The sequence below is a fragment of the Vigna umbellata genome, chromosome 1, assembly GCF_029865625.1.
Source record: "Vigna umbellata cultivar VRB3 chromosome 1, Vumbellata_1.0, whole genome shotgun sequence".
Taxonomy (NCBI): Eukaryota; Viridiplantae; Streptophyta; class Magnoliopsida; order Fabales; family Fabaceae; genus Vigna; species Vigna umbellata.
This window is the reverse complement of record NC_142165.1, coordinates 96,765,959-96,838,047: the sequence shown is the minus strand read 5'-3', so window position 1 is coordinate 96,838,047 and position 72,089 is coordinate 96,765,959. Positions and strand designations below refer to the sequence as shown.

General features: G+C 31.6%; 7 protein-coding genes across 11 annotated transcripts; 2 read left to right on the top strand and 5 right to left on the bottom strand.

The window, feature by feature from the left end:
* Positions 1-11,288: 11,288 nt before the first annotated feature.
* LOC124838755 (uncharacterized) lies at positions 11,289-13,074 on the top strand. Of its 2 annotated transcripts, XM_088104952.1 has the most exons (4): positions 11,289-11,471; positions 11,571-11,703; positions 11,805-11,934; positions 12,042-13,074. In XM_088104952.1, the coding sequence occupies exons 2-4, from the start codon at positions 11,571-11,573 to the stop codon at positions 12,886-12,888; spliced, it is 1,110 nt and encodes a 369-aa protein (XP_087961078.1). In that variant the 5' UTR covers positions 11,289-11,471; the 3' UTR covers positions 12,889-13,074. The 2 variants fall into 2 exon arrangements, with proteins under 2 accessions (XP_087961078.1, XP_047170400.1); XM_047314444.2 differs by lacking the exon at positions 11,289-11,471 and having other exon boundaries at positions 11,486-11,703.
* Positions 13,075-18,349: 5,275 nt separating this feature from the next.
* Positions 18,350-22,544, bottom strand: LOC124838747 (uncharacterized). 2 transcript variants are annotated; one of them, XM_047314431.2, is made up of 2 exons: positions 20,155-22,544; positions 18,350-19,208 (listed from the first exon to the last, which is right to left on the bottom strand). In XM_047314431.2, the coding sequence occupies exon 1, from the start codon at positions 22,001-22,003 to the stop codon at positions 20,189-20,191; it is 1,815 nt and encodes a 604-aa protein (XP_047170387.1). In that variant the 5' UTR covers positions 22,004-22,544; the 3' UTR covers positions 18,350-19,208; positions 20,155-20,188. The 2 variants fall into 2 exon arrangements, with proteins under 2 accessions (XP_047170387.1, XP_087961077.1); XM_088104951.1 differs by lacking the exon at positions 18,350-19,208 and having other exon boundaries at positions 19,841-22,247; positions 22,350-22,544.
* Positions 22,545-35,397: 12,853 nt separating this feature from the next.
* LOC124838736 (large ribosomal subunit protein uL15x) lies at positions 35,398-36,032 on the bottom strand. The gene has a single exon (XM_047314420.2). It carries the CDS (start codon positions 35,960-35,962, stop codon positions 35,522-35,524), a length of 441 nt encoding a protein of 146 aa, XP_047170376.1. The 5' UTR covers positions 35,963-36,032; the 3' UTR covers positions 35,398-35,521.
* A 1,661-nt stretch (positions 36,033-37,693) lies between these two features.
* Positions 37,694-44,264, bottom strand: LOC124838716 (P-loop containing nucleoside triphosphate hydrolases superfamily protein). 3 transcript variants are annotated; one of them, XM_047314394.2, is made up of 10 exons: positions 43,986-44,263; positions 43,396-43,901; positions 43,112-43,291; positions 42,864-43,025; positions 42,614-42,768; positions 39,642-39,734; positions 39,375-39,460; positions 39,072-39,298; positions 38,075-38,308; positions 37,694-37,995 (listed from the first exon to the last, which is right to left on the bottom strand). In XM_047314394.2, the coding sequence occupies exons 1-10, from the start codon at positions 44,039-44,041 to the stop codon at positions 37,883-37,885; spliced, it is 1,812 nt and encodes a 603-aa protein (XP_047170350.1). In that variant the 5' UTR covers positions 44,042-44,263; the 3' UTR covers positions 37,694-37,882. The 3 variants fall into 3 exon arrangements, with proteins under 3 accessions (XP_047170350.1, XP_047170357.1, XP_047170366.1); XM_047314401.2 differs by having other exon boundaries at positions 43,396-43,889; XM_047314410.2 differs by lacking the exon at positions 37,694-37,995 and adding an exon at positions 38,455-38,541 and having other exon boundaries at positions 38,169-38,308; positions 43,986-44,264.
* A 3,371-nt stretch (positions 44,265-47,635) lies between these two features.
* Positions 47,636-49,386, bottom strand: LOC148206926 (uncharacterized). The gene is made up of 5 exons (XM_088109128.1): positions 48,888-49,386; positions 48,472-48,590; positions 48,224-48,342; positions 47,923-48,113; positions 47,636-47,664 (listed from the first exon to the last, which is right to left on the bottom strand). Exons 1-5 carry the CDS (start codon positions 49,384-49,386, stop codon positions 47,636-47,638), a joined length of 957 nt encoding a protein of 318 aa, XP_087965254.1.
* Positions 49,387-54,136: 4,750 nt separating this feature from the next.
* Positions 54,137-57,433, top strand: FRO8 (ferric reduction oxidase 8). The gene is made up of 8 exons (XM_047314376.2): positions 54,137-54,503; positions 54,619-54,709; positions 54,790-54,981; positions 55,062-55,299; positions 55,447-55,774; positions 55,863-56,121; positions 56,261-56,937; positions 57,022-57,433. The coding sequence occupies exons 1-8, from the start codon at positions 54,341-54,343 to the stop codon at positions 57,195-57,197; spliced, it is 2,124 nt and encodes a 707-aa protein (XP_047170332.1). The 5' UTR covers positions 54,137-54,340; the 3' UTR covers positions 57,198-57,433.
* A 236-nt stretch (positions 57,434-57,669) lies between these two features.
* LOC124838706 (Concanavalin A-like lectin protein kinase family protein) lies at positions 57,670-60,037 on the bottom strand. Its single transcript, XM_047314385.2, has one exon. The coding sequence runs from the start codon at positions 59,895-59,897 to the stop codon at positions 57,888-57,890; it is 2,010 nt and encodes a 669-aa protein (XP_047170341.1). The 5' UTR covers positions 59,898-60,037; the 3' UTR covers positions 57,670-57,887.
* Positions 60,038-72,089: the final 12,052 nt, after the last annotated feature.

Here is a 72,089-nt window from a genome sequence, read left to right as displayed (position 1 = left end):
TAACTTTTAAGAAAGTATTGTCAGCACCTTAATTATAGAGAAACATGATTGCATTTTAAATCTTTATTACTTCGTGATAAATTGTTTAAAAGGCTAATTCAATGATATTTAAGATAAGAGAAACTAGACATTAAAAATAATAAAGTCCAATTTGTAACTTTAGATCATCAAATTGAGAGATAGTAAAAAATAATGATTTATGCTTACAGTAAATTATAAAAAGCAAAGGAAATCCAGAAAGGGCATATGAAGTTTCTGACAAAAATATTAATGGTAATATAATGTGAAAGAAAAAATGTGTTTAATACAAATAATTAAAATGCCTTTACATTCCATAAAGTAAAACCATGTGTAGACTTTAATGCAATCAATGAGAAATTTGGTTATTGGGGATAGAGAAGGAAGTTTAATAAGGGGACATAATTATCTCAGTCATTTGATGTTTCATTAGACAAGATGAGAAATGATTTTGTTGGTAAGAAATACAACTAGAGACATGTTTACTAGTGATTCGTGTATGGTTAGAGGGAGGGACCAGGGAATCTTCAAACTCTTAATCTCAATCAAGAGGTTGACACTTGTTGATTACCCCAATTTGAAGTTAACTAGGCAATTAATGTGACAAGATGGATCATGTGCAGGATATTCCACTGAAACAACCTAAGAGAAACCAGACGAGACTATGACGTCAATCCCACATATGGTCCCAACCGTGCACATCGACATGCATGACATAACCTAACAATTCATTATTGTATTTTAATATTTTCTGCCTACACACGGACACATATAAACTTTTCTTTTAATCAGATATCTCTCCATCATATTCATTATTTTTTTGGAGTTATTGATATTTGTTTAAAGAAATCATCTCATAATATATACACAATTTAAGGATCAAGATTTCATTTACATGTTTAAAAAAATATTATTGCATGTTAAAATAATGAATTTATGAACTTGTTTTATTTTTAAGGTGTTTAACTTTTTTATAATTACTTTTCTAAGTCTAATTCAATTTTATATAAGTGATAACTTTGCTAGTACATGTTCTAGCACATACTCTATACCGAATTAAGAAGTAAATTTTCTCAATTTTTTAAAATCAACTTATAAAATGAAATTTGCATCTACTTATATATTGTGAATTGATCGTATCTTTTATTAATGTGAAACTTCAAATGCATATCCTCGTATTGAGACATATTTTAGATGTGAAATTAGACATTAATATATTATTATATAACGGTTTGATAGCGGATTGAATAATAAATTCAACAAAAAATAAAAGTTTTCTAAGATAGATTTTAACTCATAACTTTAATACTACTTTAAGAATTGGATTTTAAACATAATTTAATTTTAAAAATTGATTTATAAAGTAAAATTTATACTCATTTATATATTATAAATTAATTTTATCTAATGAGACTTTTATTATATTTTTTAAGCAATAGATAAATTAAATTTGAGTGAAGTAATGTATCCTTTATTATAATGTTTTAATGATATGGCCATAAATAATGTATTATATATAGTCCAGCTTTTTCATTGTGACTCCCTTGTATTTTAACGAAGAGAGGCAAAAGTTTAAAGGGGAGGCAAATGGCTTAATCATTTGGGGGAAGGATGAAGGTAAAGAAATATGGTTTTCCAAGTCTCTATTTCACTATCATTTCATAATCACTCGAAAAGGAAGCTTTATAGTTAGTTGGTCTTGCTTGGGAGTACCGTATGAAAATGACAATGCTTTTATATAGGAAAGACCAGTAGCTTCCAATCCTAATCCACCCCTCTCATACTTCTGTTTTAGGCTTCAATCATACAAAAATATTCAAATATATTATAACCAATTAATTTATTGCATTAAAAAAGTATGATGTAAATTAAGTTTACAAAATTTCATCCCATGAACGCATTTTGATCAGAATTAATAAGATGAAGTAGATAACATGGGAGCATGCAATACATGAAAGGCACGTTTAATGTTGTACAGAGAATTGATTTATTTTTACATATTTGAGGAAGGAAATGAATGAACATAAAAGTTCATCATGGACATGTCCTACAGAGAGTGTGGCATCGTTGAGTAGGGACAAGGTAGATGGTGTTAAATCACATACATGTCTCTGGATTTGATTGTCAAAAATGCAGGCTGGAAATTGCTGATAGATACATTGAAATGTACTGCCACAGCAGCGTTGTCATTTTCTCATTTATAAACACTAAATCAACTAAATAGTACTGCTACAAGTAAACCAAATTAATTTGGAATAATAGTCAACTTTCCCAAGAAAAAGAATACCCCATTCTCAATGTACTTGTCCTTGTTTCTTTTCCTTACTTTTCAAAGAATCAATGGAAAATGGGGTCTAAGTGGACTTAATTAAGGACATTTTCCTTCCTCTTCTTACTGTCTACTTTTGTTAACACCGAAAGACAAGGGGTAAGGTGCATCAAAGTCCATGCCATTATCCAGGACTTCTTTGTCACTGCATGCAAAACTAACCCTAACACAAGAATGGGTTATTACAATACACTTTTCAAATTTCAAAAACTTAACCAAACAAACTACACCTTGTTATAATTCTACGTTATATAATTAATTCTTCTATTTATTATCAATTATATATCATAAATTACTTTAATTGTATGCCTAAACCACCTCCAAGGAAGGGTGTAAATCACTAATTAATATCTTAATTTGGATTTAATACACAAGTTGATTTATTTGTTCCCTGTTTTGGAGCACTGAACACGCATTTAATATACCCTAATATAGTGTTTATATCCCCTTGGAATGTGATGGATAGTCTTTAAAATGAAAGTGAACTTGCTCCAATCTTGCGTTACCGAAATTACTATCAATTAAAGAATCATAAATGTGGGAGAAAAATGTGGATGAAAAGGAAATGTTTTTAAACATCTTGATGTCTCTTCCATTATGTCTCCATTCAATAGTCTTACCTTAACCTAACTCTTTTCTCATTTTTATCAATACATAAATTTTCATATCAAGTTTAATGTTTTTTTAATGCAGAAATAATATATTATAATAAAGTCGTGCAAAATTTCTTGGTGCATTATACAAATAATCATGTCTCTTATGTGACGGGGAATATCACATTTTGCACGAAAATACATAGATAATGAAGATAAACTTTTAGGAGACTTTTTGAGATTAAAGTATTAGGAGAGGATGAGTTGATGTAAATATACTTTTTCTAAAAGATATTGGAATAATGTTTTGGAAAACAAAAGTTCGAATTTGTTGAATAAAGTTTCATTTTTCTTTCTTTCTTTCTATATCTCTATCTACTTTTTTCATATGATAATAAAAAAATAAAAATTAATTTTTATGTTATAAAAAAAATATGAAAATAGAAAGTAAGTATTAATGGAATAATTTTTATAATTTTATTATAAGTAAGTAGTTCTTTTAGATAGTTATTGAGATTAAAAAAATTCCAAAAATAATAAAAATTATTTATATTTAATAAAGATAAAATTGACAATAAAATACATCAAAATAACGGTTATAAAAGTAAATCTCCTTTATAATAATTAATAAAAGCACATGGCTTATGTGTTCATTTTTTGTAATATAAAGGTTACAAACCACAGGTCATTAGATGTTATGGACATTATAAGGGTCCACATATTGGTATGAATAATGGGAGATGAACTCATTTTATTACTGCTAGGGAAATTTACGCACTTATGTTTATGTTTAGCATACTCACACGTGCTGAAATAACTTTTATAACTCGAAAGAAAGTGTGTGGCCACAATAATGTCTCTCGTACATGAGGGGTGACTTTTGGTAAAAAAAACTCCAATATAATAAAAGTCATTCCACTCTATAAATTGTCTAATTATTCTCCTTAAGTTTTTGTCCTAAAATATATAAAAGTAAATATTACATAAGATTTTTTTTTAAGTTTCTGTATAGAAATTAAATTGACGGAAAACTTTGGTACATGAATGACATTGTTTTAGTATTATGGATGAACTTAATTGGATCTCATTTGTTGTTGTGAAAATTTTCTAAATTCTAAAACGAGGATGTTTGAACAAGTATTTAGTGAATCGTGTCACTGGGTCATTATGGCAAATAATTTTTTTTTTCGTAAATATCATTTGAATTAGTTTTCAATTTGATAAAAAATCTTACTGAGTATGTATGGATAATATATATTTTTTTCAATTAAGTAAGGAATTGGAATTATATATATATATATATATATATATATATATATATATATATATATATATATATATATATATATATATATATATATATATATATATATATATATATATATATTTGTCACTCCCTATCTGTACATATCACAATATTTTCATTTAAATTACTAAATTACTTTTAATTTATTAAATAACTTTAAAAAACTTAAATATATATATATATATATATATATACATATTATTTTTAGTTTTTCAATATATAATTTCTTTATTATTTATTATTTATTTTATCGTGTAAATATTGTTTGAATGATTTTTATATAATTATTTTTATGTTCTAATTAATTTTTATAAAAAAAATTAACATTGTGATTGTATAAAAATTTGAAATATAATAATTTAATGTGGCTATCATAATATCATTCTACATAAATTAAAGTTTAAAAGAAACTCGAATTATTATTTGTCTCTTGAATTTGTATAACCGTAAATTCTTCATATAAAACATTATTTTGATTTTTTGAAATTAATTGTAAGACATAAAATTATAGTGAAATTTATGTCTTTTAGCAACAAAAAAAAGTAATTGTTAAAATATTTTTAGTAAAATAAAGAAAAAAGAAATATTTTCATTGAACAATAATATAGTAACTCATTATTATATGATAATAATAGTAATGTTAATAATAAACATTTGTGAACGGTTATTTTCGTGTAAAAAAATAAAAATGTTTGGAAAGGGAAGAGAGAACTCTAATGTTATTAAAATAAAGTGAATAAGAATTGAGACAACTAGTTTTTTAAAAGGAACAATTAATTATAATTTAAAATTTACAACTAAAATTGAGCTCAAATACTTTCTATTATTTCTTTTATTGATGTTTTGAGATGATGATTTAATATAGTAAAAAGTTATTGTTTTTCTATGGTATAAAAGGAGGCATTTACGTAACACAGGCGTCAATTATTATTGCATTTGTTTGTTTATTTATTTATGGTTATATTACTCCTCACATCCGCTAATTCTAATACCTAATTGTCTTAACAAAAATTTCAAAGGTGTGAAATTACGTGTCGGTCACAGAGACCGCGGTGACGTATTGGAAACAACCCTGAAATCCAATCATTGGAATCCACCTGAGAGAGAGTTTATTGAAGCATTCATTGTTGTGATGAAAGAAAAGAAAAGTAAAAAAGATCAATTAATGAAGTTGTCCTTTATGGTTCTACTGAGAGAAAATTGAAAATTGATAATGTAATGAATGTGGACTTATTTTCTTTCCTATGATGAAAGTGGAAAAGATAAGATAGTTTTCCATTTTTTGTTAAAAACGAAACACTACCTACTCCCTCTAAGTGGTGAACATATGAAGCAAATTTCAGTGTATTATTTTTCTTTTTCATTGCTCAAAAGCACTGCCTTTTGTCCACAGGGGATCACGCAAAGAGACGAGTGTCACGAGCTAAGCAAACATTATTGCCATGTTCACTTCCCCATGTTATGATTTACTGTGTGGATTAAGCGCCTATTTATTATTCTATGAATGCCAACACACCAAATTGTCTTTCACTTTTTTTTTTCAATAATAATAATAATAATAATAAAATTATTTATAAATTTTATTTTTAAGTTTATTCAATTCATCTTCACATCTTTTAAAATAAACCACACAAATTTTATCTTCAAATCTTAAAAATCCATTCATCTACTCATTCTCCTTCAAATACATATCTAAAAAATAAACATCTACGTGACAACAAAACAATTCTTACACATTATGTTTTCATTATTTTTAACTATTTTTTCAATAATTTGTCTTGTCTTTCGGAATTGTTTCAAAGTATTTTCTTCATTTTTAACTCTCAAATTTTTTGAAAGTGCAAAAGGTGACATCTAAGGGATACAAATTAGCTCCATTGAGTGTCTGAAACAAGTCAAAAGATTAGATTTCGTGAGCTTCTCTTTGCATATTTCATGCTTTTATTAAATTATTTTAAAAAAATTGGCTGACATTTTTTTAAGTCCAGATGAACGCCAAATTAAGATTAAAATTAAGAATATTTATGTATTTACAACAATTTATACGAAGAAAGGACAAAATTATAGTGTTCCATTCTTCAATTTAGAAGAATCTTATTTTCTTTTCTAAGGTTTCATCTTTTTTTATTCTCTTAAATATTCATCATAAGTCTTAGATATCATTAATCCTATATAATGTTTCATGAATGTTCAAGACTTATAATTCATCATACGATATATATTTATCATCTCTTCGAATTAAAAATGATAAAAATATTTATTTTTTAAGTATTTATAAATAAAATCTACGGAAGATAATTGATACCTGTAAATATTCATAAATAATAAATATTTTAATATCTATTTATATATATATATATATATATATATATATATATATATATATATATATAATCCCTATACTTTCTATATACAGAGGACAGTACATAGGGAACAAATCATTTATCGTCAAAAGGGTAAATAATGGAAGAGTAACAATTGGATCAAATCTTCTATTTAAATTAAAAACCTAGTCAAGTAACATTCTATCCAGTTTTGGTGTTTACTTTATTTATTTATTTATTATTATTTTACTTTTATGTGAATAAGAATTATTCGGACATCCCAACATTTACAATCTTAATGTCTTTCATCTTAGTTTCGTAATTTGATTGTTCCTTGTTATAATTGGAGAGAAAAAGAATGAATTATCAGTAATGTAAAATTTATTATATACTCTTCGATTTGCTTTTGAAAAAGTGAAAGGTAAAGGAAGAAAATACGAAAAAAAAATAGAAAAATGGAAAACGGAGAAAGAAAAACATGAGAATTGAGAGGATAAAAGACGTTATGAAAGTAAGAGAATGTTACTCTGACTATCTTTAATTTAAATTTAATAGTTAAGATTATATGTTTTCAGCTCTTATGATAAACTCTTGTTGTACCTTATTATAAAAGTGTGTTTGGTAAAATTAAATCAGGACTTTACCACGCTCGAACGGCCATTCCCTTAATGGAGATGAAATGAAATTATTATATCCGAGATAGTAAACAATAAAAGTTGAAAAATAATAAGAATAAAAATATAGATAAGAAAGGAAAGAAAATATAAATCTACCCAAGTGTACGAATAATAAGCACACATATATTGTATGAGAAATATACTTATTATGTATGAAAAAATTCATAAAAATTAATACATGAGTAATTAAGTTTTTAAAGAATAATTACTTAAAATCTCACTTATAACGAGTGTAAACTCGTGTTAAGCTGGATTTTTTATAATACGAATCTATGAGTGCCCAACTGTATCTTTATTTTTCTTTTTCATTTTTTAGTCAGTCCAAGTCTATCTTTTTTTATTCTGCATTTAATCTGTTTAATTATTCTTTTAAATAAGTTTAGCTAACTCTTAATGTTTTTATATGAGAGTGTCTAACTCTATCTTTATTTTTTTTTCAGTTCAAGTTTATATTTTTTATAAAAAAAATATAAAAGTTCCACTTTAATAAAGTACATTTTTGTTATTTATCTTCCATGTATAAGAAATGTAATTTTAAAGTCTCGCAGTGTACGCCAAAAGTGTTTAAATTTAGTTAAATATATATATATTTGAAAAAAAAAGTAGTAGCTATTTTCCACGGGTTCACATTCTTCAATTTGTTCTTAGGAAAGCCACTTAATTATTGATATAGTATATTGGTCAATGGGTTCGCGATTCCATGTACTTGTGATGGAAAATACATAACAACTTCCTTCTAATTTAAAATTAGTAAGCTTTAGATAACACGTATCACTTCCTTTGTTTTTTTATGTTATCGTTTCTTAATAATTTTCTTCTTCTTTTGTATAAGTTATTTTTTAAATTTTAGGATGATATATATTTTTTTTCAATCATACCCTTATTTCTATTTTTTATCATGTATTAAAAAATGTTTAAACATAGATGGAGAAGGGAAAGAGAATACTTATAATAACCTATTTAAAATTACATTAAAAATAGAAAAATATATATATTTTTAAAGACCAATTATTATATGGAAAGAAATAGAACATTTATTCACACTAACTATATGACGTTTACGTCAAACTCATTAACGTAAGTATGATTAAATAAGTACATATATCATTTAATGTGATCTTTCATTATACCTCTCCTGCTATTTGCTTGAGTATCGGTGTTGTCTTGCTATCCCATTGATTGGACTGTAATAACTATAACTTAACCATCCCATTCATTATAGCACTCTCTATTTATAATTGAAAAGTATATTTAAACCGACTACACCGTTTAAAATATTTCACTTCACATTTAACCAATTCTATTTATATATTTCAACAAATTCTAAAAGAGAAATATACTATATCAAATTATAATTTCATTCATTAGATTAATCCGAACAACTAAAACTAAATCGGTTCAATATGAATAAGATGAATCACAGATTAATTGTTTCATCAAATTTTAATATCACTGTTATAGGACTAATCAATTGTATGGGTCCGAGTCGTTGGGTTGACTTTGCAAATTGTTGAGAGGAAATAAAAAGTTAGTGTAAATAAGTTAAATTTGATTGTTTGCATGAAGTTTTCCCTACACATGCAGAATGATATTTAGAGAGTATCTGTGTATATATTAATAGCTGTTGTTATTCTTTCAATTTCGAAGTCCCTGGTTATGAATGTGTTGAAGTTAGCGTTATGTCCTATTTTCTAAAGAAAGGGCCACGGCAAAAAATAGGAAATGTCGATGCCTTTGTCCGGTACACACATAAAATGCTTACACATTAAATCACATTAATAAAGTTAGTGTGTGATATGTTTCTTTGTTGCTGCTCCTTTCAACGGAGATAAGTATCTTCCGTCATGGTAAAATTCAACAGAAGATATTTTTAAGATAAACGAATGCGATAAATATGTCCTATTACTCAAAGAAACTTATTGTGCAAGATATTGGTAAAAATATAAGTACCAGATAAAAGTCTCCTAGTGAATATAAATTATAAAGTTGGGTAAGACTCACAAATATTAAACTTTTATATGGTATTTAGATCTATTATAGGAAAACTTATAGTTTGCAAGTAGTAAATATTATTAGTTTATCTTACTTAACAAATACTAAACTATTAGTATAACTAAGTTTTAATAGTTTTTATTATATATAGTAATATGACATAATAATATATCAACAAACGTATACAAATATATCTTTATTTGTCTTTTTATATAAAATGTTAGATACATTTTTTAGTTCTAAGAAATATCAATTGGTTTTCATATGATGTTACTTACTGTTTCGAGTAGGGGTTGAGATCCCTTACTCAAAACATTCAAAATTGTTATACAAACTCGATGAACTTCCTGATGATCTTATATTATCTAAATTATTGTTCAAATTAATTATCAATTAATTACCGTTCTGGACTGACCAATCACTTTTTAACTGGATGGTCGACCGCCCGGTTGGCTATGTAGTCATACAATATACTAATATTTTTTTTATATCTTATTGGGTACTCTATGTTAAAAAGATCAAAAACATATTTTGTTTTAGAGTAGAAATAAAAGTCAATGTTGTTGATAATTAAAATAACAATATTATATATATATATATGTGTGTATGTATCAAATACTGATATAAATTAATCTATTTGTGCATAAACATTGTAATATTTATATTAGTATTGTCAACAAAAGTTGTATTGATTAAAAAACTAACTTAATGTTTAACGTTGATTTAATTATTAGTAAATGATAATTTTATATACATACCAGAACACGCATGAAACATTTTGACACAGACAAGAATCTTTTCTTATCTCATCAATGTCAATTGTGAAGGCTAATTCTCAAAGGAAAAAAAATGCTGAATTTGATGATTGCTTGGTGTTGGTTCGATGCATGGCGACAAAAATCTTCTCTGGATAAAGAGGCTTTATTTAAAAATTGAATGATCAACTAACTTGTATTATAAGCTAAAATAATCAGTAAAACGCAGATTATACAAAAACATTGTGCTAGGTAGCATTGTCATACATGATCTATTATTGGTTGGAGAAAAACTTATCTGTAAATATAATTGCCGTGATTGGCCAAACTCTCCCAGAGAGAAGTTATCATGGCAATTGCAGAAAATGGTAAATTTGTAAGATAGAAAAGATGTTAGGGAAGAAACCAGGGTTGAAATTGCATAGGTTTACTCTTTTTATCGGACTCTCAAATTAATAAACCACCATTTCACTTTTTTCTTTTTTTTTTAAAAAAAAAATTAGTCAATATGTCCTCCCTCGACCCCACAAACCTTTCCATGAACCGCTGTCGGTTGATTTTATAGTATTCTTAACGTTCACAGAACTAAAAGCAGACATGCCCAAGAAATATGAAGAAATAAAAAACTAGGAGCAAAAGTGATTTTGTTCTCATTATTTTTCTCATTTCAAAGACTGAATTCTGTGCCAAACTCTAAGTTGGTATTGGTAAGAAGATTATAATATAATAATTTTTGAAAGAGGAAATTTAAAAAATAAAAGAAAGTAAAAGTGAATCCGAGGTAAAAGGAAATAATGAAAGGTAACAGTTATCTACGTCTTAACATCTGTGTCACTCTGAGCACTTGTCCCACACTAAACATAAGTACCTTAGCCTCCTTACATCTTAATTAATTCTAATAATCCCAAGACGCAACCTTCTCAAATGACACATGCATTGGATCACATTGTCAAAAGGTAAAACTGAAGATGAATTATATGCTATGAGGTCATGATTGGTCCATATTGTTATTAATCAAATAAAGCGCCAAAAGGGTCGAAATTTAGCATGCAGAATATGTACATGATTATCATTTGCTATATGAGGTTATATTTCAGACGGAATCGAAAGTAAAACAGACTGAGTAGTTAGTGCTTAATTGGTAATTAATAAAAATCAGGAATCACATAGAGTGTATGTTTATAGAATCATTCCCTTTAATTATTTATTTTTTAATTTTCTAGAAATAGAGATATCTTAAAAACCAATCTATTCCAATGCAAAAGCAGCAGCGGATTTGCGTAAAACCCACTTGATTGCTGCACCTTCCTCAGGGTTCTACATTCTCTCTCTCTCTTAACTTCAATCCTAAGTATGATTTATGATTTTGCCTCCTCTCTTTAAATGAACACAATTAGTTTGGGTTACTCTTTTTCCACCCCCACAACATAACAATATTTCTACCTCGTGAAACATTTATAAATGACACGACCACCGGGTAATATTTCACGCTATATAGAGCCACTCACCACTTCAAAGCTTACATTCTTCCTCCAATATTAAGTAACATCGCCATTCCCTCTGTTCTCTCTCACAGATGGGTCGCCATTCCTGTTGTGTAAAGCAAAAATTGAGGAAAGGTTTATGGTCCCCTGAAGAAGATGAAAAGCTGTTCAACTACATAACCAGATTTGGAGTTGGATGCTGGAGTTCGGTTCCCAAACTAGCTGGTAACAACTTACCTATGTTTCATAAATACTATTCTTTCTTCTCTTTCACTCGTTCAAAAGAAAAACAAGGGAGAGTGCTTAACTCATTTCATTAATCTCAGGACTTCAGAGATGTGGAAAGAGTTGCAGGTTGAGATGGATAAACTATTTGAGGCCTGATTTAAAGAGAGGGATGTTCTCACAGCAGGAGGAGGATCTTATAATCAGTCTCCACGAAGTTCTTGGAAACAGGTAATGCATTGAAGGATGTTCAATATACGATATAAGTAAATCAATTTTTTCTTGTGTAAACGGTTAACCATTTATTGGTTGTGAAATTGTTTTCTTCTGAATATCAGGTGGGCTCAAATAGCAGCACAGTTACCAGGGAGAACAGATAATGAGATTAAAAACTTCTGGAATTCGTGTCTAAAGAAGAAGCTTCTGAAGCAAGGGATTGACCCAAATACACACAAGCCTTTAACAGAAGGTCATGTTAAGGAAGAAAAGAAAATCACAGAGACAGCACCTATGCAAACACCACTGTCTCAAGGCCTTTCAGTTCCATTAACTTTCCCTTCATCACAGGGAACAACACTTTTAATAGATTCCAATTACTATGATGGAGGACTAACTGAAGCTTCAAGAGAAATGTTCTTGAACAAGCCAGCATTGGACCCGTTATCCTACTATGATTTTCCAATGGGTGCTGCTCAGTCTGGTTTTAACTTACCCATGAGTCAGTATCAGACAAGTCTTAAAGCATCTGATCAGAGTCCTTTTGGACCCAATTCAAGCTACGGATTCCTTTCATTGCCAAGTCTAACCAATTCTGATCATGGAAACGTGTCGGTGACGGAGTTTTCAGACAACAATTCAGCTTCCAAAATCAGTTCATTGCTCATGAATGAGCAGGTGAAAGAAAGTTCCAGCAATAGCTCAAACATGAGCACCATTTACGCTGGAGGAGGGTGTCATATCAGCAGCATGATGGAAAATGCAAGTTTCTCGTGGGAGGGTGACAACAAATTTGACCCTTTGTTTCAGTTCCAAGTAAATGCCACAAAATCCGAGGATTTCAAGACAAGTCCATGGGAAGAGGGGCAGCTTCAGACTCGCAATTCGATAGATTTCACTAGCTTTCCATTAACTTCACTTTCAGAAGATCTAACCGGGGAAAATTTTGATGTATTTCAGCATATATGAACTGTAAATTCTTTCTTTTTTGATTTTTGGAACCCTTTTTCATGTTAGTAGAAAATAGAACGATGTTGATAGTACAGGAGATTTGTAGCTAAAGATTTGTGACGATCCCCCTCCCCCGAAGTTATTATTTCCCTATTGATGTATTTGTTTTCATCAGCCAAAGTTTGAATAACGATATATTCTCCATGATTATTGAGTGCTGCTAAATTTGTGCAAGTCAGTGAATAGTTTTTTTTATCAGATGCAGTTACCTTGTTATTTTTTCTTTTATCTTTTATCTCCTTTATCCTTGTAGTAGCTGTCTTCTATATCAGGTGGTCAAAGAGTAGAATACGATAAAGAGGAGAAGCACCCATACAGTGCACCAAGTTACGAATTCCATTTAATTTTGGATGATCATTCCTTTTATAATATATATGATATTATTATATATCACACATGGGGACACACGCTCGTGTGTTTCTCAAAATATACATGATGTATATAGTGGGCTTTGGTAGATATATATTAGAGGTGGCAGGGTTTGAATAAGAAGATTATCCTGTCCTATCGTATAATGAGAGGATGAAGCTTTCGCTGGCATATGACAGCACCATGCATTTGGTGAATCCCTCCAAAAGGCTAAAATTGGCTCCCCAAAATCTCCATTATTGGAGAGAGACAAGTTCATATAACTGATTAAAGTCTAAAGCTATAGGGTCCTCTCCTTCTGTGTAACATATACGGTTCCAAATTTAAACCACCTTTAAAATCATCTTTAATATAGCAGTCACCCGAGTAACCACTTCCATCACCACAACTTGCATGCGGTGATGATCTTATTTATTATATACATATACAATAACAGTTCTCGGGGGTTCTAAGGGTTTGAAGAAAATTATGCTTTTCAAGCGAGAGAGGATGTGACTGCACAGTTTATAATAACAGCTGAATTTAATTGCCTATCAGTTTGGTTATGTTTCTTATATATACATGTTCTCTAATTATGAAAAAGATAACCAATTAAAGCAAATGAAATGAGAGAAGAACCCACACAATGACGTACACCAACTACTCTAGTACTTGTTACAACCACATATGCATCAGGCATAACATAGGCCATTATTGAGTCATAAATCAGGAAAGATTAAATCTGCTCTCAATTGTCACGCAAACCCTTTTAAAAAAGTCAATCGGTCCTATGGTGATGGTGAGGATGATCGATGAGATGAGAGATGATGTTAACTGTTTGGACATAGTGCATGTAATTTTGAGCCACTGTGTTGACTTAGCTAGCAAACAAAAGTGTGCAGTAACTCCGGTGAGGACCACAGATGGTCCTACCCTAGGTTGCTACTTTGCCATATACCAAATTAAGACGGTGAAAGTCACTATTACTTCAATTAGAACAGCTGTGAACTAAGGCATAACCACACCATAAAAGCAAGAGAGGGACAGTGCATAACCACATCATAAATTAATTAGCTTAAGTGTTTAGCCTATGCTCACGCTTCTCCTTTATCATGTATGGCTGTTTGGGCAAATTATGATATAGCCATAGCCAAAAAGATGCATTATTATGCCACAGCTAGCTTCGTATATACACATATATATTATTGCAAATCACGAAACTTCCTGCAACCAAACAGCTTCTCATCGTGAAGGCAGTTATACCTTTCTCTAGCCTCAAAAGTCATTTAGATTCTCAGCAAAATCAGAGGCAATAACATTGCTGTCAAAACTTATGATTCTACAAACCACTGTAAAACCTTCATCTGGATTCTCTCAAACCTGCTCTCTTAATTATGATTACACTCTATTTTTCGACAACTGATGTTTATAATAAGATCCTTTTTGTTCCTAAACAAATCACAAGTAATTGTTTTCTGTAGTAAAAGATAAATTTTCAATTTATTTCTGCGAGATTTAATCCAAAAATGGATAATGGTCAATTTTCATAGCAAAACTATGCATCTTGAAATATAAGCATATCCATATCATATGATAGATAATATTTTAAAGGTGATACACATATAAGTAAGGGTGCCGACGCGGTTGGTAGTTAGCTACCTGAGGAACTGGAAGTGTGATGATAAAAGTGAAAAAAAGAAAGTATAATTAAGAAAGAGAACGGGAAAAAGGGAAGAGAAATATCAGAGATATGGTTGAAGTGAAATACTAAGTAATGTGGTAGCCTTTTCGGGTCAACTAACAGTGCATCACACAAGTGATATCAAAATGCTTTTGGTGAATAATGACTTTTGAACTTAGCAAAATTCTTAACAATATGATATAGGGACACCGACAAGTGCTGTCTCGTGCGTAAAAGGAAAAGAAATATTGCCAACTTCTTATGATGTCAGTCAAATATATATACCTTTGTTTTCTTAACCATTTTATAAACTTTTAAATCTCAATTTTCAATCGTAAATTAATTTCTCACATGTTTTGACCTTACAAACACTAAAAACCTTGCCTCATACAAAACTTTGATGATTTAGTTAATATATATTATGCATCCACATATGTAAAAAGTGTGCATACATTTGTTGACTGTCAAATTTTTATCTCATGCAAGCTAAGCACAACTTTGGAAATTTAAAAAAAAAATGGATAGAATTTCTTTTAATTCAAGAAAATGGCAAGATTCAAAGAAAAGTACAGAAATGGGTGAGTTTGGCAACATTACTATGCTTTTTAGTTATTTTAATGAACATATATATGTATTCCTTATAAAATTTGAATTGTACATTTGCTTTTACAGTTTTTTAAAATTAACCAATTTTAATTAATCATCACTTTATCTCATATTTATTAAATAAAACTTAACATATGGTGGCTAAGAGATAATGAATGTTAAGATTTATTATTAGTATTTTCTAAAGAAGAATAACCAGAAAATACAATACTAATTAGACATAACATAACTCATATATCAGTATTGTCATCCAATCCAAAATCTTAAAATTATATATAATGCTCAACTTAAATTCACACTTAAATTTTCAATAGCAATTAATATTAATAATTAAACAATATATTAACCAAATGTACAACTAAATTTAGTAAGGGCCGAAGTGTATTTTCATAAAGCTATAAGAATCAAAAGTGAATTTAAGTTTAATTCTTAAAAGAAATTAAAAAGTCATGTTTAGATAGTCAACTTTTTGTGTACTTTTTTTATTATAAAAGTTGTATTTAAATGTACAAGTTTTCTAGGAAATAAATTAAAAAACTTAAACCGGCACATATTGAAATAAAATAATAATTAAAACTGTAAAAGTCTTATTTAAAATTCAACTTTTGAAATTATTATTTTTTTAAAATTATACTTGTGTTATAAAAAACGGCTTCTTTGTTTGAAACTAAGGTTTTGGAACACAACTATCCTTTATATAGTTTTTCTTTCTTTTAATATTGTTGTTTTCATAAGTATTTTTTTTAAAAGAAAAACTGCCCCAATCACGTGGTGAAGCCCACAATTTAGATTAACTGGTCAAATTTTAATTGGTGGAGAATGATTCTCGATAGATTCTTTGATCCTTAGCTATGACTAGTAAAATTATTTGTAGTTTAAGCGTCTTCTGTAACAAGGTTAGACTTTTATTGACAATTCCAAAGTGTGATTTGCTTCTCTGGGCTCACCGTTCTACACTTACCGTGAATAAAATATGAAAAAGCTAGCACAATTTACACGTTGAGGTTGAAATGATAGCTAACAAATGATTTTCGTTTGCAATTGGTAATGGCACCAAAGTAAAGAAGTGGAGAAATGGAATGAAAACGAAGTTAGGTAGAAGCCAATGATTCATGGTGTTTGGGCTTTAAATCGAATGCATGAGTGAGGCGTTGAACTTAACCTCAGAGAGCTTACGCTTCTAGGGAAATGGATGGACCATGTCATTCAGAATCATGAATTTGAGCCCCCAAAGACCTTGCGATCATAAAAAAAACCAACCCTTTGAATCATTGCAAAATATCTCAACGATTATGTTTGACATTTCGGGATTCTTTAACCCTGTAAAACTTGCTACAGTACTTCTTTTTACCAAATGAATTCAGCTTTATGGCTTGCAAGTGATTATGACCTTAACACCGCAAAGGAAACAGGATGCTTTTTTTTCCATTTCTCCTTTTTATTTTGGGCTAAGGAGAAAGTGAACAAACTTAAAAGTACATAAAGCATTCCTTAAATTGAACGTCTTAATAATGGCTACTCATCAAATATAAGCTGCAAGTTGACATCCATGGAAATGTGTTTTTCACTGATTGCGCTTTCCTTCCTCAAACTACGAAACTTCTGATTACGTATTCATGGACTGTCTTCTATTGCATATACCACTACTGACTGTGACTTTCTAATTTCATCACACTTCCAATGAATTACTTGGTTTAACTAAGCAAATTGCAAGTTGAAATAATTCCCTTCTAGCTGAAGTTACTCTCAATACAAGTCACCAGGAATGGGCCAGAAAGAAGAAAGGTTTATAGTGTTGGCAAGAAAATACAGGTAGAAATTTACAAATACTCAATGACATGGTTTCCCAAGGGTTTTAGCTAAGCATGCAGGTGATAATTTGTGTAAAGTGCAATCTCAAACTATTGACAATGGACAAAACATACTGCATGGCAGTTTACAAACCTTTATTTCTTAATGAGTTACTCAGCCCTACACCATCATTAGTAAATAAGTGACAGCAGATCCGCTACTTTAGATAAAGGAAGAATGATTCCCTGATGAAAGTTCAGTGTGGAATAAAAAAATTGTCTTGAAATTTGATATAACATACTTCTTTTTTTACAGGCAGAGGTCAGTTCGATTATCTGTCAAATGGGAATTGAATTTGGGTGATCAATCTCTGTGGAGGACCACTGAACAAAGTGTACGCTTTGTGTGCAATTAAATATATAATGATGTGTGTTCAGAACTTGAGAGTATTAGATACGTAATCGAGCAACTCAATATTTTGGTCACGTGCTTAAATGGTCTGTACAAATTGCAATCAGTTAAAGCCGATATACTTAATTGCGTATTGTTTTCTGAAAACCAGTGACAGGGCCTGTACAACAACAACAAAATATTTATCATACTGAACCAAATGGGAATTCAGGGTCTCCCCTGCTCTAATCATCTCATCTATCGTCTTCAATCGGATTACTATGTTACAACCAACAACAAGATCAGGTTCCCGGGATGACATTAAATAACAATTAACAGATTAGGTCTAACTAAGTTATCACACTAATTCCACGAAAGATATTATATTCAGCCTTATCACAAGTATCTTCTGGATAGAAATACCTCAACTTACAGCAGAAAACAGAAATTCATTCGGCCATGTTGAGGACCAAGTCACCTACTAGTCCACATTACTGTTTACAACTTGGTCAAAGACTATTTATCATTTTTCAGTGTGTATAATGCATGCAAAAGCAAAATGGAAACGATTCAGAATAACTTAGCAAATATGGACGCTCTGAGTGAAGGAAATAAATACAGAATAAAACTACGCGTTCATGGCTTTAAATAACATATTTGTAAAAAAATTTACATCAGATTGCCTCAAGAAAGGTAGCTCGGTTTGGAGACATTTTTAATTCCTCAGATTTGCATAAGCTTCGGACAATCTATTCTGTATATTTATGCACTTTATAAATACCCAGGAAATCTTTAGAACTCTTACAGGATAATTTCTGAATCAATGTTGCTAGTAATATCACGACTTGAACTCCACACCAATACTTCTGAAAACATTGTTTTGGCTAACAGAACATCTCACGATATCCTCAGGTCAACTTTTATCGTCAGTGATGTCAAGCTGATATTATGCTTCCACAAGATAATGCAAGATGTTCATGCTCACAGCTTAAAAAAACAAATTTGTCCATATACTCTTTTACCTAGGCGATCCAGACTCCAGCTGCAAACTTCGAATACACTCAAACCCGTGACATGACAACTGTGTCCAAACTTTACCCCATGCATTATATGTAGATTTACAGAGCGAACTACAACAAGGAACTATTCAGACACTGCAGCCAGAATAAAATTTGAATCAAAATTATGACTGCCAACACTAGATTGCCTCTTCAAAAGTACATCCCAGGAGATCCCCACGCCACCTTCCATCATCAGTGGTGTTGTACAAGCTCCTGTTATGCTTTAATCAAACAAACAAAATATCCATACCCTCCCTTCTCTTAATAACAGGACAACAATTTCGATATCTAGTCTTCTCTTTTTCTTCTAAATTTGATAACAGAAGTAGTAAAATCTGAGGAATACATGGCTTTGGCTTATTATATAATCCCTGCAGGAATTAGATCTCTAGAAGGAATCCCTGAACAAATGGGACATTTAAGTGATAAAATTTGTCAGTACAAATGAATTGCAATTGCAACCGAAAGAAGTTAAATGCATTGATATCCATGAAGTGAATTTAAGATTTTTTTCCCAGGTTAAGCAGGTAAATGACTAATCTTTCTTCTGATTTTAGACAAGAGTTTCACGACATATATCAGAATAATAAATTTAATGTAGTAGATATGTATGCACACAGACTCAAATAGAACCATAATCCTGAGTGCCGTTTTCTAACCTTCGGGAAAAAATAAAAACGCTTGTATTACTTTCACAAGCAACTAATTTTAGCTTCCGGAAAAGTTACAAAATAATCTAATTTAATGATTACAATTAATTTTACACATGTTTTTGAATTACAAAAACATTTTTGCCTTAAAAAAGCGAACACAAACAGGCCCTGAATCAATATGTGGGAAGAGCATAAATTCAGAGGGAGAAATGCACAGTAAAATCAGCGATGCATATTGACATAACTTATGGCTTTGTTTGATTTATTTTCTTTTAAAGGAAAGGTCTATGCCGTGCTTTAATCTACATAAGTAGTAACTGTTGCTTTGTACATTTATAAACTGTACTCAGAATTCAAATACAGAATATAAGTCTATAAAATAGAATCAAATCATTGCAGTGATATTTATGAAGAGAAAAAAGGAAGGACAAGAAATCACTAGAATTAGAAAAGTTGGTACATCAAATATAACCAGGTCTAAATTATGTCATATGCAACATTTCCGATTTTATATTCGTAGAATTACTCATCTCGTTGAGACAACCAGTCTTGTGAATATAGTTCGGATGACCAGTCAATCAATGCCACAAATAACAGTGGCTAGGCTACTGAATTGAAATTTAGATATTTTCACAATGTAATAAATCATTTTCTAAGTACAATACACTCTTACTTTTCCATTCAAAAGACTTACAAGGCATTATTTTGATTAACGCAATCAGTGGCACTTACAGCCCCAAGGGCTGTCTGTGCAATTGAGCTCCTGGCTGATAAAGAGTGAGGTGGTGTATAGCCTTTGCATGCAGGTCCTTCAAATCAGAATATTGTGTTTGAACAAGACGAGCATACCTCTCTAAGGTATTCAAGGCACGTTCTTGCTCAAGGACCTTACTGTTACCTACATTTAAGGCAAGGTAACAAAGTAATTTCAGGCCATGAACTTGTTGGCGATCATTTATCTGCAGCAGGCTCATTAGCTTCGGAACCCCATCAAGCTCAAGTATTGCTTTAGAATGGTCAACACAATTGTAGTTGTCCGGGCTGACAAACTTTCCCAATGCAATGGCAGCCTCACTGGCTACGTCAACATCTCTGCTACCAAGCTGAGCAACTAAAGGACCAAGAACTTGCGGAATCTTTCCAGAAAAGTTTTTGGCTAAGGAACCAATTGCCTTAATGGCAGGAATCACCAGTGCCGGATTACCCTCTTCCTGAACCACCCTCAACAGCTGATCCAGTACCGCCTTTGCCGCAGGCGCAGTTCGCTTAAAAGCAACTCTTCTAAGATCAGCATTGGACTCTGCCACAGCAGCAATCTCCATGACAGCCATAAGACAATTAAGTTGCAATTCCCCACTCTCAGACTCAATAATCTTAGCAAGACAAAGCAAACCTTTAGTCTCGGTAATCTTCTTGCAACTTGAAAGACACCCTTTGGAGAGTTTCCAGAGAGCCTTAGCACAACTGATTTTGACCTCATTCCTCAACTCCGGGCTCTCAACCTCTCTTTCTCTTTCCCTCCGATGGTGGCTGGAGCCACGGCTACTCCCATCCGAATTTGTCTCCCCAACGTTGGACAAATTCAGAACGAGCGAATGGATACTAGCACGACCGGCCATGGGGTCAGCAAGGACTGTATCCATGGACAACAACGACACGAGGGGTCTAGTCACATTGGCCCTCACGAACTCCTCGCGAGCAAGTTCATGTTGCTCAGCCATAGCCGAGACCAAATTGGCAACAGAGACACGAACACTCATAGGGGAGTCACCAAGGACCTGAACAATAGTGGGGGCAGCATGGGACTCTACGACGTAGCTAACGACTCTCTCTTGATTAGTAGTAACGTTGACAAGAGCATTGGCAGCAGCAACCTGAGCATCAGGGGAAGAAGCTTCCTTGAGAAGCTTGAGGAGAGGGGGAACTCCACCTTCCTCCAAGATGATGAATTTTGTACGCTCGTTGCCTCTGGCAAGAGAGCCAAGTTCAGTGGCGGCTTCAGCGCGGTCCTTGGGCTGACCCAATTGAAGAGTGTAGGTGAAGGTCCAGACCCATGCAAGGATGGGGTCGTTGCTGGCGATGGGGGGGAGGGAGACATTGGTGCCCTCCTTCGAGTCCAAGATGGTGAGGAGCCACACCAAGTCACCGTTCGAGGATTCCAGAAGGTTCCAGACCTTGCGGAAGTCGGCGGTCGTGGTCATGGAGAAGACCTGGCGGAGGACGCCACCGTGTTTCTTGCACTTGCGCACGAACGCTAAAGTGCGCTCTAGGTTTTTGAAGACCTCGCCGACGATGCGGCGTATGGGGCGCTCGTTCACGCACTGCGTCCCCGACACCACACGCACGACGGAGCGCAGGTTGTCGCACACCACCTGCACCTTCCGCGCCAGCTCCGTGCAGTCCACCTTGGACGACTCCACCTCCTGAGCCAGTTTTATGACGCGGTCTCCCAGTAAGATGGGACCCAACAGCTCTTCTTGGAGCCTCTTTTCCTTTTCCGGAGCAGGATTAGGGCTAGGATTAGGGTTAGGATTGCCCATCATCGGAGACAACACGTACCCCCGCGCTCTTTGACCACTCCCTCTGTTATCTTATCTATATATTCAACCCACCGAAGCAGAGAGTGTATAGAACAGAAGCTAATCAAGAAAATGGGAAATTGAAGAAGAAACCGAGCAAGAAGCTGGAAAAATTGTGCTCCTCGGAGTTCCAGAGTTGAAGGATCACTGCAGGAGCTTGTCCCAGGTTGCTCGTTCTTACACGACTCTACACTCCCCGGATTATTCACTTCACTCCCAGAATAGTGAGTCATTCATTTTAATAATTAAAAAGGACTAATTATTAGAAATACACACAGCAAATATTAAAATAAAATAAAGACAAACATACATTCCTTCCTGCTTCTTATCGTCTCAAAGTGTGAAGCTTTTCTATTGAATTACCATTTTTTTTTTGGGCTTTGTTTGTTACGCAGAGGTGAGGAAGGAGAGTAATAAGATACATGAGAAAGAATAGAAAAAGGATGAAGATGCGAGGATGGATCCTCCTTTACTCTGTTAGAGACTTGGACGCAAGTCAACACAGGGTTGTTGTTGACCCTGCCAATGCAAAACCAGATTAATTTCAACGTAGTTAAATTTAAATTATGCTATGTTCCTTTACTCATTTTCTGTTTTCTCAGATAAATATGCTTTATTACTCATTATATAAAAAAAAGTCTTTGTAAAGGGACTTTATATTTTATTTTCGTCCGTAAAATTTTGCGGTTCATGAAAAGTAATTGAAATTATTATTTTTAATTTGAACTAAAATATAGAGCTTTTTTATTTTGAAAATAAGTTTTAAAATTAGAAAAAGGAAAGTATGGGGGTAGTTACGTTACTTTTGTTGATCATGGAACGTGACTTGGACAGAAATGGTGGCGTAGAGGTGTAACCCGCTTATTACGTCTTCCATGGCACGGAATGGCTAAAAATGAATTTATGAATGTACGGGCCCAAATAGACTTTACTCCTTTTAATACCAATAATTCATTGCTTTATAGGAACAACATCAAGCACACAAAAGTCTCACACTCAGTTAATTACAACATGTTATAAAGTATGTAAATGAGTGTAGAGTATTCTTACACATAGTTTAAGATATTTTTAATTAATTTTGTACTATATGGTCAGACGGTCATAGAGATAGGACGGAATGGAAAAGAAAATATTATTAGGAAGAGATGATCGTTCACATATGTTTAAATTTGTGAAATTCAGATAAACAATATGATGAACCGTCCGGTCGGGTATGTTTGGAGATCGAACGATCCTTAGCGATAAACATTCCTAAAAATCGTCTTTCCAAAGTTACAAGTAAGTGTTACTTAGTAGATAATGAGTTATAATTGGGTTGTGATTAGGGTTTCACTAATCATAGGCCCACCTTAAAAAATATAAATAGAGGTCAAATGTAAGAGGATAAGTAATTGCATCTATTGTGAATTTAAGATTTTACTCTAACCACCAATCGGATTAATTACTGACATAAGCATTGGAGTGCTTTGACAGGTACCCCGGACGGTTTGGAGATCAAGGGAGGAAGGACTTCGACTAAGGATATGAGTTACCTAAATAGGCTTGGAGTAAAGTGTGAAGGCATGTTTTTGTGGAGATATTCGACCCTACACCCGAAACAAATCTAAAGAGTAAATGTGTTTTCTTAAATAAGATGTAGGTGTATTCGTTTAAAATTTAAATATATTTTTGGTTTTGTATATATGATCTATTTGTATTTTATTGAAGTATATTAATTAAATCAATAAAGGATATTTAAAATTAAGTTTAATCATTCTAATAGTTTCTATTTTCGGAGATTTTTCTCAAATAGGTCACTCACTTTTTTTTGTCTCAATTGGATCCCTATTTTTGAAAAATTGATGTAATTAGGTCATTGTCATTAGTTCCGTATTAATACTGTTAAAGAAGGATCACATGTCAGCTCTTAGGTTTTTTGCATTCTTTAAATATTCTTTTATTTATTTTTATTTTTATTTGTTTTTTTTTTAATTTTTTTTAAAATAAAAAATTTATCATATGTCAAACTGACATTGTGTCACGTTGCAATGACAGTGTGACTTGGCACTGCCAATGCCATGTGTCACTGTTAAGTCACATGTATTGTATTGGTCTCAATTTGATTCCTATATTTTTTATTTTATTTTAATTTGGTCGTTGTATTTTTATTGTCTCAATTTAGTTCTATTTTTTAAAAAATATAATTTTTTTTCTTCTCAAATGAAATTTAGAAACTTTTTATGAATTGTTGAGGAAGAATTGAGACTATTTTTATGTATATCACCTTCACAAAAATTGTTTGAATTTAGAAGGAACAAAAATTGTTTAATTTTAAAAAAAAATAGGACTAAATTGAAACAAAATAAACAACAATGACTAAATTGAGATAAAATAAAAATATAGGAACAAAATTGAGATAAATGCAATGACACGTGTCACTGAGTGTCAATTGTCACCTGACATAATGTTAGGTTGACAGGTGACAAATTTTTTATTTTAAAAAAATAAAATAAAAATAATTAAAATTTAAAAAAAAATTAATAAAATCACCAAATGACACGTGATACCTCTTTAATAGTATTGGTATGAAATTAACGACAATGACCTAATTGCTTCAATTCTTCAAAAATAAAAATTCAGTTGAGACAAAAAAATAAGTGAGAAACTTATGTGAAATTTTTTTTCCAAAAATAAGAACTATCAGAATGATTAATTTAAATTAAGATAATTTCATTTTTATTTTAATTTAATTAAATAATATAATAATTATTTAATATAAATAATACATATTTTTTTCATTTTTTATTTAGTAATTTAATTTTAACATTGTATTTTCATTAATATTTATAATTTTTTTATATGTTAGTTTTTATATTAAAATTTTCAATGGTTATGAAGTATTTTATTTTTATATATAAAATTCAAAGATTTTATTTTTAAAATACAAATTATAAATTTCAAGTCTCAAATTTTAAAACAATTTTTTATTAATATAAATATTCAATTTTAATTCATTAAAATAAATTAGCATAATAGAAAAAGTGGACATTTTAATGTCCTATAAATATAATAGTAAAAAAGAAATATATAATACAAAATAAAATATATACATATCACCTGTAAAATTATTTATTCTTTTACGATTGTCACAATTTTTAATACAGAATGATGAGTTGACACACACACACACACATATGTGTGTGTGTATATATATATATATATATTATTCAATAATAAAGTTATTAAGAGTATTTAAATTATTTAAAAATAATTTCTCACACTTTTTAGGTTAGCATTATATATTTCACTAGTATATTATTACTTATAGTAATAATGGTTTACAGGGATTGAAATTGTTGTTGAATATATACTATAGTTTGCTTATAAATATTAAGTTTGAAATATTTAAAATTCATGATAACAATAATTAATTATAAAATGGGAAAATTTTAAAATTTTAAAATAAAAATAAAAAGAATTAATTTTTTATTTCCTTTTAATATTTCTATTACAGTGTAATTGGAGTATATATGGAGTTAAGATTTGTTTACTCCTAATACCTCATCTAGTTAATTTATTTTGTCTCTAATTGAAAATAATTTTTAATTTTTCAAATATAAAATTATTTATAGATTAAAAAAAACTACACAGATAAAACATCAAAATAATTGAAATAACATAATATTAATAAAAGTCTTTTTCAACTATTCACCAGTTGATTTTTTAATTTAAGTGACTAGATGATTAATAAATAAATAAAATATCTCTTTTTCTTAATGAATTTAATACTTTGGACGTTTAAAGTATGATATCATTCTAAGTATATATTGTCATACACTTATAAAGAAGCAAGATATCCAAGGAATTCACAGCCATAAAAAACACATATAATATAAATATCATAAATATACATATTACATAAATAATGCGTTCCTTCTCATAACATATCTCTTGGATATCACACATTTGCCATAAGCTAACTTGCTTCCCAAAAAACTTTCGTACTTAAGCAATCTGTCACTACTTAAAAGAGACAAGTGCATATATCAAAATTAGGTTACGTGTAGTCTTCTTTGCTAAAACACTCATTTCTCATTTGAATGTTTTCACGGCGCTTAAATATAAAATACTATTTAGATATTTCTTAACAAAGTTACAATACATAAAATACATAAAATACATAATATAGATGCATGGCCCACTTCCATATGCAAAAAGTACACATTTCTATTTCCATGTACATGTAATTTATCAACCACACATCCTTCGTACATATCTCTTACTTCAAGTTTGAGAGTGGACGACAGAATATCACCCATATTTTTCTCTCACACAAAGCAGCAGAGGCCAAAAGACAAGTGTCTAATTTTTTTCCACTAATTCACCCTCAATTTCCTTCATCTTTTCTTTAAATCCAACTCATATGAACTCGCTGTTGAGGCTGCAACCGCACCAATACCACACCAAATTAAGACAAAAAAACATCAATTAAACGTCACATATTAAATAGTCATCAAAATTTGTCTAATGTCAGCCACTAAGTTTTAAGTTTATCATTCTAAATAACAGTTAAATGTTCTCATGATCTTAAGAAATTGTAACTATTTGATTGCAAGATGTACCCAACTCAAGTAAACAGTGTCAAAGACAGCAATAGGATCAACAATTATTAATCTTCTAGTCTCTCACACTCCTTATAGTATTGAAGAGCAGAAAACTATGATAGGAAAGAACAGAATATTATTCAAAGAATGTTCAGATAAAATATCAGCATCAAGGGAATTACCATGAGCACAAAACCGATTGTGTTCTACATCTTCTAACCGAGATGAGTCCAACAAAGAAATTATTTCATACCATGCTTAAATTACTAGATTTGTTCGAGATTTTTTAAATTAATTTTTTAATTGGATTTTTAGCCATGTGTTTTTTTATGAAATTCGTTAAATTTTTAAATTTGTAAAAAATTATTATTTGTCTTGGATCTTAAACTGCTATAAAGGAATTTCACTGACTTTTTTTAGTTTAGGAATTGAGTTAAAACAAATTTAGTTGCCCAATTAAAATGTTTGTAATAATTTAACCATACTATATAACTAAGAAACATTGAGGAGAGAAATTTTTTAATAAAATGGATGTGCGTGAGTTTCTTGCAAAGATCGGTTTTGCTAACCCATGTAGGTAGTCCTTGCTGACACGTGGATTTTGATTAGGAAATTTCCCTCCAGGAAACATTTGATCGTGTGAGTAGGGTGTGTTATCCCTCCAGCTCTTCTTAAAACCATGGCCTCAGAACCTGCTAATGCTAAGCAGTTTGAACTCACCACTAATTCTATTGCATCTGCTCGTGTTCCTTAACTCAACCATCATTCAAATACTAACCATGTGTTAAGTGAAAAAAAACATCTTCTCAGAAAGCAACTATTTCACCATAACATAGCATAGCAAATAAGAATTCAGTCTCATACTATGCAATCATTAGCATGAAAGCCTTACAATCCAATGTCGAGCAGTTGAAGGATTGCAATCACGCATGGCTTCGAATTCTGATCATAGCAGAGTCTCTTCAGCATAAAATGCGTTATTGTGCACATTATTCTCCCCCGGTTCCTCAACTTTGACATTTAATCTCCACGACCTACCAAGCATCCTGATGGTGTAAGAAAGAAAGCATGCAGTAGACAAGAAATAAAGACGTATATAGTTTATTAGAAGAAAAGTGTTCTGGTTACAGGACAGTTCAGAATAAAACATTGAAACTGGCCACATTCATGTAACTGTAAAACGAAGCAGCCTTAAGAGAAACAGGACAGAGAAGAAGAAGACACTAACTTGATATAATCAATAAACCTGATTTAATTTCACTTAGATAAAAGAAACCATCAAATGGGGCCCGTTAATTGAATCCTTTAAGATCGACCTTAAATTAGTGTTCATCCAAGCAGTATAAACTAGCACAAGAAAAGTTTGGTTTTAACCAGAAATTACCTGATTCAAAGCATCAACAGGTCTAGAACCACAGCCATATTCATGCGAGCTACAAAAAAGTGTTGATGAAGTGGAGCATATAAACCTGGCGCAATCAATGGTTCCATATTTACGAAACTCTCCAGATAATAACAAGGTTTCTAAGCTTAGAATTCCAGTTATCTTTAACTTCAGCTTCAATTTTTCCATTCTGAAACAACATATCATCCTTTCCACAGAGTTAATCACCAGTTTGTAAGAGTCTCACAAAAAAAAAGGAGCAAAGCGTTATGCAGTTGGTTCATCATAAGGGAAACTTGAATAATTAAACAATTCTGAACTCGCTGAAAAGAAAACAAACTATCAGGGCTAAAAGATATGATCACTGCCCGACAACAATTCAAAGGATGATCAAAGAATGGATAATTGTGAAAAATGCAATACGAAAAACATGATGACTTTACAAAAGATGTGGTGTTTGACTTGCCGGATAGAGAAGTACCAGAAGAATCCATACTCATAGTTAGCCACGATGCACATTAAAGAAACTAAAAGTCTTTGACATTCCGTTAAGCTAGTTTTCCAGTCTTGATGTTTCCACAAAACCCTAAACATACACAATATTCAATTGTCTCAACTCCACCAAAATTTGTGAAATGAGCATCGAAGTATTTGATGTGACCCATGTTACAAAAGTTTGACCATAGAGTTCAAAGACCATTGAAAATTCAATTAGAAAGACGAACTTGGAAAAATCAAAAAGCACAAATATAGGTATGTTAAACATTCTGGAACGATCTTAAACCCTAACCTTAAAACTTAAACTCTAAATTATAATTACCCTAACCCTAAATCATAAACCCTAATTTTTACCCTAACTCTAACCCAAAACTATAAACCCTAAATTCTAAACTCTAACCCTCAACCATAACCCTAAACCTAAAACCCAAAACCCTAACCCTAACAATAAACCCTAAACTCTAACATAACCCTAATCCTAACCCCTAAACCCTAAACATCAACCATAACCCTAACTCTAACCCCAAAACATAATCTTAAACCCTAAACCGTAAACCATAAACCTAAGTTTAATTCTAAATCGTAAACCATAAACCTAAACCATAAACTCCAAATCATAAACCTCAAACCCTAAATCATAAATCCTAAACCCTAAACACCAAATCAAAAACCCTAACCCTAACAATAAACCCTAAACTCTAACATAACCCTAATCCTAAACCCTAAACTTTAACCCTAACCCTAATTCTAACCCTAAAACATAACCGTAAACCATAAACCTAAGTTTAATTCTAAATCGTAAACCATAAACCTAAGTTTAATTCTAAACCGTAAACCTAACCCAAACCATAAACCCTAACTCCAATACTAACCGCAACCCTAACCCTAACCTCAACCCCAACCCCAACCCCAACCCCAACCCTAACTTTAAACCTAACTCCAACACTATCCCTAACTCCAACGCCAACCCTAACCTTAACCCTAAACCCTAAACCCTAAACCCTAAACCTTAAACTTAATCCTAAACCCAAACCCCTAAACCTAAAATCCTAAACCCTAAACCTGAAACCCTAAACAGTATACCCAAAACCTTAAACCTCATACCTTAAACCCTAAATCTCAAACACTAAACACTAAACCCGAAACTACAAACCCTTAACCTTAAACCCTAACCCTACTCCTAAACCATAAACTCCAGCCTTCACCTTAAATCCTAACCCTAACCATAACCTTAAACCATAAATCTATACCCTAAACTTAACCATAACCCTAACCCAAACCCAAACACAAACCATAAACCTTAAACCCTAAGCATAAAACCCTAAATCTCAAACCCTAAACCATAAACCCTAAGGCCTAAACCCTAACCTCAACCCCAACAACAACCCCAACCATAAACCCTAAACCCTCAAATCACTCTAAACCCTAAACCTAAAACCCCAAACCCTAATACCCTAAACCATAAACCCTAAACCCTAAATAATAAACCTGACACCCTAAACCATAAACCATAAACATTAAATCCAAAACCCCTAACCCTAAACCTTAACCATAACCCCAACCCTAAATCCTAAACCCTAAAACATAAACCCTAACCCCAACCTTAAACCATAAGCCATAAACAATAACCCTAACTTTAACCATAACGCTAACCCTAACCCTAATCCTAACCCTAAACATTAACCATAACCCTAAACCTAAACCATAAACCCTAAAAACCACCCTAACCCTAAACCTTAAACTAAACCCTAAACTACAAACCTAAAACCCTAAATCATAAACCTTCAACCCGAACCACTATACCTTAAATCTTAAACCCCAAACCCTAAAACCCCTAACCATAAACCTTAACCCTAACCTTAAACCATAAACCCTAAACCATCAACCTTAACCCTAACCACAACCCTAATACCTAAAAAATAAAACCTAACCATAAACTCTAAAACATTAAACCTTAACCTTAACCCTAACCCTAATGCTAACCCTAAACCCTAAACGTTAACCCTAACCATAAACCCTAAATCATCAACCATAACCCTAATTATAACCTTAAACCCTAACAAATAAACCCTGACCCTAAACCATAAAACACTAAACCCTAACCCTAACCCTAACACTAAATTCTAACCATAAACCCTAAACCCTCAACCCTAAACTCCAAACTCAATCCCAACCCCAACCCTAAACCACAAGCCCTCAACCCTCAAACCACCATAACCGTAAATCTTAAACCATACACTTAACCCTAAACTCTAACCCGTACACCTAAAATCCTAAGCTCTAAACCCTAAACCATAAACCCTAAACCTGAAAGCCTATACCTTAAGCCCTAAAGCCTAAACCCTAAACACCAAACCCGAAACCCTAAACCCTTACCCTAACCCTAAACCTAAACCCTAAATTCTAACCTTAAGCATAAACCCTAATCCTAACCATAGCTCTATACCCTAAACCTAACCCTAACCTTAACCATAACCCAAACCTTAAACCTTAAACCTTAAACCCTAAACCGGAAACCTTAAACCCAAAACTCTAATTCCTAAACCCTAAACCCTAACCACAACCCCAACCCAAACCCTAAACCCTCAAACCACCCTAATCTCAACCTTAAACTTAACCCTAAACCCTAAACCCGAAACACAATACCTTAAACCTTAAACCCCAAACCCTAAACATCAAACACGAAACCCTAAACCCCTAACCCTAATCCTACACCCTGATCCCTAAACCATAAATCCTAAACCCTAAACCATCAACCTTAACCCTAACTATAACCCTAAACCCTAAAACATTAAACCCTAACCCTAAATGTTAACCCTAACCCAAACCCTAAACCCTAAACCCTAAACCCTCAAACCACCCAAACCTTAAACCCTAAATTTAACCCTAAACTCTAAACTCAAAACCTTATACATTAAACCTTAAACCCCTAACCCTAAACTATAATCCTAAACCCTAAACTATCAACCCTAACCATAACCATAAACCCTAAAAAATAATCTCTAACCCTAACCCTTAAATCATTAAACCATAACCCCAACTCTAAACCTGAAACCCTAAACCTGAAATCCTACGCCCTAACTTATCCCTAACCTCATCCCCAACCCCAACTATGAATCCTAAACCCTAAACCCTTAAACCACCCTAACCTTAAACCCTTAAACCACCCTAACCTTAAACCCTAAACCTACCCATACCCTAACCCTAACCCTAACTCTAACCCTTACCCTTAACTTTAACCCTAATAACCTTAATCAATTAGTCATGTGTCTTAATTTTAACTGATATAGAACTTCGTATCAACGTTATATCTCTACAATTTCTTGTTTAATTATATAAGTCTTTCTACTTATATATAGAACTTCGTATCAACGTTAAATCTCTACAATTTCTTGTTTAATTATATAAGTCTTTCTACTTATATATTAGTCATTTTACTTATTTTTAATTGATTTAGGACTTCGTATTCATATTTAATCAAATTATTTTCTTCTTATATGGTTATATGGATTTTTTATTTATATATTAGTCATTTTATTAATTTTTTCACTCCGAGTCTTTAGTTACCAAACATAAATTGGTCTTCACAATTCATGATTTCTTTTTTCCATTCTTTCATTACCATATCGATTAAGCTTTGTAATGCTTTCGTACACCTGTTGACATGGAGAAATTTAACGAAAAATAACTCCCCCGAACAGTAATGGACCAGGAGCACCACCTCAAGCACCTCTTCTCCCTTGACCACCACATCCATCACCAAAGCTTTCTGAACTTTTTGAACCACGAACAACTTCAGGGGGTGCAGAGTATGTATATAAGAAAAAAAATGGACGTTTAATAAAATTGAATGAAGTGATTTGATGAAGTAAAATTCTAACAACCTCATTAAATGAGGGTACTTTAGAAATTTGGAAGTGTGGGAAAAAAACCCTTAAAAGGGCAGGAAAAAAGCCCAAAAAATATTAGATTAGAATGGCAGAGAATTCTCCGAGGACATTTTGCAGGATTCGATAAAGACACTCTTATAATTATGACATTATGCTAGTTTTAAGATTATTTATATTTGTTATTGAACTAATAAGCTAAATAATTACATATTAATTTTTATTCCTTATTTCCTTTTTATTTAATTAAATGATTTTAAATCAATCCATCCACAACTATTAAGATTGCTGTTAATCAGTCAAAAGCAAATATGTCATTTAAACCATTTTCTAAATCTTTAATCAATTAACTAATTCTAACAAAATATTACTATTTCTACATATTAAACTACCAAAATAGCAACCAATAATCAAAACCTAATATATTAATACTTTTATTTTTTAATTTAAATTAAAATTAAAATACTACTTATTTAAATTCTTTAAGAAATACGACATATAGATTTTACTTACATAAATTAATTTTTATTCTAGTTTTAACTATTTAAAATCCAACTAAGTGAGGCAGCCTGAGTCAAACCGTTTCGGTACTTCTTCAAGTTAGGTGTTTCATTCTACACCTTCAACATCTTATTTATATCTTTAAAAATAATTTATTTTTAACCTTCTAACATCTTATTCTATACCTCCAACTTTTTCACAAATTTCATTTTTAATTTTAATAAGTATCTTTTTATTTTCTTCTCCCTTATTAAAAACATTTTACATCATCTTAATAATCTAATTTAATTTAAAATTTAAATATTATTTAATATAATTTTATATTTTAATCATTATTAAAATATGATTTATATTGTAATAATAATTGTATTAAAAAATAAAATAAAACAATTAAAATAAAAATAATAATAAAATAAAATAATAATAATATAAATTTGATTTAATATATTTAAATATATTTAAATAAATTAAATAATTAATAAAATTTAAATAAAAATAAAAATTTTAAAAAAGTTTTATCGAATAAAAATCCGTAAAATATGCTAATAGTTTTGTTTTTTATTTAAAATTTAATAAATATTTAAATTAATTGAAAATTATAATTTTATTATTATATTTCATAATTTAATAATTATTAAAATATGATTTATATTTTTATAATCGTATTATTAAAATAATAAAAATAATAATATCTAAAATAAAAGTAATAAAAATAAAAATAAAAATGATGTTTAAAATTACATTTAATATATTAAATATATTACATAATATTAAAATATTAAATTAAATTAAATAATTACTAAAATTTAAATAAAAAATAAAATATTACAAATATTTGTTAATCGCAAATCCGATAATGATATTAACAAGTTTTTAAATTTTAATAATTGTTTAATTTATTTTAATATTTTAATATATTTGAATATATTAAATCAAATTTTATATTATTATTATTATTTCATTATTTTATTCTTTAATTTTATTATTTTCATTTTTATTTTTTTAATATAACTACTATTATAATATAAATCATATTTTTAATAATTATTAAAGTATAAAATTATATTAAATAATAATTAATTTTAAATTAAATTAGATTATTGGTGAGAGTGTTTTTAATAAGAAATGCAATAAAATAAAAAGATATTTATTAAAGTTAAAAATTAAACTTTTGAAAATTTTGAAAAAAAAGCTGGAGGTGTAGAATGAGATGTTAGAAAATTAAAATTGAAATTTTTGGAGAGGGGTGAAACAGTGCTTCAGGTTATGTATATGTATAGTCTACTTCTTCAGATTAAACAAGGTTAGTCCAATTCAAATTCCTAAAAAATATCCATAATTCTTATTTAAAAATCAAACAAAATAACAAATCATAAGTAAAAGGCCGGATTTATTTGCTAAGGGCTTCCTCTTTATGGTGACATGATTTGGGCCAGAACCAAATCAAGTGTACTGTCATGAGCAAGCTATTCGACAAGTTCTCCTTCCCGATAAAAAAATGCACGACTTGAAGGGATGTTAACAACCTATTCTCTTGGACTAAAGATTAATTAAAGGATGGTTTACGGTGCCTTACAAGAAATTGGAGCAGTTGTAATACCCCTCTAAATGCACACCAATGTTGAAAGTGGAAGGAGAAAACTCCAGCCAATATCATCAAGGAAGAAAAACTAGCCATCAAATACGCATATCCCAGTCACTTAATCTATGCAATAGGTGATCACATTATAATTTTAAGTGTCCACAACAAGTAACTAGTTTTAACAGTCGCAAACAGATTAAAACTAGCATTACAATTAACACCTCGATCCGGCATTATACCAATTCAAACGAAGGATAATAGGAGACACAAAAAAGTTAACACCAAATTACACAGCCAATTGAGAGGAAGGACTAAAAGGAAACGGCAGGGATTCATTATATGGTATGTTGAAGCTGAGTATCAAATTAAACCTGATTACACACCTCATTCAACTCAATCCAGAATTCATGTAAACCCTGATCAATACACTTTCATTCAACTTCATCAAATACCCATGTGTTCTTTTCCCTCTAATTTGAGTAAATGAGAGGGTACCAGTATTGTTTCCGTTAAATTGTAACGACATTAAAACAATGAAACAGTAAATCATTCCGTTTTGTCATGTGACTCATTCCACTGACCAATAAACATCAAATAACAAAAGGAAATACAAATGCATCTTAGGGTTAAAAGGGAGGCATCCCAATGAACAGAAATCCCAAACATTTACGTGTAAGCAAAACCAAGGCTCAATTTGCCCAAATCAATTCTTTGATCCCAATATCGCTGCATTGCAACTTCCATGAATCAAAATATTATAAGCAGATATTTCGCAGCGAATGGGGATGCATTTGAAAACTTGTACGAATGATAATGACCAGTTGCCAGAGGCATAAGCATCAGCATCGACACAACAATCAAGAGGTTCAATTTCGTAATGTAAAATAGGGAATCGACAAAATAACATGAAGCAAAAAAAGATATAATCCGGAACATTGAGAATATAAAAACCATTTAAACTAATCGAGTTCAGACAGATAGATAGAAACTAGAACCAAAATCACATGAAAAATAACAGATCTCAAAATCCTTTTAAACAAAAATACCCTAAGCGGTGAGAACAACGGCTCCACCGGCCTCCTTGATCTTCTTCTCGGCGATCTTGGAGACAAGTTTGGCCTTCACAACAAGAGGCTGGTTCTGAGGCAAAACACCTTTACCCAAAACCTTAAAGTAGCCGAACTGGGTGACATCGAGCAAGGGAGCTTTGTCGGCGGTGGCCTTGTCCTTGGCCTCCTGGGGGAGAAGGGACCATAGCTTGTCGATGTTGACGATGGGGCAATAGAACTTGTTGCGGAGCTTATGGAAGTAGCGCATACCCACCTTACCGAAGTAACCTGGATGGTACTTGTCGAAGAGGATACGGTGGTGGTGCATACCACCGGCGTTACCGCGACCTCCGGGATGCTTTCTGTGCTTTCCGATACGGCCGTGCCCGGCGCTCACATGACCTCTCTTCTTCCTGTTCTTCTTAAACCTAGTCGTCATTTTCTCTTCCTCTCTCTCTGTTCCTCTCTCCCTCACTATCTATCTCACGGAGCGGCCGCACCAGTGAATTAGGGTTTTGGGATTTATATAGCATGCTTCGAAGGATATTTTACCAATTTACCCTCGCTCATTCATCATTTTCCATTTTGTTTATTAAAATTTTCAATTTTCACTCTCACATTCACAGCGTTTTTTTTTTTAATTAAAAGGATTAATATGTGTTAAGAATATATTTTAAAAAAATTAGAGCATTACTGTAATTTTTTCAAAAAAACTATTAAATAGTTTTATTATCATATGATTTCCAAAATTTAATGTAAGGCTTGAATCTGAAAGCCCTCTTTTCTGTCTCTGTTTGTTTTTTTTTATTATTATTATTATTCATCTTTATTTTTCTCTCTGTACGTCGTTCCTTTTCTTTCTCTTTAACTCTGGAGTTGATTCTCAAGTTTTTCATAAGTAGAATGTATGCGTAGAAGGCAGCTGATTATGGAACAATTTATCTGATTAGAAAATAGAATTTAAAAATTATATTGTTTTATTAAATTTGGATTAAATATTTTAAACATAAAAAATATTGGGGCTATCGGGATTTAACACAAACGACATGTTCATTAAATTTATCTTTCCAAACCACATCTCTAAGGTTCAAACATTTTATAATTAGCATAAAATAATATCATACTCATTGATCTATGTATTGACTAACAGAAAAAGAAAAAAAAAATTGTCCCTGGTCGATGTTGAATTACATTAGGAAATGAAAACAAAAAAGCCTTTATGATGTTTGGCTACTTTAGATATTTTAATTTTTGTAGAAATGTGATTTAATTTTTAAACTTAAATGAAACGGTATTATAATTTAATATTCGTACAAACTAGTATTGTTCAACGTTTAATAAATATTTTGAGACTGGCAAACTTAATTACATGTTAACTTTATTAATTCAAAAATAGTAAATTATTATCAAAATCAAATTTTATATATTTATTAAATGTTGACATTAAAATACTGGTTAGAAATACTTTTTTTATACAGATCAATTATGAATTATCATAAACTTATTTAACCTGTGAACTATCATAAACTTATTTAACCTAAAATAAGTTAGTCTTAACATAGTTGTAGTACCGTTCAACGAGGACCGGGCTTCGGGTCGGCATAGAGGTCCACAAGAAAAAAATGTAAGATTGGCTGAATATTTTAATCTATTATGTATAACTGCAGTCTCTACAGGCTAACATAAAAACAACAGGACAAATTAACCCACATATTTTGTATTGTGTGAATTTGTTTCAAAATATGTCTACTAATATTTTGTAAATTTATCATTAATTAAGTTTGTTTTTAGAAAATCTTCCATGAGTTCACAGTTCTATTTAACTTTAATTACTTTAAATTTAATGTATGTTATTGTTTTGGTTATATATATCAAATATAAAATTTTTCACAAACTATTCAAAAATTAAAAATAATAAAATTATGAATATTTAATATTTAAAAAATTATAGAATTTATTATTTTTATTAATTTAATTAAATAAAAATATATTTATTAAAATTTTGCACACTAATATTCTATATGTTGTAGTTGAAGAAAAAAATTACAAAAATAAATAATTCCTTGTGAGAAAGCCAAAGACAGCGGACCAAACATTATATTGAACGGACTAAAAAGTGGATATTGTTTCTTGCATCCTATCAAATTTCGGCCTCACCCCATCAAAAAGCTACCAGAAATTTAATGCCTTTATCAAGTCAAAGGAGGAAAATAGGTATATACATGTATCAATCATCGACGACATATTTTTTCCAAACTTTTGCCCTAAATCATACATTGTGTTGTTTCAAATGTAACAGTGGTCACATGCAAGCATGCTCAACATAATAAAACTCAATTTCCCAAAAGCAGCATCAAAACTATAGATACTGCCAAGGCCTCTTCGAACCTAGAGGAATGGCATTGGAACCTGATGTCAAACCTCGATTCCCATAGCCTCCACGTCCTCTTGCGCGAAAACTTCCCCCTGATCCTACAAAAACATAAGAACCACTTACAGTCTATCCTAATGAAAACCACAAACTTCAGCTTCAACAAGAAATTCTTATTACCATATTGACCAGAACCAGCTGACCGAACCATTGCAGACAATGCAGGACTCACATCCTGACCAGCATCTTGTAAAATCTTGATCAGATCCCTAGCAAACTTGGCATTGGCGTGCGTAAAAAATGTGTAAGCAGTTCCTTTGGCCCCTGCACGACCAGTTCGACCAATTCTGTGTACATAATCTTCCAGGCTTGATGGAAAGTCATAATTGATCACACATTTAATGTCCTTCACGTCTACAAGCAACACAGCAAATCATCATTAGAAATTAAGAGTAAGGTTTTAAAATGGATAAAATTGAAAAAACCCTTATCCCTGAGCTGTAAGATTCTAGAGATCAAATAGATCAAACTCAACACATTCATCACATCAATGTGCCCACCTTAACCTTCCAGGGATAAGGAGCTACTTCACCATCATGCCATCTACCACATCCAATTATTGACTAAGCATGCATGAGTCGACCGGGCTGCAAATACAATCAGCTCCATAATTGTGGATGGGGGATCAATCAATTTTACTATGTCCTTAAAAAACGTATGACAGGCATATGATCTTATATCTCTTCAGTCTACACTATCAAATTACTGATAACTAACCTTCAGTCAAGCATGTAAACCACCATGCATTAACCCATTCTATGAAATCTACAGGACCACACGCGATATGTTAGCTCAAGTTATAGATCAATATCCGAGCCATATCAAAGGAACTCTGTGACCCAGGAATCCATATAACTTGACACCTAAAAAGTTAGTTGCCAAATTAACAGAAACATGCAGTCTACTGATTGCAACAAAACAATTTCATCTCACGATGCAAGTTAGTAATCCCTTGGTCAAGTTACAGGCAGTTCCAACATACTGACAATATGGCCCGTACACACCCAAACCACAAATTATATCAAGGAGAACTGGACAGCAGCCGGCCAACTTTCCCTATGGTTAAAGTTTTAGACCTAGATAAAAAATCCTAAGCTTCTAAACACAATGATCCTACCAAGACCCCGTGCAGCAACATCAGTGGCAGTCATTATTGGACTTCTGCCACTCTTAAATTCAGCCAAGACCCAATCCCTTTCAGCCTGATTTTTATCACCATGGATGGATAGTGCTGGCCACCCATCCATTCTCATTTGTCTCGTAACTTGATCACATCCCTTTTTTGTCTCCATAAAAATTAGAATCCGGCTCCCGTCCATCACTTCTTTCAGCAGCCTGATTAATCTGCATTTTCAAGCTAAAGTGTTAATTTGGAAAGCATAAACCCTTGCCACCGTCTATTATCAGTGAGGACACAAACCTATGATATTTCTCCATGTCTGTTACAACTTCAACAACTTGATTTATAGATTGATTTGCCTTCAGGTTTGGTGACCCGATAATTACCTATAGGATCATGATAACCCACGGGAGAATGCACTCATCAATAATCAACCAAATGACATCTAATTAAGTCAATTCATAGCAAAAAATTATTTTCTTTGAAGAAACAGCAAATACAAATTTAGGTATCCATAAATGATAGATGATAAAAAAAAAATAAGAGTGGAATAACTATTGCATCAACCTTGTACGGATTGTGCAGAAACTGCCTTGCCAGAGTTTCAACCTCCCTTGGCCATGTAGCACTCCATAATAATGTTTGCCTATCTGGTCGAATCTAATATTTCAAATCATAAATTAATTAAATGCGCCTATTATACATAATCAATATGAAAACCACACAGGTCATATAAGAATGTGATAACTATAAATGTAAGTCATACAAACTATTCATGAGAATGGTCAAGAGGCAAAATTAAAAATTACTTAATAATACAATCACTTAAAAAGATTGAGCGTATTTATCCATCTTGATCATTTAAATATGATTTAGTGGTTCTGATAGAATATAATGTTTATGATAGGAGGAAACAGATTAAGAAGTAGTTGTTAGTTAAGTTGTTAAGGTAAGTGAGGTTTCCTTTATGTAGTTGGTGAGTCCTGGTATGAAGGGGACTTTTGGATAATTTTGTAGATTGAGCTTGAGCTCTTTGTGAAGGGGAAAACCCTTGGAGGAGAGAAAGCTCCCCTATTTTTTGTGTTCTTTTCATGACATCAGGAAAGGAAAGAAAGAGGTAAAGAAGGGTATGTTGTTGAGAAAGATAGTATGCAAGACATCAAGAAAGCAAAGAAACCCTCAGATGGAGTTGAAAATTCAATCAATTGGAAGAAAAGAGAAAAGGATATCAGTGAAGAGGACGTGGAGACCAAGACCGGGAATGTTGTTACCATCACTTCGGGGAGTGGAGTGTCAGAAGCTGCTGTTTTGAGTGTTGATTGTTTTGCAGGAATTAGAGGGCAAGACAGGAGGAGAGAAGAGAATATATGTGAAGAGGAAGGCAAGAACAAAAACTGTAATAGAGACATTATTGTTGTTGCTGCTGAGAAAGTTACAGAAGCTGCTGTTATAAGGGTGGATAATGTGACAAATGTTGGTGGGGAAAATACATCAGGTGAAGACTGTGATGGGAATGTTGTGACTCTTGCTTCTCAGAGTGAAGTTGCAAAAGTTGCTGTTTTCAGGGGAGAGTGTGGTAGGTCATGGTGCGTATGTCAAAACAGGGAAGGAGGGTGAAGACAAAGGAAAGAAAGCACAATGTGGTGGCAACATGGTGACTATTACTTCTGGGAATAGAGTAGAAGATGCGGCTGTTTTGATTGGAAAAAAATTCATCCAAGAATTCAAGATATTGGTGTCACAAACAAATAAAACACCAGAAGATGAATTGCAGGGATATTTCTTTGCAGGGCTGCAATCTAACATTCAAAATCAGTGGTTAATATATGATTGTTATTGTGTGAATCCAAATTAAAATCATATGTACTAAAGTTTTCAACACAAAAACGTAAATTATTGTCATCATAAAAGTATTATTGCTTTATAGATTAGATACTTTATTGATAAGTATTGATAAAGTATCCTAGAGTATCAGACACGGATATGTGATCCAAATTGAAGTATTGGTGCATCATAGAGTCTCACCAATAGTTCTCACCTCATACAAGAGAGGGAGTATAATTTTGAACACATTCTCCCTATGCAAGTGAGTGGGTAATTGACCTCTATTCTTTCATGACTAATACTTAAAAAACAAAGTGCTACAAAAAGCTATGATTGTGGAGAAAAGGCAGAAAACTATTAAGTTTACTTTCATCGAGTAGGAGTGGGGGCAAATAATTACCGTCTTGAGAGAAAATGAGTCAAAGTTTATTTAAAATATCCAGCATATCTATCATACCAAGACACCCTAGGATGTGTATTCCATATTCGAAGTCTCTTTTCTTGTTCCAGGCATGGCCACTAAATCTCACATGTTGAGCTGAATTTTATGTAGTTGTACAGAGTAAAAATAAAGTCAATTAAATCATCAGTGACTATCTTAATTAATCACCAAAGTCAAAAATATTTTTGTACTAGGTATGCTAATCTTGTGGTACCAATAAATGTTTAACCTTCCATTTGGATTTCAGAATAGGAATTTTATGATTGCTGAGTAGTTGAGGAAAGTGGAGGGTCTGCTTCTAATAAGGCAACAGGGCGGGCCAGGTTTAGCTCACTCTAACTTTATCCCCACAAAAACACGAGACAGGATCAGGTTAATGCTTACAAGTGACAGCTTTAAAGTTTTAATACTCATCGCCATTGTTGTGTTTTAGCAAGTTCAGGAGGTTTTATCAGGTTCAACTAAATAATCGTCATAACATTTTTTACAATTTTAGTTTACACATGCATTTTAAATAACTTATAGATTACGTTGTTAATTATACTTTAATTCAAACAATACAAAAAATATGAATTTAGAAAATAAAAGTTAACAATTATATTTAACCAAATTTATTGCTTTAAGTTTGTCATTTAATCATTTCATAATTCAAATAATAAAACTATTATAATAAAATGTGTACAAATATAATATATATATATATATATATGATATAAAATATACATATAAAAAGTACCGAACGGGAACGAGAATTGATTCAGGGCAAGTAATAGTTGATGCATTCCTTGCCGCGTCCCAATAGAAAAAATCAGGTAACAGTACCAGAACCGGGTCAAAACGAATATTAACAGTCAAAGTCAGGGGGTTCGTGTTAGTACCCGCAAGTTGCCATCCTTGCCTGCTTCGGATTTCTGAATTGAATAATTTTAAAGACCGGCAGATGGAAGGCAAGGAAAATGTGTGGAACAATGGAATTCTTCAGACCCTTAACTACAACTTTTGAAATAATGTCGCTTTTTAATTATCGTACTATTTAACTTAGTATCAGTTTCTCTCATGATTGAAATTTTTCTTCATTTCCCAGCTTTTCATTACTAATATTCAAAACGCACAGCCATGGCCCAAGACACATAATCCAGAACAAAGGGAACTTCAGCAGGAAGGGGGCTAGATCTCGTTGGCAAACTATAGGAAAAACAAAAGGAAATAGATTCACGGATTTTTATCCCCACTACTTAGTAATTACTAGTCACAGGTTAGTTGCGAATAATACCTGGTCTACAATTTTCCGTATCTGAGGTTCAAAACCCATGTCCAGCATTCGATCAGCTTCGTCCAAGACAAGGTAAGTCACTCTTTGAAGGTTTGTGTGCTGAGCTTCCAACATATCTATTAGACGACCAGGTGTCGCAATAACAATCTCAACGCCTACAAAGCACCAAAATATAGTCATCATGTTCATGTTATTCCAAAATTAAGATCGAAATACAGTAGGCTCACACAAGTAAAGGTGAACCAAGTACCTCTTCTAAGCTCGCGAATTTGGGGGCCCTTTGGTGCACCACCATAGATGCACGTACTTCTAATATTTGTTCGAGACCCAAATTTCAGAGCCTCTTCTTGAATTTGAATAGCTAGCTCTCTCGTTGGTGCTAATACTAAGACAATGGGACCGTCACCATGTGCTGAAAAAACAGAAAACGCATTTATCATAACATAATAAAATGGAAACTTAGCATATGACAGACTACGCAGGGAATCCAACACATACCCAATCGAGGTTGAGCATTGACGTGCACTAAAGCAGGAAGCAAATACGCCAAAGTTTTACCCGAGCCAGTCTCAGCTATGCCAATTAAATCTCTACCCTTCATTGCCATGGGCCAACCCTGAGCCTGAATTGGAGTGGGCTCAGCAAAACCCAGATTGGCAATGACCTCAAGGCAATAATCTGACCCAACAAACAACATCACACTCCGCTAGGCAAAATAAAATCAAGTAGTAACATAAACAAACACAAAAAAGGCAAGGCAAGAGAATAAGCAAGTAAAATACCAGGAAAATTCGCCTCATGGAACATCCGTACAGGTTTCGGCACATCATGCCCATGCACGGTGATCTCTCTAGAAGCACGGTAATGCATAACTTCTTGCTCGGACATGGCTCTCAACGCAGGGCACTCAACGTAAAAATTCTTCTCAAAAGGGACCAAATTCTTAAAACTCTGCTTCGGAAGTGTAATATTGTTCAAATCGTCCCTAGAAGATCCACCATCGTGTCTACCTCCTCTCCTGGAGCCCCGAAAACCGTGAACCCCGCCTCCACCGCCGCCACCACCTCTTCCACCGCCACTACGACCTATGTCGTATTTTCTATCACTCACGTGACCATTGCCCACTCTACCACTACCTCGTCCTACGCTAAAACCTCCAGGAGGGGGTACAAATGGTGGAACCGGAGCAACGGGTGCGGATCCTAACCCATTGGACCTAAAGACGCCATAAGGAACCACGTCGCCGCGACCGCCTAGAGACGGCGGCGGAATAGATCTAATGAAATCGCTACGACAAGAGAACAAGAAAAACATGAATTTTTATTACGTTAAACGATTGCAAACGAAAAAAATAAAGAATGGGAGAACGTACCTTCGACGAGCGTGAAAAGAAGCGGGATCAGAGTATCTATTGTCGTAGGGGTTCATCTCGCAAAACGCTAGGGTTCAGAAGAAAAAACCCAATCAAATGAATGTTTAGGAAATGATGGGAGAAAGAAAAACGAAAACAGAAAGAACGAGGGATTCCAAAACAGCAGCACTCAGGTTGCTGTTTGACAGTGGACGGAAAGGGACTGGCTTCTTTTACTTGTAGACACGTTCTTCTTTGCTCCTTTCCGTCACAGTTGCCCGTTCAAAATCTCATTGACACCCTTCAAACCTCTTGCCATTTATGCACCAATATTTTTTTAATCTTCTAAATACTCTTTTTTTTTTCTTTTAATTAGACCCTTAAATTTTAAAATTTTAATTAATTTCTTTAGTTTCTAAAAATATCCAAATTAGCTTTTTTAGACTGTGTTTGACTTAATCTGATTCTACTTATTACGTATTGATCACTTAGTGAGTCAATAAATTTATTTATCAGCGAATCGAAAAAATTTGAATCCAGTTGGACTCATCATGAGTTGGGTAGGTTAAACGGATTAATAGGTTAACTCATTGGCTCACTAAATTAAGTTTTTTCGATTTTACAAAAATAACATTTTTTCTAATTTAAATTTAAATTAATTTCAATCATAAATTATTTTCAATTTCTGAGACAATTCAATACAATCGAAAATATAAAAAAAAAATACAATACAATCCAAAATTTTAACCCTAAATAGAATTCAAAGCACAACAAACAAGTATCTAATATTCATCATCATTTAGGTGTCACTTATCCATCTATAAGATTAGAGTTATTAATGGATAAATCTATAATATTTTGCTATCTTGAAACATCCTCTTATTTATCTCTATCTACAACACAATAAAAAAAAGTTAATTGATAATATTAAAACATAAAGTAATAAATAACTAAATTAATTTCATAGTACAATGAATAATGTTACCGGTTAGTTCAAAACCATGCAACCAATTTTGAGTTTACATGAGTGCCTCAACATTCTCTTGAATAATGGAGGAAAAGGAATGATATTTGGTTAGCACACGAGAACCAAGACTAAAGACAAATTCACTACCAACTATAGTGATTGGAATGCTAAGAACACCACAAGTCGTCTTAAACAAGTTTGAAAGTCTACTCGCACTTAATTTTAGGGTAAGAATTGAACATGTTACATTACCATTATAGAGGCAACCTTGGAAAGCAAAAATACATGTATGGAATAAGTGATTCCATGCATATTATACCTGATATCATGCATGTTGGAATCGATTCCAACTTCTTTTCATAATCATGGAATCGGTTCCAATGTTAGTGGGAATTGATTTCCTTCTTTTTCAAATCAGTTCTATTCCTTTTTTCAACTTCAACTAGAACCTTCATCCCTTATTATAATGGAACCTCACCATAGATCATCCATTTGTGAGTTGTTAATCATTAACCATGCACCACACACACTCATCGCCCCAATCTAATAACTCACCTTAAAGACACTCACACAACTAACACACAACACTCACACAACATGCACGTGAAAAAAACTTATGTTCACATTGAGGGTATAATTATATTTGTCCATGTATCACCTTTAAATCACTTCACTTGAAGCGAGATTCAAAAATCTCACAATCTCACTAATTCCCTCTTTCTTTCACTTTCAAATTCGTGAATTGAACACAAGTCTCACCCGCAAATCATTCCCCCGCTATCGCTCACCCGTAAATGGGGATGACAAATAAATCTGTCATAGTGGGTTTTATCCAAACCTCTCCCCGTTTTGACAGAAAATCTCCACATTGATTGGATACAGGTATTGAAATGGGTGAATACACAATGTTTTCAATTGGGTACGAGATGAGGATAAGTATGTGCATATTTGTTTCATCATTATCCCCATACTCGCCTATCCTCGTCCTCGTTAAATGAATACTATAATTTATTAGTTAACTTAATATATATATATATATATATATATATATATATATATATATATATATATATATAATTTATTTTATTATACATTAACTCAATTGTTTGACATAATTTTTAAGGTTTAATCACATATTTAAGATATTTTTCTTTATTCTAATCACAATCTTATTACACATTATTATTTTTTTTTTGATATGTTCAAATAGGTGTTTTCAATTTCATTTTATCAAATAATTTTTAGATTATACATTTGATTATTTTTACTCTTTTATAATATTTCTATTTATTGTTATTTTTTTTCATAAGAATATTTTACTTTCAATTTCAAGTATTCAATTGCATAAACTCTAATCTTAAAGAAAATTTTCCTCTCATCACATTCTTAATTACACACTTTTTTCATTTGTGTTATGATTAAATGAATATTCTCAATTTCATTCAATTAATTTTGGGTCACACATTTGATTATCTTTGCATCTTTATAATTTTTTATTTATTGTTTATTTTTATTTTGTGAGAATGTTTGACTCTCTAATTTAACTATTCAATTACATAAACTCTTAATTTAATTCAAGTTTAAAATATGAAGAATCTATGTTTAAATTCAAATGATTAATAATTTAATTTTGTTATTTATGTGATTTCATTTAAGTGACATATTATAAATTTTCAGTAATATAAAAAGGAGATCATTAAAGATTTATACAACTATAATATTTTTCTTAATATTTGACTTCCTAGAGAAAGTAATATTTCTTTTTAAAATTAAATATTTTGATAGTATTATGATTTATTTAGTGTGATTTTTATTTTTATTTTTTATAAAAAGGATTTAGTTGATATTTAGAATAGTAAAAAAATAGATATACAAGTATACCTATCACTTGATGAGAATGAAGATGAAACAAAAATTATGTACACACTGAATTTGGAAAAGAAAATGTGAATCCATTTTTATTTTAAAAAACAATAGAATAGGATAATGAAACTTACTCCTCTCTCTTCCTTTCTACAGTCTCAAGCGAACACACCCTAGGAGGTGGAAAAAGGTGAAAAAAAAAAACATGTGAAATGTGATAAACTGTGGAGAAAGGTGCAGCAAGAAGGAAAAAAGACTTAAAAGAAGAAGAGACTGATCACTTCCACTAATTTTATGAAAAAACACCACTTAAATCCTTTTAAATAAAAAAGTGGAATTAAAATAAATTAAAAAATCACATTGAATAAATAAAAATACTAATTAAATCTAGAACATATTACTCACTTTTTACACAGGAGCCAAAAGATAGAACTCATGCTGCTGATAGACATAATATTTTTTAGTAAATAAAAAAATTATTACTAGTACACATTATGGAACTCATATAAATGACTTCATATTGTAATTTAAATTAATTGAAATCAAAAAGCTGTTTATACAGTTTACATAATAATAGAACATAAACTGTGTCACTCATATTCAAGACAGAAATTCCCTCATATCCGCAGACAAATTCACAGAAGTTTTCTTCCCAAAAATTAATAATATGATGGACATGAGTTTTCTATGTAGATCACACAATTACTTTTGAACTATGGTTGGTGGTCCGATTTAGTTCCTCATGATTGAAAGTTGTAATTTTCATTACTCAACACGCTGGAAAATTAAGACTACTTAAGTAGTTGACCCAGTGCTTGTTTTTGCTGGTGTGAGAAATGTACTATATACCATCATCTTCCTTCATGCACCCTGTATGCAAGGGATTGTAGATAGAGTGTGAGACTATAAAAGGAAAACATACATGCAACAAAATAAAAATGAAATAAAATATATGGCAGAAAAACATAGGTAATTAAATTAGTTATAAAAACATATATCATAATATCATGCATTGGTGAAATCTACATCTTCCCCTTATAACAGATGTACCTGTTTAGCTTCCCAGTCTAATTTATTGTACATATAGAGTTGAGAGAGAAAATCAATAGTTGAATGAACTGGACTTGCCTGAAAAGCACATGCATTGTAAGAAGTTGCTTTTGTAGTGATTTTTACTCTGTGATGCTTGGCCATAGGATACCAAGCCATCCATGTAAGGGTCTGACACAAACACCTCGCCATTATAAACCAAGGTAACTTCACAGGTATTCGGTGCATGTTTCTTTACGAACTCTCCGATGCTCAATTTGTTGTTGCGCCTAATCAAAAGAACAAGTTAGAGAAAGAAGATACACACAATCCTTAATCTTTAACATGTGCTTGTCGATGTCATCCATTTGTGAATGAAATCCAAGCAGCGATAACATACCGTGTGTAAGGTAGCTTTTTGATTCCAATGACAAGGTTGGTTAGGTTAAGTATAGAGATGAGATCCAGAATTGCTTTTCCTGTGTCGTTGCTCTCCAGAAGCAAAGTTTCTGCTATTACCTGGGAGAGAAAAGAACACGGAGACAAATAGAAATTGGTAACAAAATTAGAATTAGATTAATTTAGTATGTTTTTGTGGTCTAAATAAATTCTAGAGACATCATAGTCGTAAAGTAATCAATTCAGTACATTGGCTTCATTGCTCATCTTAATGTACTTCTGCAAAAGATCCTTCCTCTTGTTGTTCACTTCATTCACGTATAGTCTCACTTGCTGTGGGGTCAGTTGACTTCTTTCAAACCTTCCAACTATCAGATAAGTTATTACCACCAAGTAGATATAATTCAAGGTTTGAAATTCAGAGTTTGAGATGTATTCTTGATAGACAATGCACAACTTTGAAACATTCATGCCACAGTCCATACTAGAAATGAAAAGAATTGACTAGTATCATACAAGCCAACATAATTAAAATTCTTAGTTATAGTAATCTAGCAATGGCATATATTGGTATTGTGTCGGTAAGGAGAGAGCAGAATACTAAAGAATGACGCGTAATAACAGGTGTTACTAGAACATATATATTCCAAAGGATTAATGGTTACCTGGAGTAGGAATCGATGTGATTGGAGAAGAGACGTGGATAAGAAAAATCCGGGAACCGGGAGAGACAGCATGATCAAGAGCCCATTTCACTGCATCCAAGTCATCTTTGCCAACAGCCACATAGAGATCATCAACCCTTCTATCTTTGTTTTTTGTTATGCTGTTGCCGTCCTCGACTATTTCCACAATTTCTGTTGACAACGTTTGTATAGAATAGCGGCCATAGTCACCGTTTTCTTGGTCTGCCACCTCATCATTAGCCCCGTTTCTGCTACTAATTAAACTTTTAATTTCTTCAAATGCTCCAGAAATTTCAGGAGTCATTATTTCTTGGGAGTTATAGACGAAGGAATCTCTACCAGAAGTAAAATGGAAGCCATTAACTCCATTTTTGTCACTTCTCTTGGGATCTCCAAATGTTTGCGCAGTTTCTAGCAACCATATTCTTTTAGAATAGTAATCCTTTGCTTCTTTTGGGGATTGATTCACATCTTCCATATCTCTGCCTCTTTGTCTCCACTTTCTCACATTACAAATGAGGATAGGAAATGAAAGGAATTATTGGTTGATTCTAAATTGGCATTTCATGAAGGCTTCGTTGCTATCAAAGCCTCAACTAGGTGAAAAAGGAGTTTCTCTTCTGTCACTTAAAGTATATATTTTTGGATGAAAACTCTTTTGTCAATATCAGCAGTTCATTGGACGTGCCATACTATGCTGACCCCTTTTTCATTTTTTAGTGTGTTTTGGCTATTTAGTTGTAACAATGTAGGCTTCTTGCTATAATCGCTTTAACTTTAATAACCCTTGAGGATTAGTTAGAACCATGTCATGTTGGGTATGTACCTCCGAGGTTTTTGGTGTACTAATATTTGAGAAATCTAGCATTGTTTCTACGGTGATATCAATGGAATGTAAGGGTTAACATTCTCTAAAATGATCACATGGGTGCTTATTTTATTGCCAGCTTAATCCTTGAAGTTTGGCTTGTTTAACGTATACCCATCATGATTAGAATGTCTGAAGGAAAAGCAGGAAAATCAACCAGTTAGCAGAAATTTCTGAAATGTTATTTGCAATGAGGAAACTAATACAGGGAATTGTGTATCTTACAACGCAATAACCTTTCGTTGATGTCAATGATAAAATCCCTGAACTCCTTCAGCTGTCGTGTATAATATTTTTAGGATATGTAATAATCATAATGTTTACTTAAGGTGTTACATTCCAATGACTCTTGGCACATATGAATTATAACAATCATTTGGATGTATTTGAAAAGACCTTTATTTTCGATGAGATGCATTAAATTTGGAATATTGTAAAGTAAATATATCTTACTTGTTGGCATTGCTGTCCGTAATTTATCCATCACAGACTAATTTATTCATCTAGAACTGATCGATCATAAACCACGATACATCTCTTATATATGAACTAATTTGATAACGAAAAAAATCAGCCTTTGATGAGATTTTATTATTCTCTTAATAGTTTATTTGTGTGATGCACAATTTTCTACTATATAAAATCTTTATCTCAAAGGTAATTTAGGCTACAAAGCTATAAAAAAAGTTTATATAAGAAATATAATAATTTCACAACTTAAACTATTATTTGGAAAAATTATATTATAATAATATAAATGATTTGTTGATAAGTTATACAAAATTATCATATGGGGCATTAGTGCAGAAAATGTATCAAGAGAAAACGAAATATTTCAAAAAGTAGTGATAATTTTGAAATTATTTATAAAATTATAGGTTTTGATTTTACGAAAAATTGAAACATATTTTTCTGTCTAAATTTAAATTTTTAGAAAAGTTATTTTTTATCACAACAATTTTAGATTTTCGAGATTTTTTTATCTATTTCGATTTATCTTTCTCGTTTGCTTCTTTCATTTGCAAGTTTCTTTATTTGTATGTTCCCATCACCATGTTTAAAGAAGTATGTTTGTTTATCACTTGTTTATCATTTAAATAACTCTTATGTTTAAATGGTTTTTCATAATGAATCTTTTAAGACTATGTTGTCAAGTTTGCATTTCTTTTGAACCCTAAAAATAAATGATGATATGTTTAATTTATCTCTTGTTTCTGGTTGATCAGTGATATTAAATCTTACTTTAGTTTTTCAGTTTAATACAGTGTGAAAATTACTAAATGAAAATATATTTTTTTTAAACACAGCTTTAGTTATTTTTTAGAACCAAAACCTATTTTTTAATTTTCTTTTATAATTTTTAATTGTTTTGAACTTCGATTTTAGAAGCAACCTAAGTGTTGAAATTTATGTTTTGATTAATAACCAAAACTAAAAAAACTATATTTTATTACATCATCTTAATATGCTTTAATTCAAAAGCAAGACACAATGTAAAAAATAACCGCTATAAAAAAATTTCGCTACACGGGAATTATATATGAATAGTAAGTCATGAATTCATAGAAGAGAAGAAATTAAAAAAAAAAATCACTTATGTTGAAGAAGTTCAAAATCTATAAGGGATTTTTAAAACCGCTAATAAGTAGTAGGGTTCCAAACTGTAGGAAGTAACAGGGGTTACAAAATCTCATAAAAAGTAGCAGGGACTATAAAACCGCATGTAAGTTCCGCTTTTCTACGAATTAATATAAACTGTCGATTATCCTTTAACGGCCTGGTTTTATTCCGGAAAAGCTAAATCGCGGGTAATATCCTTAACAGAAGTTAAAGCCACAAGAAAAGTCAAATTTAAAGAGTTAAAAATATTTTTTCTTGTAACGAGTAAAATCATCTATTTTGATGAGTTACGAAATTAAGTCAAAGAAGACATTTTGATTAAGTCATGAAAGTGAATGGGATGTAAAAATAGAACAAAGTTTAAAAAAAATTATTAACAAAAATATTAACATTAATATATGCTGATGAAAAAACTAATTTAATTTAAATTATTATATATATATATATATATATATATATATATATATATATATATATATATATATATATATATATATATATATATGATATAAGACGTTAGTTATATGTTTTTAAGTGACTTAAATCTCATTCTCTTTTAATTTTAACATGAATTCATTTTCTCTCTGTCCAAGGCAACATGAACTTAACTAGATTATTTTTTGTACTTAAGGGCTTAAGGCTTTTGATATCTACACCTCCATAACTACTACCCGCATCTTTATCCTCTATTTTGTATGTATATTTTAATGGTGACTTCCAAATTATTTTTGATGTAGCAAACTTTTGATAGCACGTGGTATATTTTCTAAAGAAAGATTTGCGAAATAAGCTTTCTAGAAGATGTGAGATGTTTTTCAAAATAGCTTTTTTATAAAATGAATTTTGAAATAAATTGTTCATATAACATGAAACGCAACACTTCAAAAATAAGATTTTTGAAACACATGGAATATTTTTTAGAAAGAGATTTTTGGAACAAGTTTTTTAAAACATATGAGATGCTTTTGAAGGAAGATTTTCAATCAAATTCAATATTTTATTCTCTTTTTTTCTTCCTCTCAATGAGTACAGTAGAGAATGACGATGCAGTTCAAGTTATAATAAAGAAAAAGGGAAAAAAGAAGACATAATAGCATTAATAAAAGGGATGGTAGATGTTAGTGTAACGAGAAAAAAGTATTTTAATATTTTTGTTGTTAGTATAGGTAATTATTTATTGTAATATAGGAAGACAAGATTGAAAAATAAAAATAAAACTACACTATAAAATGAGTCAGCTTACTTGAACTCAGTTCATGAGCTGTCAATGGGTTCAATCAAACTAATTGTTAATACAAAAAGTGTTTGAAAAACTTATTTCATTAAAAATAAATTAAAATATTATTTAGTTTATTAAATTAATGCAAATTAGATAGATTTAATCAAAATGTACGAAATATGTAAATAATTATTTTCAATTTCATTTAAATATGAAAGCTTTATGAATAATAAAAATGTTAAATTTATAAAAGCGTTGAGATATGCCCAATAGTGTCATACTATTTAGAAGTTGATGTCAAAAAAAATTTAAATACACTTTCTTCTCTTAAATTATTTGATATCTTTATAATTCCAAAACGGATATATCTGAATGTAAATTATAATGATATTATGTTAATGGATTTGAAGTCTTACCATTAATAGTTTATTCAAGTGATATTATTAATAAATTTGAGGTTGGTGTGAAAATAAATTAATATCTTTTAAGAGAATAAAAAAATGATTTTAAAGACAAATTATAATTTACATTTGATTTTAACTTAGTGATGTGTTTTGATATATCTAATCGTGTCATGTTGCTTAAGAGATCAATCACAATTCAAATACAACTTTCTTTCTTAAATTCTCTAAGATGCTTTTAAAAATATAATATTAACGAAATTTTAAACTTCAAAGTCAACAATATATAATGATGTTATATCAACAAATTTGATATCAAACCATAAAATAAAATAACAACTAACATAAATGTGCGTGTGTGTGAAACTAAAGAGCGAGATAATCTAAATTCTTTTACTGCAATGTTTTGATCTCATTGTTATCATTTATATAAAAACCTAATTTAATTGATTATCGAATAAGTCTGTAATACGCCTACATTTGTTCATAAACGGTTTCGGTAATTGAATCAGTAATAACATATAACTAGTTTTACGAATTATTTTCAATAATTGAAATAACATATTATGATCTATTGGTAAGTTCTGAAATATGTAAACCAAAAGATATTCTCAAAACTTAGAGATTCACTCAAAGTAAAAGTGATTCTTTATGTTAAGAGGACATGATTGATTTGGACAGGGACAGACGGATAGAGGCAAAGCAGATTGTAAAAAGAAGTATATATGGATGGAGGAGGGAAGGTGTTGGTGGCAGGGACCGAAATCCCACTATCTGATGATTCGGATGAAGGAGCTATCCAAAAAGAAAAAATGAATCTGTTAAAGTGAGAAACACAATAAGATAAAAGAAGTATGATGCAAGATGATTCTGTGTGATAGTGTCACCGTCTACTAATTGCTCACTCAAACCTTTAGCACAAATGTCAATTGCTAAATGAGAATTCAAGTTATCCGGAAATCATGAAAACCGAGAATCAACTTGTGGACACAAATATTGGACCTATGTATGTCTAACAAATTTAAGGTCAAACTAGCGATAGTAGAAAAGGGATTCAAGTTATTCTTATTCTTTAATAATCAAGATTTGCTTCCTTTAATATAAGTAGATGGGTTTCAAAATTTAACTGATGGCTTGAGTTCGGACGAGTTTGTGAAATTACTACAGCGCAATAGTGTTGGGCACTGAGGAATTGGTGGGGCCAAAATTTACTTCCTAAATGGCAACCAATATTCCAATTTAGGTTCCTTTATATATGGATCTTTATCGCATTTAATGAAGTGAAAACAAAGAAAAGCCTGTGGCGGAGGGAGACCAGTCAAACATGACAAGCAGCACCACTTTGCTTTCTGCTATTCTGAAACTTCTGATCATCTTCTTATTCGCAGGTTGGGTTGCTCTTTGGCTTCTGAAGCCCACCCAAATATGGACAAGAAAATGGAAACAATTAGAAGATAGCGCTAATAATACAATTTTTGGATACTATGGTAAGAACGAGGAATCTCTCAACTTCAATTACTCATACCATGTCTAATCCTCTCTTTTTTTCTCTTCAATGTAACTATTACTGCATAGCAGTTGATGGATGATACTTTTCTGCAGGCCTTGGCTTCTCTGTGTACACGTTTCCTGTAATTGCTATTGCAATAATTGGACTTCTTTTATTGGATTTAAAAGTTGGATACCGAAGCAGGTAATAATATGTAAATATCAAGGACTGTTCAATTATTATAATCGACATTTCTCTTCAAAAATTGTTTCCTTGTACTACAGAAATGCAAGAAGTCCATCAAAATCGAACTTCTTCTCAAATCCACTGGTAGTGAACAGCACGCTGGGAATCTTATCCAGTATTGAAATACTGGTAGCTTTCCTTTTTATTGTCTTCTTAGCATGGACCTACTACTCTCGTATTTCTTCAGACTTCAAAAAGTTGGTGCCATACAAATCACTGAAGTTGAATACGTAAGCGTTCTTGATCATCTTATGTCGGATTGGCAGAAAAAAATATTACATCACCGAGTTACTTACTATCTTGATTTCAGATGGCAACTCAAGTATCACCGAGTAGCAACCCGGTTTGGCTTGCTATCAGAAGCTTGTCTGGCTTTGTTGCTCCTCCCTATTTTAAGAGGGTTGGCTGTGTTTCGTGTACTTGGCATTCAGTTTGAAGCTTCAGTTAGATATCACACATGGGTCGGAACTGCAATGATACTATTTGCTACAATACATGGTGCAAGCACTTTCTTGGTATGGGGGATCAACCACCATATTCAGGATGAGGTGAAGTATAAATCATGAACCTTCTGTTATTGTAATTCGGAAACATTTTCTTTATCGGACAAATTTTTGAACTGTAATTGAATATACAGTACTTGTGCAGTAGCTAGTGATTAGTTTTCTCCTTCTCTCATCATATTTTTCAATCAGATTTGGAAGTGGCAGAAGACCGGACGCATATACCTCGCTGGGGAGATAACACTTGTTGTGGGGCTAGTCATTTGGGTCACTTCTCTTCCCCAAATTAGAAGGAGAAAGTTTGAAATCTTCTACTACACGCATCATTTCTATGTAATCTTTCTTGTATTTTTCTTGTTTCACGGTGGGGATAGGCACTTTTATACGGTTTTCCCAGGAATATTCCTTTTTAGCCTTGATAAATTGATCCGAATCATACAATCAAGTCCAAAAACATGCATGGTTTCAGCTAGAATTTTTCCTGGCAAAGCTGTGGAGCTAATTCTTCCCAAAGATCCAGGTATTTAGTTTCTTTATAGCAGTCTGAAATTGACCATTAGAATTGCAAAGAGGAAAAGTTATTTAATCGACTTTTTAACGATTTGCAGGGCTGAAATATAACCCTACAAGTGTTATATTTTTGAAGATACCAACCATATCTCATCTTCAATGGCACTCTTTCAGTATAATATCTAGTTACAGGGCTGATAACCACATTTTGTCAGTGATAATAAAATGTGAAGGGTGGTGGACTAATTCTCTTCACGACCTGATAAATGCTGAACTAGACAAAACTGAAGATAAAAGGAAGGGAATACCTGTTGCAATCGAAGGACCTTATGGACCTGCTTCTTTCGACTTTTTGAGGTGAGCAACGACATTATACTTAAACACTTCTAATAGTATAATTCCTCAGTTGTCCCTTGTCATCAGTTTTTTTTTTATAATGAGAAAAACAGTGAAAAAGTATAAGATCATCCGGGTTAATGGAAAAATTTGTCTGCAGATATGATACCCTTCTTCTGGTTGCTGGAGGAAGTGGAATAACCCCATTTCTGAGCATTTTGGCAGAAGCTAATTCAGCTGCCAGCAAAAGTAAAATTCCCTCGAGAATACAACTTGTCTATGTCATCAAGAAAGCAGAAGACTTCTGTCTGTTACATTCAATCTCTCATATGTTACTCAACCAATCAACTAAAAGTTTCCATCTGAACCTAAAATTGTTTGTAACCCGAGAAACACAAGCAGGGGTAGGAATTAGGGAGCTACTAAATGAGTTCTTTAAAGCAAGAACACTGCAAGTGAACAGCGTGTGTTCAAATTATGCAGCATACGGGCCCGAAAGTCCGTCTTGGATGGCTGCCATTGCAGGATTTTGCTCCATTACTTTTCTTATTTTCCTAATCTGTTTCAACCATATTATAATTCAATCTGGAAAGCGCTCCAAAACGGACAAAGAAAAGACTCCGTCTTGGGTCGTGGATCTTCTTCTGATAGCTGCCTTTGTCCTAGCTTTAGCCTGCAGCGCCTCGGTGGCAGGCTTTTTGAGATGGAGAAGGCTGAAGAAAGGGATTCCCCAAATATCGCATAGAGAAATTGAAGCCCTTGATCTATGTTCAGATGAAGCTAGGAATGCCCTCGAAGCACACGAAGTATATTTTGGGGGAAGGCCTAACTTTAAAGGTAGTGAACTCATCGTTTCTTTACAATGTTTCTAATGCATATTGACAAAAACAATTGACAGCTTAGAAGCTTTGAATTGAACAGAAATATTTGGCAAGCTCCGAAATGAAAGCGATGAATCCAATATTGGAGTGTTGGTTTGTGGACCTGAGAGCATGAAGGAATCGGTGGCACTCGCATGCAAGCAAGAATCCGAGTGTTTTAATGCAAAGAGAACAGAATCCTGCTTCACTTTCCACACTCTCAACTTCACGCTTTAGTAGTCCAAGTGTTAGGCACTGTTCCATTAGTATTTCATTATTATACTTGAATGTAACAGTGAAAAGGAGTGGGAGTGAAAATAAAATAATAACTGTTATATTTTCATTACAAAAGATTACTTATAGAATAGTATTATAGTTTAAATAAAAATGTTGTTGCGATGTTCCTTTACCAACGTTCACATTTGAGTGAATGTAATAAAAAATACCGTATACAAAGATTGCATTGAAAATATTCTCTTCTGATCTTTGGACGTTATTTTCAAGATGTATATAGAAAAGAATTTTGGCAATTGAAAATTTCCAAGCATGTGGAGTGCGTGCAGATGGCGGCGCCTGTTTAATGCGCAAAAATGTGTGGTCATTTTCGTATGCTATTTACAATTTACAAAACCATTAATTAATTCAGACAACGGGGAATGTAACCACAGAAGAAAGCAATCCAATCCGCTTCCAGATACAAGTGCCAAAATTCCTTATAAAGTGACTGAGTTGAATCTCGCTTGTTGGCTGAAACTATAAATACTAGTTTTACCTTGATTAGGTACAAAAGAAGTTTGCTTGGAAACTTAACTAATCCAACAATCCAAAACAAAACAAGTCAAACCGCAATGTAGCAAAATCCAAACACAAAAGGCTCAACGATAAAGAAAGAAAGAAAAAAGTCCAATTATGTACAGTGGAAACAACTCAAACCCGCGTGGAGGAGGGTTGTAAAGGGGCCGCCTCATCGAGATCGTCGCCGCCGCGAACCAAATCGGACAAGACTTTTCCGGGAGCCTCCGGCGGATTCTCTCCAAGGAGAAGCGCGACGACTTCCTTCATGGTGGGTCTCCTCTGGGGGTCAGGGTGGCAACAAGCCAAGCCAAGCTTCAAAACCATCTCCATTTCTTCCTCGTCGTACTCCCCTTCGATCCTCGCATCGGCAGCCTCACGCGCGCACCCCTTCGCGTACAACTCCCTCACCCAATCGATGAGCACCACCTCCTCCTCTGCCACCGAAGTCTCAATGGGCCGCCTCCCGCACGCCACCTCCAACAGTACCACTCCATAGCTGTAGACGTCACTCGCGGACGTCGGCGCCGCAACCGTGGCCAGCTCCGGCGCCAAGTAACCCAGCGTCCCCACCACACGTGTGGTGTTGGGAACCTCCCCGTGCGTGTAAAGCTTGGCCAAACCAAAGTCCCCGAGTCTCCCTCGCATGTCGGCGTCCAATAATATGTTACTGGACTTAATATCTCGGTGAATAACGACCTGATCCCAACCATGGTGAAGGTAGTTAAGCCCCTCCGCCACGTCGACAAGGATACGACGGCGTTGCTCCCACCCTAGAAGCTTCTCGGGGCGATCGAAAACCCACCTGTTGAGACTCCCATTAGGCATGTAATCATAAACAAGCATAAGCTCGTTACCCTTTCTACACCACCCTCGCATTTGAACCAAGTTCTTGTGCTGAAGCCTCCCCATACTCTCTATCTCCGCCATGAATTCCCGCAGCCCTTGCTTCGAATCGTGGTTCACACACTTCACTGCAATCTGTGTCTTGTTCGGCAACGTCCCTTTGTACACTCTCCCGAACCCTCCCGAACCTAACAGCTGCTCCTTCCCAAATTCCCCTGTTGCAGAACTCAATTCCTCGTACGAGAATCTATGTGGCCAGTACTCTAGCTCCCAATCCTCGATCTCGTCTTGTTCGTCTTTCCCTTTCTGGATTCGCCACCATAAGTAAACACCACAACCGCATATAACCACAAAAACTACACAACCAATAACAATCCCCGCTATTGCGCCGCCAGAAAGCGAGGAAGTCGACGATTCCGGTTCGAACACCGGTAAGTTTGTCGTGTTCAGCTCCCTCGCTTGCCCTGAATCACTGAAGCTCCATGCCAGAACCCTCTGCGCCTCGATCCAGTTCGTTTTGGAAGCTGAAAACCCAACGTACATGTCAGTTGACACGTAGTTACCTATGGTAGGAACATAATGTGAAAGCGTAGGCCGCGTCGGGCGCGAAACGCCGATTGGCGCCACCGTTACGTTGAACAGCAGATTCTGGCCATCAAAATCGATCCAGGCTCGGATATTCTGGCCGGTTCGCATACGCACCGGCACGAACCCCCCGGTGGAATTGTAGTAGCCGGCAGGGGTGGAGAAGGTGGATTCGATGTTGTTGAGGTCGATGCCGATGTGGTTGTCGTCGATGTCGTTGAATTCAGGGTTCTGGCCGGTGTCGAATTCGACGGCGACAAGGGGGAAAAAGGTGGGGGAGGTGGCGTTGGTGAATAGGCCGAAGTACTGGCTGGCGAGGGCTCCGGGAGGGTCAGTGGTGTTGCAGAGGACGAAGGCGAGGCCAAAGCCAGGACTGGTAGTGATTTGCGGCAAGACGGAGAAGACAAAAGAGGTTGAGAATGAAGTGATGGATGAGGATGAGGAATTGGAAGAAGGTTTTGTGATGGGAACTTTTGTGGGATAGAAGACGCGTCCATAGGAGTACTGGTTGGAGTCGTTGGTCATGCGGATGACCGATGCGTCCACGCGAGCGTCTTTCACCAAAGTGAGGTTGGTTATGCCGGTGAAGGAGTTGAATAGGAAGTCCAAGCAAAGTGAAGGAGTCGCAAAGACAGCGAGGTGAAGAAGAAGAATAACCAACCACATGCCGGAATATGGTATTTCACCGGCAACGAGGATTTTTGAAGGAGACATAGGCCAAGTGTCTTTTGGGAATTTCCCAGGACTTGTATGGTTGGATTTTATTTGAACTCTTCCTTTAACCAATTAAGGATCAAGTTATGATTTTAAATATATATCAATTAATGCTCATATTAACAAGTGAGGAATGTTATTTTTGTTTGACTATTATTATTGTTTAAAAAAATGTCAATGAGACTTTCTTTTCGGCTGATGTTAATAATTCAACAAAGAGTGAATATTATAAAACTCAATTCAATGAGCTGGATCACTGATGAAGGTTCCTCAAAGAAAAGCAAGCAAGGGTAATCGCTGCGTAGCCTCAGCAGTCAGAATTATAAATTCGTACTCTGAATTTTTCTTGTTTTCATAGTGCCTTTTTGAAAGTCCACTTGCCATATCTCTACTGAGAATGATGACGTGGGTTTCGTTTCATGATTTTAGATTTTTACAATAACTTGTATATTTCTTGAGTTTAAATATTGAAAGGTTCACATGATTTACGTAAAAAGTTGAATTTTTTAAAAGTTATTTATTTGTTTTCTCCCTGGATAGTTCTAAAATATGGTATTTTGCGGTAGTAGCGTGATAATGTCTACATGGTGATGATGGTGACGCGGTACTCTTTTGGTAGAAAGTTAGGTTCTTGTGGTGGGGAGCTCCGGGCAGCAGTCTCGCACAGTGACAGAGTCTTGTGCAGATATTGTAGCGGTCTGATGACGGGAGCTTGTATTTACCAAATACTACCATTTTCCTGTTAGTTTATAATTCATTTTTTGGGAGAATAGATATGATTTTTCATTAGTATGTCTTTTAACAGGAATATAAAAAATCAGTACAGCAAAAAGTGTATTATTCGAGGAAATAAAAGCTACTGTCTGGTTTCGAAAAAAAAAAAGGGACCGAGTATTATTTATGTAAAAAATTCGAGGGTGGTGTATAACCAAAGAGAATGTACATTTGCTAAAATATACTAATTAAAAAAAGAATTTATGTATGTTAACAAATTATATATATATATATATATATATATATATATATATATATATATATATATATATATATATATATATATATTTATATTTGGTACAATAAAATTTAGAGGTACAGAAAAAAAATTGGAGATCCAGGAAGAAAGCCACTTAATTTTGGGCTTTAGAGAACGTTGATCTTACAACACAGCGAACACTTACAACTGCACAAGGCAACAATATTTATAGTGTTGGTACTGGGGTGTGATTTTTCATCAACCCCAAACCTTTACTCCACAAATTAGCACACAGGGAATAACTGATATGTCATTAATTTATAATAATACTTAACCAACTTGTAATACTATATTGTAGTTTTAAATTTTTGAACCAGAGAAAAAAATATTTTACATTCATAATAGCTACATACCAATAATTGATAAGATTAATTTATGAATTTTGTAAGAAAAACTTTCATGAAAGTATTTTTTTTATATATAATATCTATCGAGGTTTATTAATCCAGCGAGTTTTAAGCTGTAATTTAACTACTCAAATCTTAGAATAAAAACAAATAACTTGTCAAATAACACAAAGTTTAATATGGGCTAGCGGTCCATTTTTTTCTCCCTTCCTCTCTCCTTCGACAAATTCTTCCTGCACCTCCGTACTTTTCTTCTGCACTTCCATCAATATAAAAATTCCAACTTCTGAACTGATGGTAGAGAGGACGGTTCACATGACTTCTCAAATGCACTATCTTTTTACTTTCGAAAGTTAAAAATGTCTTATCAAGTAAATTTTTAATCTTTTTTAATTAATTTTAAATTGTGTAATTTGACTTTTTTTTTTAAAAGCATAACTCGAAAGAAATTTTTAATTTCTGAATTGTATAATTTAAAAATAGTAAAGTTATAATTTTTATATTTATAGGAGTGTAAAATAAAAGTACAGAGCTTTCTTCGTCATATTTGTTTTCCTCTTAGAGTTATGCTTCTTCAACTCATGTTTCTCGTTACCTCTTCCCTTCAAACTTCTCTTCTCATTTTATGTGATTATCATTCTTAAAGTTCATTTTTTTGTTATAAAATATCCTTACTATCAGTTCTTTAGCTTTATTTGTAAATGCTTTGATATTTTATCATTTTTTTTCAATTAAAAAATAATATTTTCTTAACTAATTAATTATTTGACTTGAGTTTTTGTTGCTTTGCTTATGGTTTTTAAGGAGTTTTGGAATAATTTATATTTTCTATTAATTTTAAATAATGTTAAATATGTTTTTCGTTCATAAATTATTTATTAAAATTATATTTCTTCTTTAAATTAAAATATGTATTGTTTGTACTAATATTTTATAAAAAAATAAAAAACTTTTGTAATGGAAAACAACATTAAAGTATTTTTGTTGTGGCAAAAGGTGTTTCAAAATGGATTAAAGCTATCCACATTATAATCTATAATTCAATTTTTTTTTAAATTACAAATGTACATGACTCAATATCATTGGATTATAATTACCTTAGTGGTGATTGATCTAGATGTAGTGGTTATGGGTAGTTTTGAAGGTGGTTAAGGTGGTGGGTTGGTGGAAGATATGGTGGTAGGCTTAAAGGTGATGATGAGCTTGGTGATGATAGATCTGAAGGTGATGGTTAAAGGTCAGCCTTGACAACAATTGTGGTTATGAAACACATAACATAGAATTGGATTTGGGTCATAGTTGGTATTTAATGAGATTGTTGATTCAACTCTTTCATGAACACCATAACGATGTCTCCATCAAGAATCATCCCATGCATCCTTGGATGCCACTCAATCCTAAGATTAAGCCATTTGGTTCATCAAAAAACCAAAATTTCAGTGACTAACCTCACTACACCATTATAAATTGATAGTTTAGTAGCCAACGATGGTGTACTTCGTCTAGGAGAAATGGGTATCTAATGTTGGATCACAAGTCATCATACCGATCCATATATAGAGAGGACTGGTTAGCCTGGATTTGAACTTGAAGGGATGGAGCGAAAGAGAAAATTTTGTGATGGAACATATAGTAGACACATTGTAGTTGGTGTTGTTAAGGGGTGATGAGGATGACTAGATAGTTGTTGGGAAAAATGATGTAGTGTTAAAGAATGTAGGAGGGTGTGATGGGATGAAAAGGGTCAAGAATGGAGTTGCTTGTAGAATAACATGGGAAAGATAAGGTGGAGGCTCTAAGAGAGGGTTTAATGGTGGAAAGAGTGAAAAGGAAGAAATGATTATAGGAGGACAAAAACGTGGAAGTTGCCATCATGGTTAGAGATGCCCAATAACCACGACCTCCAGGTTCACCACCACCAAGCTCAAACTTCAAGTCGCGTTATCATAGTCCCATCGATTTGGGTTTACCACTACCTAGCTTATCACTTCCAAACTCGTCATTATAATCACTCTCAACCTCGACGCCTTAACCATCGGGTTGCCTCCATGGTCACCACTTCAAAGTTCAATACTACTGATAATTGACGTTATCATGTTTTTTTTATTATGTATGTTTTTATTTTTTATGAGTATTTTTATTATTACCTTTTAGATAATTAAGGTTTTATTATATAATTTTAGATTTGTGAAATATTGTATACGTCAAAATCTCATAAAATTAAAAAATATATCAAAGACTATAATTCAAGAAAAAATTATTAAACTACATTTGTCAAGCCTAGTCAGTTTTGTTTAATTCGTCCAACAATCAAAGGCAAGTTTTCCAATGAGTAGCCCAAGTTACCTAACTACTTTAGTTCGCCCAATGAGTACTTGTACTGGGAGATATTAAATAAATGTATCATAGGTAAAACAAAGATACCTTCTTCCCTTATCATGATTAGAAGCCTGAGGTGCTAAAGAGAGGTTATGGGGAGGCTATTTGGGATGTTGGGAAGCTCTCTCTTCTCCTCTTTGGCATAAAGGTTTTACCCCTTTTAGGTTAAAAAGGAAGATGAGTTTCAAAATTAATGATGGAGATAAGAATGGGATGTGTTATTAGAGCGTGGAGCAACTACCAAGAACCTTGAGAGAGACCTTGATTATGATTTATGGTTTCAAATTCTTTCCTATTCTTCAATTTTGTAAACCCTAGGTTTTCCACAATGGAAAACTACTAAACCTATTTGTTGAGATTAAATGTAATAAATTTATTTCTTATATATTTTGCGAGGTTAATACAAATGTTTTTTTCTTTCCAATGTTAGTATTTGATTTCTATGTTTAATACTTGTTGTGACTTGAACAATTCCTACTTGATTGTTGTTCTTGAAGGATTGAAAAATGTCTTTTGAACTTGAAACTAAAATTAAGTACCTAATGAAAATTGTATCAAGGGATAAAACTTTCTTTATTAGTAATCTCAAGACTCTTGAACTTAATGTATAATTTCATTTGTTGATGATTCAAGGGATAGACTTTAATGAGTTGACTTTGATGTGTTATCATAGGTTAAAAGTTTATATAGATAAGATTTGAGTATATTTGTAAGTTGTCTTTGATATAAAATTGGAATTAAGATATATGTGAATGTTGTGCAAACTATTTAATAAAAATATAAAAGAATTAGTTGTACTTTTGTAGATTTTATTATCTAATGTTGTAAATTCAGAGTGTTGCACAAATCTTTTGAAAAAATAATAGTTGAATTTTTTACTTTATTACTTATGCTCTTTGATACACTTCTTATATAATAACAACCACTAAAATTAATTATAAATAATGTAAATATGTAATTTTAAGAAAAGAAATAAAATATAATCATATATCGTCACATGGATATTTTACTCTAATTCACTTTATAGCACTATTTATCACACAAAGATGTCTTTAACGTTAAGAACATTTTACTTTTTTTTTTCATAAAATATTGGAACGAAATTTGTACAAATTTTAATTTAGATACCAAATGGAATTTTAGTTAATAATTAAAAAAACATGTTTAATACTTTAGATATGATTTTTTAGGCATTAATGATAATCTGCACTGAACATAAATTTTTTATATTAGTGATATATTTTTTAATTTTAGATTGATTAATTGATTTATGCTATGAAGATTTTTTTTATCAATATGGTGAAGTTTAAAGGGTAAATAAACAATTATGTTTAATAATTTTCTTATCCATTCTTTTAATAGATTATCTTTTTACATTTTTTTCACTTACTTAAATTTAATTATCGAAATAAATAAATAATCAATATCAGTTTTTATAATTTTTGGTAGAAATCAATCTATTCTTATGAAAGTCTTTTAAGTATTGATTTATTTAATTGATATCTAAGTCAATAGTAAATGTGTTTTATTATTATTGTTAAATAATTTATATGAATTATTTATTATTCCTAGTCTATCTTATTTTGTTTTGGTTGCTATTGTCTTGCAATTATGATGTGTGTTTACATGTGAACAAATACTAATGCATCGAAGACGGTTCCAAAGCCAGCACTGTTAACAATGTTCTTCTCCTATGTTTTGAAATTTTTAAACAATTTATTTTAAAAATTTATCTTATTCTTATCAAGGAATAATTTATAAATATTCCTGTATGTCTATGTCTCTAAGACTCCACCATTTTATCTAAATTTTGTATTCATAACAGAAGAAAGAGAAGTTGGGTATGAGGCCTTTCAAATTTCGATAAAGAAAAAGAAAAGTATTTTGTAACAATTTTTTTTTTACAATTTTTCTACAACTATTTATGTGTTAGTTGATTATTAATCGTTTCAACTATACATGCTAATAAAATAATAACATATGTTTTATTATCAAAAAATTATTAAAAAAAATTATTATGATGCTAATTCGCCAACACCTAACAATTTGTAGCATGTCCTAAATTACCACGCGTTGATTACTTTAGATAATATATAATAAAATACTATACCATTTTTTTTCAAATATTTTTTATCTGCTCAAATTATCGTAAATTTATGTTGAAGTTAAATATATAGCTATAAACTATTTAATAAATAAAATAGATATACTAATATAAACATAATAAATAAATAATATATATCAATTATTTTACATGGTTCAATTCAGAAAATATTACCTTTACGTTGAGGATAAACATATGAATATAAATCAACCAAGAAAACGTTATAAAAATTTGACAAAATCACTTTATAATTTGTGGTCACTTTTTGAAAACTCAAAATAAATCGTTGCAAATATAATTTTGATATATTTGAGCATCAGTTTTTAACAATATTATAACTAGTATTAGAAAATTGATACGAGGATACAACTGCAGTTTAATATTTATAGAAAAATAATTCTTTAATATTTATATCAATTAGATGAAGGAGAATTTAAAGTAGATTTAAATTAAGAAGTCGTTAGCAGTTAAATCAATTTAACATGATATATATATTTTAGACTTATCTTTGTATAATTTGAAAAAAAAATGGATAATATTCAAACGAAATAAAAATATCTGACTTTTTTTTTGCGGGTTATATGTGATTAAGTTAAACTTCAGCCCTTCTCCCTTTCCTTATACCTCTTTCGTCCTCTCTCTCTTCCTCTTTGTCTCTCTCAAGATATTTATATATATATATATATATATATATATATATATATATATATATATATATATATATGCACATTAATCTTAAAATTAGTGTCATTGTCATCTAAGCTGAGCAGCTATTTATAGGATAAAAATAATATTGTCTAAGTAGTGTTTAGACTGAAAAATGAATTTAAGGAAGAATAGATGGAAAGATTTGAGGAGATGGAGGGAGAAAGATTGTTGAATATAATGGAGAGGTGTAGGGTATTTTTGGAATGAAAGAAAATAGTGGAGATGTGTAAAGTATTTTTGGAATAAAAGAAAATAGTGGGAGGTGTAGGAGTACTTGGGGTGGTGGAGTCAACAACACCCTTTTATTCTCCTTTGATTATTGAGAGTTGCTCCCTCCACCACCACCAACCGCTCCCTGCACCTTCCCATACCTTATTTGCCCTTCTATAAAACGGATGTCAACATCCGTTTCACCTTCAACGGATGTTGACATCCGTAACATCCATTTACATATTTTATATTTTAGTTTATTATTTTTATTTAAAAAAAAAAACTTCAACGGATGTGCCACATCCGTTTAATAGATTTTTAAAAAGTTTTTTATTTATTATTTAAATAATAATATATAAATTAAAATAATTATTACTATTTTATTAAATAAAATAAAATTAATTTATAAATAATTAAATAATAATTTTTAAAAAATTAAATAATATTTATATATTAATTTAAAATATCAAAAATTAAAAAACTAAAAACTAAAAAACAAAAAAAGGCAACGGATGTCGCCACATCCGTTTTAATATATTTATAACAAATTTTTTAATTATTATTTAAATAATAATACATAAATTAAAAGTAATAATAATTATTTTATTAAATAAAATAAAATTAATTTATAAAAAATTAAGTAATGATTTTAAAATAATTAAATTATATTTATATATTAACTTAAAACAAAAAAAATAAAAAAAACTAAACTAGAAAACCAAAAAAGCAACGGATGTCGCCACATCTGTTTTAATATATTTATAATAAATTTTTTAATTATTATTTAAATAATAATACATAAATTAAAATTAATAATAATTATTTTATTAAATAAAATAAAATTAATTTATAAAAAATTAAGTAATGATTTTAAAATAATTAAATTATATTTATATATTAATTTAAAACAAAAAAAACAAAAAAAATAAAAAAACTAAAAACTAAAAAACAAAAAAAAGGCAACGGATGTCGCCACATCCGTTAACGGATGTAGCACGTCCGTGAAAGAATTTTTTCTTCAACGGATATTGATATCCGTTGAAGAAAAGGGGTGGGGGTGTAGGATATTTTAAAATATAAATGATAGTTTTGGAATTTTAAAAAAATGTGGTGGTGTAGGGAGCAAAGTGGGGTGGTGTAGGGAGTAACCCTCTTGATTATTTTATCTTCTGTTAGACTACTGGCCCAATAGCACCTTAAGCGTTGGCCCAATTATGGTCCAACACTATTTAACGCGGTTAACTTTAGTTGATGCGGTTGATGATGGCCTAGTTGACCATTGTCGTGGTGGTGACCGAACGACTTGTGATGTTAACCATTCGGTATACACTATATCCGATATAATATCAAATAATTATTATATTGTCAATTTATAAAATAGTATTAAATTATAATAAAAATTGACAATAATATTGTTTTATTATTATAATTATTATTTATTATATTTATTTTATTATTATTTTCTTGAGTGTAAAATTTTAATTAGGATAAAATTTAAAGGAAAACAGCCGAGGTATGTGAACGAAAACGAGAGATGCATGATGGAAATAAGGTTAGCATAGCCTAAGTTTCATTTCATCTTCTTATATATTCATAAAAAAACCCATGAAGTTTCATCTTTCTGAAATCCATTCAAAAACATGAAAACAAACTTGAGTAGAAATTTTAAATCCATCCTCACGTTTAGTAGAATAATTTACTGTGAGAAAATACGTGTATTTTTCATTTTACAGATTTTAAAAATTTATTCTAAATACAAAACGAGATCTAAAAACTTATAAACTATGGTGCAGGTTATTGAATTTAGTTTATAATATATTACCAGATTTAAAAAATTTACTTTTTGATCATACAATTATTTTTTGAACTTAAATGACTATGTTTAAATTTTTCATAACAGATTTCACCATACTTTTATTTTTAATTATTTTTAAGTGAGTGTAACGTCTTGAATAAATTTTTTACCATATTCAAACAAAACTAATTTTGAATGATTTTGTTGGTATAATTGAAGTTATGAATTTTACATTGACTCATGTTTATTCAAATTTTGGTTGCAATGTTCGTGAGGTTTTATATTTTTAATTCCTATATAAAATTAAAAAAAGAAAATCTGAAAAAAATTCAAGAACTTGACAAAATATTATTTAAATTTATAAATTTTCTTTAGTATCAATATACCAATACAATGAAAATTGATATTATTAAGATAAAAAATTTATTAGTAATATTTAAAATGTATCAGTAACTAAAAATTACCAACATTATCAATATTTTTTTTATGAAATTCTTGATTTTTCGATAATTATATGTGGAAAAATATATAAATAACTATTGTTTAAATTTATCGATAATTACTAATAAAAAATTTATCGATAATTACTAATAAAAAATGTATCGATAATTATTAATAAAAAATTCATCAATAAAATAATAGCTACATAAGGAGAAACCTACATGTTTCTACATGAATTTTTCTTTTTAAAGATTTTTAACCGTAAAAAATAATGAACTTTTGGCAACAATTGGATGCAAATGACCAAAATAACATTTGATGCAGTTATAAATAAAGAAAATTAAGCACATGGAATCCAAATATGGCCTATGAATAGGCAATTAAATCTGCAAGCAAACTAGAAGAACAAAGGCTGAAAAATTATAATAAAGTTTTAGATTTTTTTGGTTGCATGGAGAGGAAAGCTTCATGAAAGCTAGGAATCCTTGGCTGATAAAATATTTGGAAAAGAGATATGAAGAGCTAACTCTTTTTTTGTACGACAGATGTATATTTTAGGTTCATGATTATGATTTTATGGTATATGATTAGGTTGAATTTTAGTAATGTTAGCTAACTGTTCACTTGTATGAGTTTTGGTTGTCTTTTACTACACTTTTTTTGTTTTCAATTTTTCAAGTTATCTCGGTAAAATCACAATTCCCACTTTGTTTACCGTTAAATTGAGCTGAAACTTTGATATATAATTTCTAATATATATTAGTCCACTTTGATCGCTCGGATTTTAAGTCTCAGGTCTATACTTAAAGGAATTAATTTCTCAATTTTGAGTAAACTGATCATCACTTGATTTCTATCCCTATGTTACCTTGTTAAGATATCAATCCTGACTTCGTTTACCATTAGTTTAAGCTGAAATTTTGATCTATGATTTCTGAGATATATTAGTCCACTTTGACCATTTGGATTTTTAATTTGAGGTCTGCAATTAGAGGAACTAATTTCTTAATTTTGAGCAAACTAATCATTATTGTATTTTTGTCTCTAAATTACCTTGGTAAAACCATAATTCTCACTTCGTTTACCCTTGGATTAAGATGAAATTTTGATATGTGATTCCTAAGACACCCTTGGATTAAGATGAAATTTTGATATGTGATTCCTAAGACATATTAATTCACTTCACTTTTAACGATTAGATTATTAATTTAAGGTATGTGATTTGAGGAATTAATTTCACATTTTTTAGTAACCTGATTAACACTATATTTTTATTCTTATGTTACCTCGGTAAAACTTCAATTCCTACTTGGTTTACGGTTAGATTGAACTGAAATTTTGACATGTAATTCATAAGACATAACGACTCATCTTGCCCGTTTGGATTTCTAATGGGATGTTTGTGCTTAGAGAAAGTAATTTATCATTTTGGGTAAAGTTGAAAACCCCTTGAATTATACCCTTGAGTTGTGTGAGTAAAACCTCAATTTATACCTAGTTAACCGGTAGATTAATTTGAAGTTTAGATATGTAGTTACTAAGATATATTGATTCAATTTGACTGCTCAGATTTTTAATTAGAGGTTTATATTTAGAGAAATTAGTTTTGTGTTTCTTAGGGAAGTCAACACCGCCTTAATTTTATTTTTGGATCATTATACAAAAATTTAGATTTTCGTTTTATTAACCATTGGATTGAACTGAAAATTTTACCATGGATTCTAAACATGTTGTTATTTACTTTGATCGATCAGATCTTTAATTAAAGGTCTGTAGTTAAAAAATCTTCCCTTGTAATATTCGAATTGTTTAAGTTGTTAATAATCTTTCACCAATTCAAAAACAGCGTATAACGTCACACGTTCAACGTCCAACCACTGAATAACCAACGTTAAAAATGACTGGTGGCATTTTTGTAAATAAATACAATTATTAGTCATCGTTTAGAATTGTAATTCAACGTCAATTTGTTATATTGGGTAGATTTTGCGAAGATGTTTGGCGGGAAGGTGAATATGTATTTACGTATGACTTCGAATTTCCTAAAATTAGACGTCAAAAGAATATAAAATGTTGAATGTCCCCGCGTTAGACGTTAAAAGGTTAGTGAATTCAATAAAAAATGAGAGGAAGATTGAAAATTTATTCACTTTATGTTAACACGCGATACCCTCTTCTCTGCTCAAACTTTTCTCGAACGAAATTTGACGACCATCACATGTAATATTTATTTCATTTGTTACAAATACATGCTAATTAACTACTTTAGGTATGATTTTCGTTTGTTTTGACTAATTATTTTCGTATTCTTGTCCTTCATAGGCGCATTCTGCTTGCTCTGCAACACTTTATTTCGACGAACCCACCTTTTGAAGGTTAGTTTTTGTTTTCGTTTTAAAGAACTTATTTGTTTAATTTGTTTGTTGTTTTTTTGTTGAACTTGTTATTGTTGTTTGGTTGAACCTGTTTCTTGTTGTTGTTTGATTGAACTTGTTTGTGTTTGTTGTTCATACTATACTACACGTTCATAGTTCATGCTTTATAAAATACCAAAAACTGAAATTTGATGTTTTTTCTGCTTTTCAAATCTTGTAGAATTGTAAAAAAGGATCACAATTAATTTAAAAAACAAAAATAATGTATTAATGTCGAATATTGACAAAATTCGACGTTAATTTGTTTTACTATGAATGTTTAATTGTTCTATGTTCAACATCAATTTAACGTACGTCGACCTCGAATTCAATGTGAAAAGCCGAAAAACACTGATGTTATACCGTGTTTCTATATTAGTGTTTGATAATATCAGGTGAAATCTTAAATAATTTTATAATTGATTTGTATTTATGGTTGTATAATTGATAATTTCAAAAATTTTTTGATGAAGATAAATCACATAAGCTTTTCAAAACGAAAACAAAAACTAACCTTTAAAAAAGAAATATTATTTTCACCCACAGTATCATTTAAGATTATCTTACAAATGATAAGTAAATATAAAATAATACCTAAAAGACTATCTACCATCTAAGTTTGAACTTTCAAACTCCGAAAGAAAATTCTATCAAAAATATAAAACAATTTTAAAAACTATACAATTTATCCAGTTTTAAAATATTTATTTTTAAAAAGTTACTACAAAATAGCATAAAAATATGAGAAATAAAATTTGGAA

What these genes read in the sequence shown, in the direction of transcription:
- LOC124838706 (XM_047314385.2), bottom strand. Translation starts at nt 59,897, where the DNA reads ATGTCTCCTTCAAAAATCCTCGTTGCCGGTGAAATACCATATTCCGGC.
- LOC124838736 (XM_047314420.2), bottom strand. Translation starts at nt 35,962, where the DNA reads ATGACGACTAGGTTTAAGAAGAACAGGAAGAAGAGAGGTCATGTGAGC.
- LOC124838716 (XM_047314394.2), bottom strand. Translation starts at nt 44,041, where the DNA reads ATGAACCCCTACGACAATAGATACTCTGATCCCGCTTCTTTTCACGCT. An exon ending in CCATGAGGCGAATTTTCCTG is followed by an intron (nt 43,292 to 43,395) that starts GTATTTTACTTG and finishes TTGTTGGGTCAG; the next exon opens with ATTATTGCCTTGAGGTCATT. An exon ending in CAATGCTCAACCTCGATTGG is followed by an intron (nt 43,026 to 43,111) that starts GTATGTGTTGGA and finishes CTGTTTTTTCAG; the next exon opens with CACATGGTGACGGTCCCATT.
- LOC124838747 (XM_047314431.2), bottom strand. Translation starts at nt 22,003, where the DNA reads ATGATGGGCAATCCTAACCCTAATCCTAGCCCTAATCCTGCTCCGGAA.
- FRO8 (XM_047314376.2), top strand. Translation starts at nt 54,341, where the DNA reads ATGACAAGCAGCACCACTTTGCTTTCTGCTATTCTGAAACTTCTGATC. An exon ending in AATTCTTCCCAAAGATCCAG is followed by an intron (nt 55,775 to 55,862) that starts GTATTTAGTTTC and finishes AACGATTTGCAG; the next exon opens with GGCTGAAATATAACCCTACA. An exon ending in GGGAAGGCCTAACTTTAAAG is followed by an intron (nt 56,938 to 57,021) that starts GTAGTGAACTCA and finishes TGAATTGAACAG; the next exon opens with AAATATTTGGCAAGCTCCGA.
- LOC148206926 (XM_088109128.1), bottom strand. Translation starts at nt 49,386, where the DNA reads ATGGAAGATGTGAATCAATCCCCAAAAGAAGCAAAGGATTACTATTCT. An exon ending in AAAAAGCTACCTTACACACG is followed by an intron (nt 48,114 to 48,223) that starts GTATGTTATCGC and finishes TCTTTTGATTAG; the next exon opens with GCGCAACAACAAATTGAGCA. An exon ending in ACAATGCATGTGCTTTTCAG is followed by an intron (nt 47,665 to 47,922) that starts GCAAGTCCAGTT and finishes CCTTGCATACAG; the next exon opens with GGTGCATGAAGGAAGATGAT.
- LOC124838755 (XM_088104952.1), top strand. Translation starts at nt 11,571, where the DNA reads ATGGGTCGCCATTCCTGTTGTGTAAAGCAAAAATTGAGGAAAGGTTTA. An exon ending in TTCGGTTCCCAAACTAGCTG is followed by an intron (nt 11,704 to 11,804) that starts GTAACAACTTAC and finishes CATTAATCTCAG; the next exon opens with GACTTCAGAGATGTGGAAAG. An exon ending in CACGAAGTTCTTGGAAACAG is followed by an intron (nt 11,935 to 12,041) that starts GTAATGCATTGA and finishes TCTGAATATCAG; the next exon opens with GTGGGCTCAAATAGCAGCAC.